General features: G+C 36.8%; 2 protein-coding genes, 4 long non-coding RNA genes and 1 pseudogene across 6 annotated transcripts; 2 read left to right on the forward strand and 5 right to left on the reverse strand.

The window, feature by feature from the left end:
* Nucleotides 1-17,266: 17,266 nt before the first annotated feature.
* LOC113069617 (ras association domain-containing protein 9-like) lies at nt 17,267-27,806 on the reverse strand. Its single transcript, XM_026242788.1, has 2 exons — nt 27,675-27,806; nt 17,267-19,019 (listed from the first exon to the last, which is right to left on the reverse strand). The coding sequence occupies exons 1-2, from the start codon at nt 27,719-27,721 to the stop codon at nt 17,753-17,755; spliced, it is 1,314 nt and encodes a 437-aa protein (XP_026098573.1). The 5' UTR covers nt 27,722-27,806; the 3' UTR covers nt 17,267-17,752.
* LOC113069621 (uncharacterized) lies at nt 20,827-23,168 on the forward strand. Its single transcript, XR_003279770.1, has 3 exons — nt 20,827-21,478; nt 21,569-21,880; nt 23,062-23,168. It is a non-coding gene; the product is annotated as an uncharacterized LOC113069621 (long non-coding RNA).
* Nucleotides 22,853-25,682, reverse strand: LOC113069619 (uncharacterized). The gene is made up of 3 exons (XR_003279768.1): nt 25,177-25,682; nt 24,924-25,043; nt 22,853-23,506 (listed from the first exon to the last, which is right to left on the reverse strand). It is a non-coding gene; the product is annotated as an uncharacterized LOC113069619 (long non-coding RNA).
* Nucleotides 27,807-27,878: 72 nt separating the features above from the next.
* LOC113069618 (neurotensin/neuromedin N-like) lies at nt 27,879-38,051 on the forward strand. Its single transcript, XM_026242789.1, has 6 exons — nt 27,879-27,980; nt 34,434-34,711; nt 34,856-34,951; nt 35,642-35,703; nt 37,023-37,241; nt 37,751-38,051. The coding sequence occupies exons 3-6, from the start codon at nt 34,861-34,863 to the stop codon at nt 37,892-37,894; spliced, it is 516 nt and encodes a 171-aa protein (XP_026098574.1). The 5' UTR covers nt 27,879-27,980; nt 34,434-34,711; nt 34,856-34,860; the 3' UTR covers nt 37,895-38,051.
* LOC113069620 (uncharacterized) lies at nt 29,103-34,436 on the reverse strand. The gene is made up of 4 exons (XR_003279769.1): nt 33,964-34,436; nt 33,617-33,654; nt 31,906-32,027; nt 29,103-29,346 (listed from the first exon to the last, which is right to left on the reverse strand). It is a non-coding gene; the product is annotated as an uncharacterized LOC113069620 (long non-coding RNA).
* On the reverse strand, nt 37,099-48,604 carry LOC113069622 (uncharacterized). The gene is made up of 4 exons (XR_003279771.1): nt 48,553-48,604; nt 47,444-47,564; nt 47,243-47,343; nt 37,099-37,233 (listed from the first exon to the last, which is right to left on the reverse strand). It is a non-coding gene; the product is annotated as an uncharacterized LOC113069622 (long non-coding RNA).
* A 16,153-nt stretch (nt 48,605-64,757) lies between these two features.
* Nucleotides 64,758-67,680, reverse strand: LOC113069616 (alpha-1,3-mannosyl-glycoprotein 4-beta-N-acetylglucosaminyltransferase C-like; annotated as a pseudogene).
* Between the last annotated feature and the right edge of the window lie 2,644 nt (nt 67,681-70,324).

Below are 70,324 nucleotides of genomic sequence, written 5' to 3' on the forward strand. Positions count from 1 at the left end.
TTTCTTCCTGGATGATGGACCATCACCTTCAACTCAACCTTGCCAATACAGAACTGCTTGTGATTCCAGCAAACCCATCGTTCCATCACAATTTCACCATCAAGTTAGGCACATCAACCATAACTCCTTCAAAAACAGCTACAAGCCTTGGAGTTATGATTGATGATCAGCTGACTTTCTCAGACCACATTGCTAAAACTGACTGATCCTGCAGATTTGCTTTATTCAACATCAAAGAGAACAAGCCCATTCTTTCGGAACATGCTGCACAACTCCTTGTTCAAGCTCTTGTTCTGTTCAGGCTGGACTATTACAATGCCCTCTTGGCAAGGTCTTCCAGCCAATTCTATCAAACCTTTACAATTAATTCAGAACGCGGCAGCAAGATTAATTTTTAATGAGCCAAAAAGAATACACGTCACACCTCTGTTTATCATTTTGCACTGGCTTCCAATAGCTGCTCGCATAAAATTCAAGGCATTGATGTTTGCCTACAAAACGACCACTGGCTCTGCACCCATTTTCTTAAATTCGTAACTTTCTTATGTGCCCTCTAGAAGCTTGCGTTCTGCAAGTGAACGTCGCTTGATTGTGCCATCCCAATGAAGCACAAAGTCACTTTTACGGACTTTTAAATTAAATGTTCCCTTCTGGTGGAATGAACTTCCCAACTCAATCCGAGCAGCTGAGTCCTTAGCCATCTTCAAGAATCGGCTTAAAACACATCTCTTCCATCTTTATTTGACCCTCTAACTTTAACACTCACTATTCTAATTCTATTCTTTAAAAAATCTAACTACCTTTCTAATCTATTTTTGTATTCTATTTTCTTTTCATTTATTATGCAATTGTATATGTATGTGTGTGTGTATATGTGTAAAGACCTCTAACTTGCTTGCTCTATTATTTTATTTTTTTATTCTATCTGTTTTCTTTTTATTATTTATTATTTTCAAATCCCATGCTACGTGTACTGTGTTAACCTAACTGAGACTTGTTATAGCACTTATATATCATTGCTCTTTTTGTTGTTTTTGATTGCTTTCACTGTCTTCATCTGTAAGTCGCTTTGGACAAAAGCGTCTGCTAAATGAATAAATGTAAATGTTAATGTAAGACCTTCTAGGAAGAAAGAGGTAATTCTTGCCTGATGTTTGTACACGTTTAATTCACAAGAAGTATTTTCTTTTAGCTATCTGAACTTCCTTGTAACCTCTGCAGTTTACCTGTGGATGACTCAGCCCCCCATGCACAACAATAACTCCTCTTAACATCCTGTCCAAAAGTGAATAAACACTTAGCTGCCATCTGAATATGCAGGACGTTTACGTAGGATCCACAGTGAACCAATTAATTTAAGAACAGTCAGACAGGGGAGTCAAGAGTGCATGCTATTCACATAATTGCTCCTGTTAAAAATAGCTTATGAATCTCCCAGCAGAGATATGTAAGTTACGCTTGGTTGATTTAATGGGTATAGGACACTGAGTCATTGAATAGTTTGCCATCTTTATTTCAAAGCTTTGTATTCGATCCTTGGATCGGATTTAACAGCTTTGACTCTTGGCAGTCTTCAATAGCATTAAAAAAATAAGTAAAAATATTCAGCAAGTGCCACATGACATCCAGCCATCAAACAGGAGCTATAAATAAAATATAAAAAGCATGCTGAATATGATTGACCTTTTGAGGAGATTTATGGCTCTAGTCTTTCCCTATATGCTGGCACAGCATTAACCTTATCTGTGATGCATATAATGGTCTCCTGACTACTGCATCAGTCACCTCTGCATGCTTTTCTGTCGTTCTGTTGTATACTGCATTCTAACACTATCATTTTTTTTGAGTCATAGAAGGTGGCCAGCCAGACTAGCACTTTAATTCTTTATATAAGTTGCATTTACTTCAGAAGAGCTTTTTCTCATGCCTTTTAAGATTTATCTTTAGGGAAGAAGGACGGATCCAGCTTACAATTTTTGGTTTCTGGAATGTTTGTGGAATGTTATTTTAAGGTTATAAAACTAAAACCTAAAAGATTGTTCTTACAATTGTTCCCAGAAGGAGTGAGAAGCATAAATGGAGCATCTGCTGTCTGTTTCATGCCTGCTATTTAGTTTTTCTGCTGTCTTAGCCCGAGCTTTCCTATGATGGATAGAGATGTAAGTGTTTCCAATGGGTAATGAAGGAGTTGATCATCTTATTGTTGCCCTGCAGGGCACACCCTGCCTCATATACCAATGTGAATGTCTATATAATTATTGCTAATTACTGGCAGCTTAACTAGAAGACAACATATTTATAAAAGCCACTTGAACTTGTGGTATGAGGCGAGGGAATGGAGTATCAAGATTGGTGAATTGAGTTGCTGGCAGTCATTGGTGCAATTTTCCACATGTTTCTTGAGGACCAAATCAGCATTTGGTTTGATTTGATATTTGAATATTTAAAATAGAGATGAGGATCCAAAAAAAACAGAAGAAACACATGCAAATCAACTGCCAAAACAAAACAAATTGTCCATAAAGACGTATGTTTACATGCTGAACAATGGATGGGAGCATTGTTGCTTTCAGCATCATAACTGAAAATCTGTAAGGTACAGGTCTGTACACAATTCTCCCTATATAGACAGTTTGGAAAGGAATCTCGATGGATGTCAATAAGAAGTGGTCACATTCTTCAGTTTGCTTTAGCAATAAATTTCTTCTTCACTTTACCAGAAAATTATAGTGAACATACTGTGTGCCTCACTCCACATGCTTTTGTATGCAGACAATATTAACATCAGTTAGTTAAAATGTCCCTTGTAGCGCACAGCTGTGCTGTTTAATTAACATAATTTCCTCAGCCGAACACTCACTAATTGCTATTAAAATCCTAACACCATTCTCTGTTTAAAATGGACAATGTCTTGCAAGTAAACATTTTTATTGCCAGGTTTCAGGCTGGAAATGCAAGGAGGATCTGAAAGAAATATGGGATATGGCAGAAGTTCATGTTGAATCTCGTTTTAACACTGTACTTGTCCAGAAATGTCCACAATTTCAAAAGAGCCAATGTTCATTAACTTGTTGGTAGGAAACCACGAAGAAACGTCCTCCATCTTTGCAGGGAGGTTAACGCAAGCCCATGACTAAGGCTAAACGTATATTAGAAGTTGCATGATGTCCTTTAGGTTTTATATTTGATTAATATTTGGCAGTTTGCTAATACGAAATGCCTTTAAACTGTCTGTGCCCTTTAAAGAATCTAAAACACACTCATCAGTTATATTATATTAAAGAAACATGAAATTGGTTCAGCTCATCAACCTCTGTAAATAACAGGTCTGAACAGAGCAACATTACAATAATTAATGGAAATATTCTGTAATGTCACATCATCTTGTCTGGACCATTAGTATGTCTGGTGCACAAAACCCAGGCCTGTCTTCAAATGTGAAAGGTCAGTCTTTCCATATTTAGTCATACTGAAACGAGCAGAAATATATTACAGAAAAAAATCTTCCATTGGGTTCAAATGAAGGACTCATTGAAATGCACGGATCTGAGATTTGGCTTGATTACTTGCTTTAAATCTTCAACAAACTGATTTATAAATTTTGGTTTACACAATGCAATCTCATGGTGAATTAATGAATTGGTGGCTAATTCGTACAATCCGATTTATACATTTTCATACAATCTGTTTATACACCACTGACAGTTATGTTTCAGGGTGGACCTTCATGCTAATTTTTTCATATGATTCACATTTTTCGGATTCATATGAAATCACCATCTTGTAAAATAGTTAGGTTTCCGGTTAGATTTAGAGTTGGTTGAAATCAGACTGAGATAATTCTGATAACCAAAAAAAAATTAATGGAATATGCAATCACAATCTAAATATATTTCCGGATGTAACATTTTTTTCATTTGGTTTTTGGCATGTCTGCCATCTCAGAAAAGCTTCAAAGAAACCATGCAACCAGTTCATTTTTTGGTTGTCTGAGTCTGAAATGGTGATCCAGTGAGCTGTTTCAATTTGCAGCCGGTTTCTAAATAGATAGCTAGTTATTTGAATAAGACCCCCAATGAGCCATATATGGATATATTCATGGGGTGGGGTGAGCCATTGCTCATTATCATTCAAAGATGCAGTGAAATGTGTCGCTTGTAAAAAGCGTTTTGTTTTACATGGCCACTTAAGAATTTTAACCAAAGAATGTTACAGCTATTTCACAAAGACCATAAAGAATCACACCAACTCGTGGAAAATGGGTATCCGTTGTCCCCTTTACATGTATTTTTGCTCAATGTGCTTTCCTAAAGATTGCATTACATTTATGGATTAAGTGAATGTAATAACATTCACATTCATACTGAATTAACATTTTTGATGCTTGGCTGAGTAATCTTATTAGTGGAAATTTTTTATTTCTGGAAATTTTTTGTGTCCGTATTCCTTAAACAAAGGGCAGAAATGACCTGAACTTTTCTTTTTAATTAAAGTTCTTTTTAAAAAGAATTGTTTTTTTTTTCCCTGACAAATTCATTCATCATTTAATACATAGTACATAACTTGAAACAAAATAAAATGAATGGAAAATATTAAATTAGAATATAAGGAATATATAGGTATAGATGGATTATTTCTTTAGGAATGTAAAATGTGCAAATATGTCTCCTGCAGGTTGTAAGATTTTTATGTAACCTATCATTGCACTGGGAGCCCACACATTAATGTCTATCCTCTGGAATAGACAAACACGCTGTCACAGACTTTCCAACCAAAAACATCTCACAAACTGTTAGACTATAACACAAATGGATGCATTCATTTTTCACAGAAAATCAATGAACAAAGGTTATATAAAAAAACTATATAAGAGACTGTAATTCAAGCACATGTCTAAGATTCAACAGTTGGTCATAGCCATCCTAAAATATGATTCCCCACAGAAATAAAGATGGACATGTTTCTCATGACATGTCTGATGAATTAAATTCATTAAAAGATCCTTCATGTCTTTTTAGGTGAATAAAATCTGCAGCTTGTAAGAACTCTTTAGAAAGGAAAGAAAACATTACGTTGGCTTGTAATGTAGGCAGCTTAATCTTTCCTCTCAAGATCACCTTACCCATTGAAAACTTCAATGCTTTTTTTCCTAATAAGGTGTAAGTAATAAGACCCTGGAACCATTTCAGTACTCCAACCATGCATTTAAACACAATTTCATATCAGGTTTAGGCAAAAGTAATTTGGAAATGCATACCAAGGGAGATGGTAGCACACCTTCCTATTTAATGGGAAAAGACATTAGTGCACATTAGTAAATGTTCAGGAAAAATATGATCATGTGAAACTCAGATATGAAAAATATCGACAAAATATCTGGTCCTCAAAACGCATTGACCTATGAATGTGACCAGCAGTTATGAACTCCTTTAACTCCTTAACCTATACTGGCCTCTTTTTATCATCCTTTCATGTTTCACACTTCTCTCAGAAATCCGATAGGATTAGATGAAAACCGGTTTGGCTTACTTGTCACATTGAGACTTTTCATGGACACGTGACTTATATTTTTCCTCAGGACAGAACACAATATGTGCTATGCATGTGCAAAATGCATGGAATAACAACCTATAGGAAATGGCTATATGATTTGCATAAATATAAATATTAAACATATGTAAAAAAATGACATTTACATTTTTATATATATATATATATATATATATATATATATATATACACACACACACACACACACACACACACACACACATATATATATATATATATATATATATATATATATATATATATATATATATATATATATATATATATATAATACTGTAATACTAAATAGGCTAAATGAAATATTATTCAAATAAATAAAGTATATTTATTCAATTTATAAATTACAATATTTGTTGGTCAAATTGGTATCTTGATATGCATTTTGCATTATTTTGTTTCATACAGTAAGTTTTGTTTTTAGTAATTGTTTTTCAATAAAAATATTAATCATAAAATTCATAGGCCTTTCAGCTTAATTTAAATGAAACCTTTTTAATTTAAACAAATGTAATTTAAGGCTGAAAAACCTGTGATAGGCTGTGTTTTTTTGTTTGTTTGTTTGTTTGTTTTTTTGCAGAAAACCGTTGGGACGGTTCTTGCCCCAACCGTCCCAACCGTTCCTCCGTGATAGCTTGTGCCCCAAAATCAAAAAGGGTCAGTTTAATGAAATTATAATAAATAATGAATATATAACAATGAATTAATTTCCAGTAATTTACTGAAGCATTTCACTCTGTGAAAATAGTTTACTCAAGTAAAATGTGAAACCAAAACAAAACAAAAACTATGAAAAGTGTTCTCTTTTCTTCTTGGTATTTACTGTTAACCACTCTCTCACATTATTTTTATACAATATACTAGTATGTTGGTCAAGCTTAAAATATGCCACATGAAAAGGCCCATTATTCAACACTCTACTAACTTAAACTGCGACAAAAGCCAGACACTATTTTAAAAATGCCTCCATTGCTCCAAGTCTTGGCTGGAGATGGGGGGATCTGTGCATGTTTGCTGATACAGCCACATGAAAGCCTCCACTTCTGAGTGCATGTCTGCACTCAGGGTGGCTAGAAAGAGCACGGTGCAACCCTGAGGAATAAGATAAGTAAGAACAAAGCTTGCTTTCCCACAGTGTCAAAACAAAGACTTCCCACTTTACCCTCAGGCTCACCTGCCTTGAACGCTACCCGGTTGACTATTAAGTCTGAAGGAGGGTTGAGGAATTAAAAAAACTCTAGACATAACTATTCCTTGGATCATTTTGTTTCTTTACTGAAATGGAATGTTTTTTTTTTGGGCACCAAACATGTTTTGGATCAGGCTGGAAAGGGTGAAAGAGATAGCAGTGTTAGTGAACGTAAAATCAGGTAGTAAATTACTCTTGAAAACCCAAGTAAACATTAATATTTATACTTGTGAAATATTTAAACTATAGTGAAATAATCATGCAAATAGCAAATTGCTTGAGATTAATGAATCGAGCAAGCAAGCATGACGGGAAATTTCTCAAGTTAGAATATTATTTAAAATGATTCAATTGAGCCCATTTATGCCACTGTATAAAAAATGTAATTGCGTTTTTTTTTTTAATCTCAGAATTACAAAAATTAACTCAGAACAGTGAGATAAAAAATATTCAGAATTGTGAGATAAATGGGCACAATAAAAAAAATAAACACATCATAAGTTTCATAAAAGTAGGGCACTTAAATCTAGTTCAAAGTTTATTTTCCATATTATGAAAGAGAATGGGGTTTTAGGATGCCATACTCCAAAATGAAAGAAAAATCCTTTGCAATCAGCAGAGGAAAAGATTATAGAGATAAAGGCTTCATGTTTCAAATTCAAAGATATTTCTATGGCTTCAAAAGAAATTGAAAATGTATGAGAAATGGTTGTGTGACTACTTTTTTATTCTTGTATTTTCATTAGAAATGAGTAGCCAGTACATTCATCAACATTTATTCTTTTGAGTTCTGAGAAAGAAAGTCATGCAGGAACAACATTTCCATTTTTGACTGAACTAGACTGATCACCATGTGTGAGTATCATGACTAATAAAGGTCAGACCATGAAGGGCACTTTGAAGGGTGTCGTCCTCATTAAATGCAGGCTTTCACTCTTTAGTTTAAACCCTCTGCTTAAGAGGCATTAAAGGTGATGGAAGAGAAATGAGGTACAACGATGGTGAGGGAGTTCAGAAATAAGAGGAAGTATGCTGCCTCTTTTAATAAGCTGAAACCTATGCCTGCCTGGTTTCTGTTTCCAGGGTTGCACATGTGTACGCATGAACACTCACAATGGTACTTGGATGCACTCACAGAAGGTATAGGTCTCAACCTTTTTCCCTTCTTGTGGCAGCATGGTGCGTAATTCAGCAGGTGTTCCCAGTAACCCAGCTGACATCACCATCCAAGACAAAGGCACTTCGAACCTATCAGCTGCCAAAAAAAGCAAAACTAGAGGCGGCAGAGAAAGAAAGGTCACAATAAAAAATACTTTTTACAGGACATACTTAAACTACCACAATCCTCCGGAAGCAACCAATTTTACTACACACAAAATGTCTATTAAGTTTGTTTCCAGAAAATTGTATTAGGTTAAGTGTATATTTAATTTTTATTTATATTTATTAGGTTTATATTTATTTATTAAGTTTAAGATTATTTATATTAGGTTTATATTTATTTATATTTAAATAATATAATATACAAATTTAATAATACAAATACAGTTACATTTAAATATCTCTAAATGTAATTAAAATATAAATGTATTTTAGAGCTAATGTAAAATGAGTTTTGTTTGTTTTTCCAAAATATATATAAAACAACAACAACAACAACAACAAAATTTCATTTCAAATTGCCAGTGAAACACAACATAATGCACATAGTCTAATTTAAGTCTACAAGTTTGTTAAGTTTTACTTCTGCAAGTGTTCTTACAATACACAATCCATTCCATTCCATTCCCAGTGATATCCTATCTTTACAGTCCCTCAGGGTTACATCAATCCTCTATTTTACAGGGGGAATCTGGGCCACTGCTCCAGAGGCTGGCCTTGTCTTACTCTAGGGACAGTCTACTCCTGTATTTGACTTGCTCACAATATCCCAGGAAATGGTGCATGAACATTGTCATTAATTTCCTTGATAGTGGTCCAATTGTTTAAAGGGAATTATTGTTCATATCTAGTTCAGTCATATAAAGTACATGATCCGGTTGCCTCCAGGAACATTTCTGTACTGTGCCAGTCAAGGGCAGGAAACATTACATCAATCTATGGTTACCGAATCGGATTACATTTAAAAACAAATTAGTGTCTTCAGGGCATTTTCCACTTATTTATGTACTTTGGTGTTTTGTAAAAAGTAAAAATTACAGGAAGACAAATAATGTTTTGTGTGTGTGTGTGTTTTGCCTATGTCTGGCGATCTACTTACTGAACAGAATAGAATTTTGTCAACCATTCACTATGATACCAATTTCATTACACATTCCCAAACTGATTCTACAAACTGTACAATAAATTGCAGAGAGCACATGCAATACAACAGAACTGATTGAGATTTTCAGTGACTTTATGAGGTTACAAAGCTGCACCTGCAATACATGTAAGTGGTGACAAGTGACTATTTGAGTTAACTGAATTGAATCACTCAACCAAATTGAAAAACACAAATTCACTATGTGTTGTTTAGAGATGTGTAGCCTAATATTTAAAGTTGTGGCCTAATGGTTAGAGGGTTGGACTCCCAATCGAAGGGTTGTGGGTTCTAGTCTCGGGCCGGACGGAATTGTGGGTGGGGGGAGTGCATGTACAGTTCTCTCTCCACCTTCAATACCATGACTTAGGTGCCCTTGAGCAAGGCATCGAACCCCCAACTGCTCCCCGGGCGCCGCAGCATAAATGGCTGCCCACTGCTCCGGGTGTGTGCTCACAGTGTGTGTGTGTGTGTGTGTTCACTGCTCTATGTGTGTGTTGTATCTACCTTATTTTTAAGTAACAGCAGGTTACCATTTTTAACCTCAGTGTAGAAGGCTTCTGGTGTCATCCACATTAAAATATTTTACCAGCAAAAATCAACAACAACAAACAAAAACAGTTTGCTATGGTGCATGATATTTGTTCTCATATTATTTCAATTTTTATTTCCTATAGTCATAAATGCTCTTTGTTATTCTTAGTCATTTAGCCCACCTATAGCAATGAATCAGAAGTATTGCACATTTCAAAGAAGACTGCTTACTTCCACATTCTAAAACAAGGTGGATAAAAGCAACATGTTGCTATTGGCTGAAATCCTAAAATAAGTGTTCAGCATTCACATATAAGCTGGCCATGTATATTTAAAAAGTAGCATTGGGACTGTACATGATACATTCATGGACTTTGAGTTTCCTTATTTGGTTATTTTCCTGTTCTTGTTTGGTTAATTGATTAATCCCCACCTGTCTCCATTCACCTGATTACTTCCCTCGTGTTTAAATACCCTGTCTTTTTAGTTCTTCCTGGTCCGTGATTGATGTAGTGATGTTGTAAGTTGAGTTATTATTGTATCTTATAGTATGGTGATGTTGGATGTGCCCTTATGCCCCCGAGATTATTAAAAGTACCCTTTAGTGTATCTTCAATGACACAACACCAGCCCGTAAAAAGAATCACGGACCCAAAACTTTATTTAGCGGTGTTTTTCTTTCTTTTTTGTTTTGTTTTCCTCCCTCTCCCGGAATGGCAATCCGAGCAGTCCAACTCCTGTGCCTGGAGCAACTGGGTGCTGGAGAAAAATGAATCTTCGTTTACCATCTGCACCGCTGAAGAGGATATCTCCAGCCCCATTCCCGAACTAGAGACCAGCCAGCCACCATCCTGCTGCACGGAGTGAAAGCCAGAGCCCGCTGCAGAGCCTGAGTGAATCACTGTCAGAGAGCAAAGACGAGAGCGCGACTGACCAGGTGTGTGAGCCAGCAACACCGTGCGTCATGTGAGTATTGGTCGAGATCTAGGGCGTGGAGGAAAGCCCTGCCCACACTCCTGCGACTGAGGGTGAGCTGCATCTGGTTTCTGTGAATTATATGGTGAACTTAATGGACCTTGTAGAGTGGTTTGTGGAGTTATATCCTGAATCTCCTATTTCTCTGCTGGTTCTGCCCAGCCCTGAATCTCCTGTTTCTCCGCTGGTTCCGTCTAGCCCTGATCCTCCTGTATTCCCTCCCAGCCTCCCTGTCCCGCCTCCTCCTAAACCAGTCAGTTCCTTTGCTCCATTTATGCTGGTTCTGTCCAGCCCTGATTCTCCTGTGTTCTCTCCCAGCCTCCCTGTCCGCCTCCCCCTAGACCAGTCAGTTCCTCTGCTCCATTTCCGCTGGTTCGCCCAGCCCTGAATCTCCTGTTTCTCCGCTGGCTCCATCCAACCCTGATCCTCCTGTGTTCCCTGGTGGTGTTTGCGCAGTGGATAAGACACATGCCTTGTCACAGAATCCACTGTGAGACACCAATGTATCCCTGAGCAAGACACTTAACCCCTAGTTGCTCCAGAGGCGTGCAACCTCTGACACGTATAGCAAATTGTAAGTCGCTTTGGATAAAGGCGTCAGCTAAGTGAATAAATTTTAATGTTCCCTCCCAGCCTCCCTCTCCCACCTCCTCCTAGACCAGTCAATTCCTCTGCTCCATTTCCGCTGGTTCTGCCCAGCCCTGAATCTCCGGTTTCTCCGCTGGCTCGGTCCAGCCCTGGTCCTCCTGTGTGTCCTCCCGGCCTCCCTCTCTCTGACACCTTGGTCAGATGTCGACCATCCGCCACCTCGGACTCCACTCCTATGGCTTCACCTCATCATTCCATCCCTCTGGCTCTGTCCGGCTCCACCTCCGTCCTCAGTCGCTCCGACTCTGCAGCGGGCTTCCGGGGGCCCCGCCTCTACCTTGGTCGCCAGTGCCTTCAGCTCTGCCTTGGACCTCTGGACCCTCTGCGTCACCCTGGCTCTGCGGCTGCTCTGCTCCATCTTAGGCTCTTCACCCAACGGCGCAGTCTCTGTCAGTCAGCCCTCTGGTGTCGTTGGCTCCTTCTCCACCATGGCTCCTCCCGCAGTTGACTCCACAGTGGATCATCCTGGCTGGTCTCTGGAGCACCATCTGTTTTTTACTGCTCCGGGCTCCTCCCTGGCTCCTCCCTCCTACTCCACCCCTGGGTCCTCTCCAATTCCCTGCCCCACGACTGCCTCCAGAACCCCCACCCTCCCTCCTCAGGTATTCTGCTTTTGGTGTGGTTTGACTAAAAATGTCTTAACTATATACTGTATGCTTCTTGAACTAATCAATGTCACACTTTAATATTGTCCCTTGTCAAAAGGCTTTGTGATTTATTTCTATGACTGCTGAGATGAAGAAACTCCTGTACTGTAAACCAAATTAAGAACTCCATTACTCCTGAAGAACTCTCATATTAGTTCTTATTTGGTCTGTATTTTGCATTTCATGGACATTTAGTTGCTTTTACTAACATAGATTTTCACTGGATTTAATTAAAGCCGTTTAAGCCACAGTAACTTTTATATAATCATATAAGGTATATTGTGAAGTAACCATCTTGACATCGAACTCTTGTTATACAGTATCTTGCATCTTGCCTAGATTCTTATTCAACACCAGACTGACAAAATAGCAATACATTTGAATAAATGCTGGACTTATTTTCACTGTGCAGTTTTGTTGTTGGTGATAGTCAGGTTGGTTGAACTGTGAAATGTTTCTCTAAGCTCTGACTTTGGACTTCAACAGGAAATGTTGACCATTGACTCCAAAGGAAACCACTCCCATATAGTGTACGAAAAAACATCACTATATTATCAGTATATCTCGGAGATATAAAGGCCTTCACAGACCTGGTAGGACATTGATTTGTTGTCTACTGTCAAACCTAAACTCTTCTTTTGGGCTAACACACTTTTGTTTCTTGACTAGCAAATCATCATATTAGAATGATTTATGAAAGATCTTGTGACACTGAAGACACTGAAAATTTAGCTTTGTCATCACATGAATAAGTGAACATGAAATATTTTCACATTTAAATCTTATTAATATTTCACATTACTTTTTAAGCAAATGCACCTTTGTAAGCACAAGTGACTCTGAATGGTTAAAAAGGCTAAGCAGAAGGTTTGTATTTGCTTTAGTATTCTACCCACAGAACCAACAAGCTATGTACATTTGCACTGTATACCATAGTATACTATCAAGGTGAAGCACTTGGTTTCCATAGTGATTCATAAAATGTGGGTTTTAGTGTGGCAGGATGAGAGCTACAGACATGCTCTCAGGAAATGAACATCAATCTTATAAACAAACTGGTGGAGGAGAGAACAGAAGACGAAGGATGAAGTTCATCAAGATTAGTGTTGCTCCCGGTCCAATGTAGGGGAAGCTAGGAGAAGTGTGAGAGCTAGACAGGGCATCCATGTGATCAAAGGCCTGCCGTACAAGATCTCAACCATGCAAGGATGGGCTTTCTGTAATTGGTACTTCAAACCTTACAAGTGGTGAGAGTGAAGGCTTCAGTTCAAAGTCTTCATCACAGACACTTCTGAATATACTGTACCTGGAGTCACAAAGGCACGGGAATCTGTGTTTGAGCGTTCACTCAACGGTGTATACCCTCATGTTTTGATCTTGAATGAAACATAAGATTAAAAACAAATGAAGAAATGCTCATCTTGAAGATGAATTCATCTATGAGGATAATATCAATTTGCTATTGAAGTTGATTAAACTGCCTTGATGAGATTTTGAGGCTTTTAAAGCCAATGGGACCTAAAAACATGCAAATACATGAGAATATTTAGCCTTAAATTCAGCTGGAATCTGAAGTAAAGTTAATATATTCTCTTTCACAAATAATATTCATGAGAAGCACTGATTTTAGGGCCTCAGAGGAAGAGGAGGAGGATTCAAGCACAGAAGGTGAGGTGGCAAAAGCAATGTTTATATAAGTAGCTAATCAGTGAAACACACCAGGGTTATGAGGGCTGGTGGAAAGGAGGAGGGTGAACAGGAAAATGACTCACCTTCATGCAAAGCCATGTAAAAACATCAAATCCTTCTTACCAGCCAACATGGAAAGAATAAATATCTTGCTTTCCAGATCACTGTTGATAAACGCATGGTGACAATAAAAAAAAACTGCATTAATCCTTCTGCTTAACCAGCATTTTTGAACGCTAGTTCCGCCAAGGGACTATACTGTAGCTGCCTGTCAAGTTCTCTTAAAGGCACTTGCTAGTAAATGTCCTAATCTATTTACTTCCTCTTTTCTACATCAATATGCAACCGCCCTGCCTCTCTCTCTCTGCTTTGGCAGTATAATAAGAGGTTTTCTGATGAGACTTGGTGAACACCTGTGGCAGAGCAAGTGCTCTGAGAAACAACAGCCGTAATAAGAGCACATTAATGTCTGAGCCAGGCAAGACCAAGAAAAATATAGACATAAAGTTGTTTCAAACCCACCATCACCTTCTGGGAATGATCTCTGGAGACAATAGACCACCCCAGAGAGGTTTCTCTCTCTCTCTCTCTCTCTGTGTGTGTGTGTGTGTGTGTGTGTGTTTCTATGATTGTTTCAAACCATAGGCATTTTCAGAGCCTTCATACAAATTCATTTACAGCACTGCAATAAAAATACTGCTGTGCCTCTACGTCTGGTGGAGCAAGATGGATTGCCAATGCATGACAACCCTGAAGGCTTGGCTTTGTGATCAAGTAAAATCACTGCACTTTATACATTCATCCTACAATTCAACAGCTAGAATTGGAGTTTTGCAGATTTTATGTCAGTTTGGTCTAAAGCCAATATCCTGCTGAAAGTTGACTAAATAAATTTGATCAGGGTATATGATTTAAAAGTTACAGACTTTCTCTTCATGATAATGGGGAAAAAAGACTGTTGAATTGTTACATTACAGATTTTTTGTCCAAGCAACTGCCCGTCCATTTGCAAACAATGAATAACAAGCATTTCAAATCATTTGACTTATATTGCGCTTTAGGATTTGAATTGCCCATTAAAAAATGGGTTAAGCATTTATTGATACATCCCACCAAAATTTACAGTTTACATAGTAAACAGATCAACACAGAACAGAAAACTACACCCATTACATGATTTAGAGCTTCTTTCAAATTAATAACTAAAATATTAATGAGAGTTCCCAATAAATTTATGCCAAGATTTATTGCATACAAATTTATCAGATCAAATTATATAAAATTTAAGCAAGCCATGATTGCTTTGGCTGATTAATCGACTAATTTTATTTTAAATCAAAGAGTTTGGTCAAATGCATCATCCTTTTATTAAACTGCTTTTATCCAGCCAATTACCTTAGACTGTGGGAGAGGTTCAGACATGCGGAGTGTATGTGGGGTAGAGACACAGTGAGCTCTTTTCAGATGCAGTTATTTTTATGAGGTTAAAAAAGAAAAAAAAGAAGAACCTGTTCCCTGACACGATTCTGCAAGTGCACACAGTTTTGCCTGAATGCTTTTAACGTACATACAAGAATACATCATTCTTGCCATGAGGCTGAAAAACTCCATAAAACATGTTTGCATATTGTTAAGATTGCGAAGTTAACTTGAACACACCAAGTATAACACCACTGCTTTATTCTATTCGACACATTTAAAGCATTTTGATTCTGTTTTAACTGAGAACTTAACATCAACTTGAATTTGCTAGTCATTCACACAAGGATGTGTTTGCATACAACGTGATGTTATGTACAGAAATGGTACCCTTTAATATAAAATATTTCACCATCCAACATTTAATCATGAGATTACGAACAGTGTTTCTGTCAAGGAAGCAATTTTGCAGTTTCAGTAATCTTGTTTAAGACACCCTCACCCACAGTTTCTTCTGAATAATGGCAAACAAATACAGTGACTCAGTCTAAAGGAGATCCTAAAATTAGCTTATTTCCTTTTTAGTACAAGTTCAAAACTTGAGAGTATGTATGATAGAAACATTAACATACAAATCATTGGCTAAACAGGAAAAAAGCTCCCAACCATTCAGAAAATGTCAAGGCAAACTGACAAGATAATGAGACAGGCAGGCGACAGGATTATTTTGGTTTAGGATGATCCAATTACTAGCTGGATCAAAAACTACATCATGTGTTTATGAAATGTAAAAAGTTAAACAGGACCGCTTCCTTAACATAGTGAAAGAAAATAAAAGTTTCTTGTTATATAGCCTTGGGGGTAAAATAATTTGCTATGCAAAAGTTCATCCGTCATAACTCTATGTCACTTCACCTTTTTTTTTTTTTTTTTTTTTTTTTTAATTTTGGCCTGTGAGGATGCCATAGTCCTTGTAATTGAAAGTTCAGCATGGGGGAGCTGCCAACACAATCTAAAAGGACCGTTTACAAGAAATTGGCCGGTGTAATTGTTAGTGCTGGAAATACTTCTGCAGCAGTAGCGAGAGATAAAAGTCAGTAATTACCGTTTTCACACAAGAAATTATGGCCGTGACAAGAGTCCTGGCAGTTCTCTGGTTCCTCTTGAACTGACAGGGGAGGTAAACAAGTCACGACACTGACAGTGAAAACATTAAAGAGCCCACAGACTTTGTATTGCCAACACCCTGCAGGGGGTGCTGTGTGGGATCAGAGCCAATGAAGGGGAATTTGTTTATTATCTCAGTGCAAAGCCGAAACTCTGAAGGAGCCAGTGAAGCAAGTCTTCATTAACACCCTCTGAATAATAAGGCCTGCTGCATAATGCAAGTTTTTAAAACCAATTTGTTTTGCATTACAAAATAGAGTCTTCTTTATCACGCTGAGTCACGCTGAATGACAACGGCATAACACGTTTTTACTCTCCAGGAACTTGGCATTAAAGACCCTTTATTAATTCAATGAACCAATGAGACCGCAGTCTGATAAGACTGCTAAGTCTCAGCTGTTCACAGGTTTTAAAGAAAGGATGAGGCAAATACTTGAAGCAAAAGGGATTGAATGTCAAAAGTTTTCCCATTAGAATTCAAAAATTCCTTGTGTTTGTATTAGTGTCAGAATGGATTCTTTCACCGAGTGCTGTCTCAACCAACTTTAGCTGTAAAGGGAACATGAGTCACAGCATACAAACTATAGCTGATAACACATCTTGCATCGCAAAAGCACACTGAGGGAAATTGTTATGCTAAAAAGGCTCCAACCTGCAAATTAATTTGAATTTAGTTGAAAATAATACATAAGATAAAAAAAATAATTGATGCCTATGTGAGAAGTTTTTTTTCTATATTTTGCAATTTAAGCAGTCACCTGTTCATACGGTATGTTTAAAAAAAAGAGAAAGAGGTTAAAAAGTAAATTTTATGTACAAAGTCTGTCGTTTGTTTTAATATAAAACAAAATGTTCTCTTATCTACCTTGTTCATATGGCTATTAACATTTTAATACTGCTATTGATAAAGATTATATTAAATTATTTTAATTTAATTTAATATATATATATATATATATATATATATATATATATATATATATATATATAAACTTTGTATTTAGGTGAGCAAAAATATTTTAAAATTGAAAACATGGGCTTAATAAATATCTGCAGGATTTAAAAGAAACAAAATCAGGGGTAGTTTTAAAGATGAATGAAACCCCAAAATTAAATATTTTTCAGCTTACTGACAATGTTATTTTACATATTTAATTCAGAATATAAGTGCATTTTAATTCTAACAGAGAGAAAAACATAAGATGATAAACATGAATTCACACAGTATAGTATATAATAGCACACTAGAGGCTAAAGGGATAAAAAAAAATAAAAAACTTCTGTCATCATTTACTCCTCATATTGCTCAAAAACCATATGCCTTTCTTCTGGAAGACAAAAATGTTTTGAGAACTCAGTGCTTTTGTCCATACACCGACTCAATGGTAACCAAAACTTTGGTTAACAACATCCTTCAAAATACCTTTTGTGATTCATCATCAGTCACACAGGTTTGGAATGAGATAAAGGTGAATGATGATACAGTAGATGATACGACTATAATGATGACAGAATTTTAATTTTTGGGTGGAATATCCCTTTCCGCTGTATGTTTCCTTGTTGGAGTCATTAAATACAATATGTCTAGAAAACACATTTGGTTAATGTTCAACTTTAAACATCAGTATCCAGAGGAGGCGACCTGTCCACACAGGGAGACAGCGAGTCCTGACTATGAGTGGAGCTTATTCCAGTGTCTGAGTCTGTGTCTGTGGCATCTGTAGTGGAGCATGCTAGTCTGACCTTGCCTGCTGTCTGCTGAGAGACGGAGGACCTGATCTGGCTCTTCAGAGAAACAGGGCTAGACTGGTCCGAACAGGCCCCCAGCTCAAGCGCATTGAGTTGGGTAACCAGATGCTGGTATTCTTGTTTTTGGGACTGCACGGCTGTTTTGTTTCGCTGTAGTTCCTTCTCAATTTCCTGCATTTGAGCATGGAGGGAAAGCCCAGCACTCATGCTTAACTCAAGTTCATTGCGTAAGCTTTCCAGCTCTAAGAGTTCTATGGAGGACAATGCGAGGTTAGGTTCCAGCTCTAATTCTGGAATGGCAGCTGCTGCTACTTTCAAGTCTCCTAAATCTGAAGTCCGGTTCCTCAGTTCTAGGTCGATTTCCCGAGAGAGCCGATCAATGAGTTCTTGGTGGCTGCAAACATGTAGTGCTAGTTGCTCAAGTCCATCATTGGTGTATAGGTACTCCTGAAGCTGGCTGTCAATCTGGGACAACGATTGGTTTCCATCACTCTCTGCGATGCTGGAGCGAGGTGTGGGGCTGTTCCTCAGCTGTTTCTCTGCATTTTCAATCTCCAAGTCTAGCTCACGCATTTGGTAAATCTGCTGCCGGATGGTCTGATCCTGTGAGATGATCAGCTGCACCAGTTTACTGAGATCTTCTGAGCCCTCTGATGTCTCTGTTTTCTGGATCTTCTCCAATTTGCGAAAGGCCTTGTTCACCATGCGCTTCTGCTTCTCTGCAGATACAGTCTTGGGGTACTGTGCAGTTCCTTGCCCCCATCTTTTGGACCTCGCTCCCCGAGACTTCGAGGCTCTTTTGGCTCCTATGGATGATGGCACAAAATCACTGATCTTCATGAGGACAAACTGTATGAAAGGTTTCTCATCACCCCAAGCGTTCCACAGTCGGAGAATTCGAGTGAGAGGTGGCAGTGCTCTCTCAAAGCCCTTCCACCATTCAAGGATGCAGAAGTCTTTAGGTTCCCCATGTAATAGCCCCTTACTATCTGGTAAAGTCTGGTGGTCCTCCAATAAAGCCTTGACCACATCTGCGCAGGTTGTGTGCTTGGTCACTCCACAGACTACTTTTTCTTCTCGACAAACAAGAACCTGGATTTCCTTCCCTGGTGTTTCCTCTACAACCTTAGACCTGGTAAAGAGATATAGCAAGTGTGTACTATAAACAACAACAATCACAAGTGTAAAAACCCTTAAAATTACTACTAATATGGTCAATTTATACTATGAGGACAAATAATCATATATTACAAAATGGATAACTATAAATTACAATATATAAACCATAAACTATATCAACTATGCAAATTGTTCATTATTATTAATATATAAATAATAATAATAATAATAACGCTGAAGAATTCATTACACAGTAGTGTTTTGTATCATACAGCAGTTGCTAGCATAAAAGCAATACAGTAACACTGTAGTGTATGAATATAGTGATTATATTTTAGATGTCTAAAAATACCCCATAACCATTGTAGATCACTGTAATGGACAGAATGGAGTGGCTTATTTCTTACACATACAAGATGGAATGAGGTGAAATACATGTAGCTTTCATCTATGATTCAGAAGTCATTTTAGTCATAGCTGTACTTGACAATGCTGATGACGGATTCACATCCATAGCTCAGATTATAAATGGCACAGTAAATGGCTCACATTATCCAGATGAGCAGAAGGCTTCATGACAATTGCATCGTAGCCTCAATTATCTGATTTGGTTGTTTAGTAATTTTTCATTCTGTTCAGGTCATAAAATCGGGTATGACTAATTATCTCTCTTAGTTCAGACCTGTAGGGGCTAATTAGGACTAAACTGTTAAAAGCTAGAAGCAAATCTGAATGTAAAATTGACAGAGGTAATGTTTATTTCTTAGCAATTAATAAATAGTTTGATTGCTGACATTTTGTAAAAAGGGTGACCAAAATGCAAGTGGTATATTTTGTGTGCCTTTGTTCTACATCATCAACAATGCCTTCTCTCATGTACATGCAAACATGATTGAATGATGATGAAGTCATTAATGAACGACCTCATAAAAATGCAATATATATGCAAGAATGCAGGTTAGTTAATATTTATAAGACCCTGATGCTACTCTACAGAAAAGTAAATAGTTGTGATAATTCACATAGCAGACTACCCAATACACCACTGGTATACAGAAAGACAAACTATCCTTTAATATACTATATTCTGTAGGGCTATAGTCCTTTATCTTAGACTGAAAGTATACAAACTAAATGAAAAATGGCCACTTACTGTATACAATGCTATGTTTAACAGTTAACCCCACATTCACACCAGTGCTAGTAATTCTACATGACATCATTGACATGAGATCATAACAGAAGTGTGCAACCCTGGCCTTTACATAATAATAAGCACAGAAGCTTGTCCACACGTCAGACACATTACACTGAAACAGACAATATGCTACAATACAGTACAAGCGTTCACACTCAAATGGTTAACAGTGTGCTTTATTGGCTTGCTATACAATTTGGATCAATTTTAAGAGCTTGCTGAAGGAGTCTGAGCAACATGAAATGTCAGGATAATCTAGACTGTGAATTTCAAATTAAATGGTCAATATTATTTAGCCTTTTCCCAAATTGTCTTGAGTACAGGAAACAAAAGAGGGGGAATGGAAGCACCTGTGTTTGTCTTATGGGAAAATCAATGGTGACCAGCAGCATCCTGCTACATACATCCTGCCACTAAGTTCATGTATTGTGAGGCAATGGAAAATTATGAATTCCATTTCATGGATATATTGAAAACAAATGGAGTGAAGCACTACAACAAACATGTACATGCATAAAACAAAGGCCTGGTTTGAAATGTAGATTAGATGCATCTGTAGTGTACGGTGGCCGATAAGTGCAAAACAACATTACAAAGTGTGAAACACTTTTACGAAGCTCGAGACAAATTTACATTTTGGAAAACATTTTTACTTACTATAAAACACAATTACATGGGGAAAACACATTTACCAAGGACGAAACAAATTTACATTTTAGAAAACAAATTGACAAGAGGCAAAACACTTTTACCAGTCCCGAAACAAATTTACAATGACAGATTTTTCACGGAAAGGGAAAGTACCACACACCGGAAGTGACGCGGTGAAAGGTGTTGTTGTTGTTGTTGTTGTTGGTGGTGAGCGCGGTAAATTCGTGTGGTTGTGGAGTAAATGGCATTAATGAAGTTGCGGCCGAGGGAGGTTTTGTGGCAAACACATGAACAGCTTAACGCGGTTTTTCTTCACTTGTCATCGATGTTTGGAGTTTCTAAACGACGCGGACCAGACGGAAACACAAGACATACTCTGCATCAATGTGTTCAATATTTTAACGAGGTCCACTCGTACCCTGTAATCATCGACATGATGTCAAGTCTACACGGTGTAAACATCAGCTTGAGGGCTCTTAAAAGTAAACTGAACGAAGCGTTGTACCGCAGAAGAAAGGATACTTGGATGAGTGTGTGAGACTGTGGAACAGTCACAGCATTCGCCCTTCCAGAACAGCAGCATGTTCGGGAGTGCCCAATGAACTCTACTACTTACCACACAGGTGATACATTGGTAATGAACAGATGAAAGTATCATTCTAGTGTTTTAGCTTAAATGAAAAGAAAAGCTTATGTTTTCTATTTAACGATAGGTTTGCCTCCAGAGACTGCAGATTTCAAATTGGATAGGCTGAACTGGATGCCCTTACTGAGGCAGCCTGTCATTGACTCCTTGTGGGGACCCAAACAAGCAGGAGTACTTGGACTTTGCCATGGAACACAATCAGTTACAGAAACCAGAGAACTGGGACTCTGCACCAGAACTGTACATGAAACTAATCTAATATGTCTCAACTATGAAATTATAAAAAAAAGGGAGTTTTTTGTAGTGGTGGAATACTGCTGTCTGTCTGAACACAATGTTTATGAATCTGTCCCCCACAGCTTAATTGTTTTTGTGTAAGGTAAATTAATCAAAAATACTAATAATTATTTAATAAATTTTTGTAGTATAGAAAACAAAACTTCTTGAACTACTTGTTTCTTTATCTAAAACAGTGATTCACAAAGGGATCCCAGTTTGAGAGTCACAAATCTAAAACATTTTCAAAATGTTAACGGTGAGGGGAAAAAACATGCTCACATACTGTTACATTATAAAAACAATTTTGGCAACTGCACTTTAAAGTGAACCTTTAATGACAATGTTTTCAGAGTCTTAACTCATCCATCATTTAGCATAAAAACAGCCAAATCCAGGACTATTTTGAATTCCAAAGTCCATTTGTGACTTAAAGTGTATAAGTCTAGGAGTGCTAATTTTAAGGAGTTTGAAATAGTGATGCACTGATCATGATTTTGCCGATTCAGATACAGATTTCAGTTTTTTTTTCTTTAAGCAACAAACAAGAAAGAAGGAAAGTATGCATAAATAAGATGTTTATTTGGTATTAAATGGGCCAAACTGGCTTTTGGCTATTGAAAAAAATAACCGTAACCATCTGAAATTAACAGCAGTAACTGCGCAGTAAGTAGACTACATTCAATACAAACATAGATGGTACAGACATCAGCATTTAGCTTCTGTTTCTGAATTTGGTTAAAACTACATAGAACTGGCCTTAAATGAAAAGATTAACTGTAACCATGTGAAATTAAATGCAATAACTGCATAGTTCTAGATTCCAAACAACACAATCAACACACATTCAATAAGATGTTTCTTAATCAGCATTCAGTATTTTAGTTTTTAAATTTGGTTTAAAATTAAAAAAAGGTATTTACCAGTGAAACTAAATAAAAGTATGTTGGTGGGAATAAAACAAAGATGCAAAGTGTTTCATTCATCCAATTAAAAAATAAAAAATTAGGGTAATGATTCACATCTATATTTTTTTTACTTGAGCCAATGAAAAATAAATAAGTTTTGTCTCAAGTTAAAAAAAAAATACAGATGTGAATCTGAATTTTTTAATTGGATGAATGAAACACTTTTTTCAGTGTGCTACAGCAGGTGATTTTTAAATCAAATTAAGTCGATGTAATTTTAAGGTAAAATAAAATCATCCTATACGAACTGACATTTACTTCTGTCTTTTCAAATGTGTATGTCACTGTTTAGTCTGTTTCGTTTCTCATCCAACAGGCGAGAAGTTGAGCTGAAGATCTCTTCACTGTCTCCGCTTGTGCGCTCGCGCAGCTTCAGTGTGCAGGAAAGGCTTTTATTTGTGAACCAGTACACCAACAGCTGCTTGCTTCCTGTGCCTCAGACATGTATCGATGCCCTTCCAGAGCTGAACAGCTGCCCTTGTCCTGCGCAGAGATTTCGAAAATACTTCCACACAAATGACATGATTACAATGTATGCGGGCACACTTCCAGAAAAAACAGACGAAAAAAGACTGATCGCGTATTTTAAGCAAAAACCGTCCGGTTCCGATTTATGGCCGGTCAAACTGTATTTGCTATTGGGAACGTAGAGTCATCCAGGAACTCTATTTGTGGCAGTGGTTCCAATCCAGATGGCAGAAGTGAAGACAGCCCAGTAGCAAACATCAAAACATCTTCCACAGACAAAGCAGCCTGGCCTTCTGCAAAGAGAAACAATTCAGATACATAATTAGGGGTTCAAGCTTGAAAAGCTGAAAGCCTATTGTAATTGTACTGATTTTTATTATTAAGGTTTTTTTTTTTTTTTTATAAGTTTTACGGCTCTGTAATCATGTGATGCACGTGATCATTTAATAGATATCCTCATAATGAACAACTTCTCCTCAAGAACTACAGCTGTCAATCAAATTGTTCATCAAAAATGCGCTATCATCTTAAAAACGTACTTGCGGGAACTGGTCCTAGATTTTTCACCCAATTGCAACCAAAACAAGTGCAGTACAATTCTCTGGACTCTAGACCAATAATTATCTAAAAAAGGTTTAATGTTACCATTTGGGTAGCCATAACAGGGTCATTTAGAACATGGGAGTGGCAAAACACTCAAAAGCCTATAAATCCTAAACGAAAACTCAGAACTTCACAAAAATTGGTGAGCATATGAGACATAACATTCTAAAGATGCTTGCAAAATTTCATGGAGATCGGACCATAGATGGCACAGTCTATTACTTTCAAAATGCTTTGAAAACTATATAATTCCTATGGTAAATTGACTGTAATGGTCTTTTCCTTCTGTAATTTAGGTGGTTACATTATTGCTAAATTAAAAAAAAAAATTTTGATGCTATTGTGCTTAAAGGCCGGAAATGCTTGAACCCTGATAAATGCTGCTTGCAGCTTTAATTGCCATGTGATTTCTCAACTAACTAACAAACCTTCACAATCAAAAAGACTGTCTGCCCAGTAGCCCATGGTTTGACTTTCTTTAAGCCTTTGATTACTCCCCGAAGGACTGAGGTCAGGTTTGGAGAGTCTCTCAAGGTCAAAAGCAGTGAGTTGCTTTTCATAGTGGCACAGGGCAGGGGCCAGCAATTTAATGTGTTGCTGTAGTGCAGTCTACTGCAGGGTTAAAAGACCCTCCCTGAATCTACAGAGTGAACACAAACATTGTTTCACTGCTGTGTAATGGCAATTGAATTAAATGAAGGAAAACTATTAAATAAATATTTTCTCTGCAATTACTATCCACCTTAACAAACGTACATGGGGGGGGGGGGGTGTTTAAATTTGATTTAAAGAACTCTATTTTCACATTGCACATTAAAAGTTAATTGTTACAAATTAAGTATTACACACAGAAACTGGAATGACACAGATGGCTGAGTGGCTTGAGCACTTACACGCCCCATGCACTTTCTCAAAACTTTGTTGTGTTATAAATTAAATTTAAAATAGTATTATTAATATTTTTCCTTATCAGTATACGCACAATACGTAAATGACAAATAACAAAAGATATATAATTAATGTATAAATAGGTAAAATAAATATACACATACACACAAATACATATAAAGCATCACAAAATTGTATAGGACCATCAGTACAACTTACCTGGACGTGTTTTCTTTCTTTAGGCGTAAATCTTCCTTTTGGCCCATAGTTAAAAGACTTCTTTTGTCTTTGAGCTTCTTTACTCCATGAACTGTTTGTATGATGGGCATGGTTGTTCTGCTGAAATGGACAGAGATCCGTTTCAAAACAGAAAGTTATGAGCCGTTTCATCAGTAATTATTACCATTACTGATTTGTATTCACATGGCCTCAGATAGCTAGCGTTTTGCTACACTAAAAAATAACAACTTACTTTGATTAGCACTGTCCGGCTGTCGAGACATCTCCTGTGTTTCCGTCTGGTCCGCGTCGTTTAGAAACTCCAGACAACGATCGCACGTGAAGCAAAACCGCGTTAAGCTGTTCATGTGTTTGCCGCAAAACCTCCCTTGGCCGCAGTCCATGTTCTGACACCATAAACTTCATTTATGCCATTTACTCCACAACCACACGAATTTACCGCGCTCACCAACAACAACAACACCTTTCACCGCGTCACTTCCGGTGTGTGGTACATTCCCTTTCCGTGAAAAATCTGTCATTGTAAATTTGTTTCGGGCTGGTAAAAGTTTTTTGCCTCTTGTTAATTTGTTTTCTAAAATGTAAATTTGTTTCGTTCTTGGTAAAAGTGTTTTCCCCATGTAATTGTGTTTTATGATAAGTAAAAATGTTTTCCAAAATGTAAATTTGTCTCGAGCTTCGTAAAAGGTGTTTATACTTTGTAATATTGTTTTGCACTTCCCGGCCACCGTAGTAGTGACCCTAATAAACACAACACCAGAGACATTATCAGAGAACCACTGAAGGTGAAAAGAACAGAACACTCTGCTTCTCAACTCACAGAGCAAACACAAACACACATGTGACCGCCAGACTTGATCCTTGTACTACAGAGAACACAATGCATCCTTCTACAGACTTAATACAGTGACTGGACATAATCTTCTGAACTCAGTCTATCATGGTTTATTAGGCTGTACAGAAATATGCTTGGGCAATTAAACAGTGACTTAATAAAGATGGCAGATCATTCAGTGCTATATCACATAAAAAAAAATATTTTCATATTATTTTAGTACATTTAATCAAAGTTGTAGATACTGATTAAATAATAAATCCTTATGAAGCAGATGTAATGTGTGACCATGTAAGTTAAGAGCTGATATAAAGTCATAATTTATGGATATTGCTTGTCTCAACTGATTCATTAACAGGTATCTGAGAGATTTTAGCCGGCACATGTGAACTAGAGAGAGGCAAAAGTGAAGGAAGGAATTCATAATTTAAATGTTCACGTTATAATGTAAAGGAAACATAAGATCAATACTGTATTTATTTGTATTTTTTTAAGTTATAAATAAAGATTAAAGAAGCATGTTTTGCAAGAAAATACTTAGTACTTAACTTTATCACTTTCCATTTAAAGTTACTTAAAGTTACTTCTTTGTAAATAATTATGGAATTTACAAGTAATTTATTAGAGATTTTTTTTTCTTTATGGTGTGGCCACAGTAAAACAGAGGCAGTGACAAAAACAGTGTGCTTCCTGTGCCCTATCTAAAAACCATGGGAAATGTTTGAGGAAAAAACTTTTTTCACTGTGGTTTGTTGGTTTTCAGAAAGTCCTCTTGATATGCATCACTGAGAAGACAAAACATCTTCACTGCATGTTTAGGTGAAGGAGTTTGTCTCAACAGCTTTAGCAAAGCAAAGTACAAGTTAAAAATTGTAAAGCTGCTCTAAAAGATTTTTATTATTTATTTATTAAGCCTTAACAGAGTGTCATTATGTTTGGTGCTTCAAAATACCCACACAATTATGGAAGCTGAGGTAGCATGCATAAATCAACAGTTAGAATGATATTCTGCATAGACCACATTAAATAAAGCAGACATAGAGTTAGATTACCTTTGATTAGATTTCACTCTGAACATTTGAGATAATTACAGTTGGCTTATGCTTTAAAGGTGATTTTACAGCATCACAAAAATATAAAGTCCCCCTAGAGTGTCTCAAGCTTAAAAAGACAAGTAAAATGTCTTGCTGTGCAATAAATTGTCTGCATAGAGCACGCATAAATAGATAAAAAACAACATAAAACCTCACATGAACATAAAAGAGTGCAAACTTTAAAAAAAATAATTTTGGCAGTAATTTATGGCCCAGTTCAAACAGACTTAAAAATTACAAATACTCTCTAAACAATACGTTAGGACAAAAATAATGCTACATGCACTAACCTTTGTAATAATAATAATAGTAACCTAGACTAAAGAAATAGGTAAAGTTATATTAAATACTAGGCTACACTACAACATTTAGCCTTTTCAGTTAATTTCATCAAGACTGTGGATGTGGATGTACCGTTACGCACATCCGTCATGCAAGAATTAATTTAGAAAAAACTATTAATTTTGGAGACTCTCATTTTGCGTTCCTTAACGCCAGCTACCAGCATCCAAGAGAGGCACCGATGCACGCAGAACAACAGCATTAAGTGTAACTCGACTCTCTACGACCATAAACATTTCAGTGACAGCAAGTGTTGTTGGCAGGCTACAGCGTGTATGCGTTTAATTACGCAGGATTCTAAGAAAGAAACAAAAAAACTAAAACAACAACATGCAATGGTTTCTCACAATATCTACCTTTTACTAATGTTTCGACTTTTTAAATAAATATATATTTTTTTAATATCTGTGGGAAGACTGCTTAATCTCAAACGAAATGGGTGGAGTGAGTGAATCATACCTGTTCTTCAAACGCGCCTTCAGAAAGTTTTTTCCAAAAGGAGCCATCGCGCGTCAGTATGATGATCGCAGGTCAGAAGACATCGTGTAACAGAACGGAGCGCGTGAACCTAATCAAGAAAGTGCCACTGAAGTGTTGCTCTTGGAAAAAGTTGTAAGAACAACTTGCGAACTTCAAAGTATGATGAGTTTCAAGCAGGGCCGGCCCACTTCACACGGAGGGAGGCGACAAAACTCGCCTGTTGATGTGTGAAGATGACAAGATGAGGATTGTGATGATAGCATCTCTGTGCTGTTTTGGAGAACGGTGAGTGTTGCTACACGTTTTGCTTTAAAGCGTCCCTCACGCTGTGTCTCTCTGATATAATGCTCAGATATTTATCTGAAACAGTTTGAATCAGTTAGACGATAAGGTCACTGTTGAATAAATTACAAAGTGCGTTGATGTTACAACATACATACCTCACTACTTGAATTGGTCGTACCAATAATAACAATTATCTACAAATATTACACATTTGTCATCTTAACTTTTAATTACTTTTATTGTGGCAAATATGTTATGCCATTCTCCATTATTACCACACTTTCTTTTGAGTTAAAACATCGGATTTAAAAATGCTATAATCAATTTCATGGGAAATAAAATAACTATTTTTAAAAAGGATTCTATTTGTCCTGTAAGTCTTTCATGTTTTTATACAGAATCTACCTCAGGAGGTTGGTGGTCATATGTGATATGTTTAACCAATTTCTGATTGGTTAAACTGACAGTGTTACAACACTCCCTTGTCTTTAATTCCATATTATGATACATTTTAATGCATCATAGTAATTCAACCTTGGCATTGACTATCTTGCATCTGGATAGAATGTTTTCATCAGCAATCAAAAGTAAAGCCTGTTTGAATACAAACTGTGCTAAGAGAACCTTTCAAGGTTAAACGTCACACATTGGATCTTTATTTTATCTCACACTGTTAATTATTTGACTGTAAATTTACAATAAATTGCAGGTTAATAATTGCATGACTTTCACAGTAAGTTACTGTAACATTTTTACAGTAAATTATTGTGAAATGACAGCTGTATACTGTGACTTCACAGTAATTCTGACATCGCATTACTGTGATTTAGCGGTAAGCTGCTGTAGAATTAATGTATTTAACTGTGAAATTACAGTTGGTGTCTATGTATTACTGTAATTTAACAGTAAGCAGCTGTAGAATTCATGTATTTAACTGTGAAATTAGTGTCTATTATTGTAATTTAGCAGCAAGCAGATGTAGAATTAATGTATTTAACTGTGAAATTAGTCTATCTATTACTGTAATTTAGCAGTAAGCAGCTGTAGAATTACTGTACATAACTGTGAATGTCTATCTATTACTGTGATTTAGCATAAATGATGGACCAAACAAAACTGATAAAAACAGTGACATAACTTTTATTTTTTAGAAGTAAAATACAATTTAATTACATGAATAAAACACTGGGCAACAGGGATTGACACTGGGTAACAGGAATGTGTGTCAAAAGAGAAAGAAGGAGACAGAGAAGAGAGAGTGAGGGAGAGAGATGTAAGAAAAGACAAAAAGGTGGGAATAGAGAGGGTCGCAGGTATCTCGCTCCTTCCCTCGCAGCTGGCACCTGCATAGTGTGGGTTCTATCCACTATATACAAAAGATAAGAAAGACAAAAAGTTTAAGTTACTCTGTGGTGGACTGACTCCCTGTAAGTATGGTGCTCGCATTGTAACACTAACCTAAAATGTCTACAATTTAAGTAATTTCAACTATTAAAAAAAATGTGAATAGTACTCTCAATTAATATTAAATCAACAAACCAGGACTCTAATCACTCCTGTTACTTTTACCCAGTCCTATTATTTTTCACGTGAGTAACAGGACTGAAAGTAACATGATTGAGGTTAAAAGGTTAGTTCACCCAAAAATGAAAATTCTGTCAGTAATTACAGAGCACAAATTAAGATATTTTTGATGAAATCTGAGAGCTGGATCACTCCTCCATCAAGGGTTTGAAACTTGCTGGCCCAGAAAAATGTATTAAAGACATCTTTAATATAGTCCAAGTGACTCCAGTAGCTCAATCTTAAGTTTATAAAGCGACGAGAATACTTTGTGCGTAAAAAAAACAAAAAAACAACTTTATTCCACAATTCATTTCCTTCTCTGTGGGCCTTGAGTTTTTTCATGTAGTAAAACAGCGTAGCGCTTCTGTGTTATACGTCACACGTAGGCTCACTATTGGCCGATGCTGGTCATGTGTGTGATGCATGTGACGTATAACACAGAAGCGCTACGCTGTTTTACTACATGAATTCACCCGAGGCCCAGAGAGAAGGAAATGAATAGTGGAATAAAGTCATTATTTTTGGGGGGGTTTTGCGCACAAAAAGTATTCTCGTTGCTTGGTAAACGTAAGATTGAGTCACTTGGACTATATTAATGATGTTTTTAATACATTTTCTGGGCCAGCAAGTTTCAATCCCTTAGAAGCCTATGGAGGAGTGAGACAGCTCTCAGATTTAATCAAAAATATTTTAATTTGTGTTCCGAAGATGAGAGAAGGTCTTACGGGGTTGGAACAACATGAGGGTGAGTAATTACTGACAGAATTTTCATTTTTGGGTGAACTAACCCTTTAAGCAAAAATTGCATGCTAAATTGCATAGTAATTCAACACAGTAGCAAGTAATGTAAATTTACACTTAAAACTATTGTAAAGTACTGTAAATTTGACGTTTTTTAGACGTCAAGGCATGTTAAAATCAAATAAACGTAAAAACAATTAATTTTACACATTTATTTTGCAGTCTGTCTAAACTCTACATTGAATCAGGAGACACTATAGAACACATTAAAGGGATAGTTCACCCCAAAAATCTTTGGAACACAAATTAAGATATTTTAAGAAATCCGAGAGCTTTCTGTATCCTCCATGGACAGCAATTATTTTACTTTCAAGGCCCGGAAAGATTGTTAAAATAGTCCATATGTATACAGTGGTTAAACCTTAATGTTATGAAGCGACGAGAATACTTTTACTACGCAGAAACAAAACAAAACAAAATAGAATACCGACTTTATTCAACATTTTTCCTTTCTGTGCCAGTATCCGATGCTGTTCACGTGATGTGTTCTCGATCATGCATGTGATTGCATTGGGCACAAAAAGTATTCTCGTCGCATCATAACATTGAGGTTGAACCACTGTAGTCACATGGACTATTTTAACGATGGTTTTACTACCTTTCTCGGACTTGAAAATGGTTATAACATAGTAGTCTATAGGTGGGATCAGAAAGCTCTCATATTGCTTAAAATTTTCTTAATTTGTGTAGAACAAAATTCTTGTGTTTGGAACATCGTGAGGGGATGTAATTAATGACAGATTTTTCAATTTTGGGTGAACTAACCCTTTAATAGCTTCAGTAAACTTCTTACTGCATAACTACATCTAGCTTAAAGGAACACGCCGACTTTTTGGGACTTTAGCTTATTCACCGTATCCCCCAGAGTTAGATAAGTCCATACATACCCTTCTCATCTCCTTGAGTGCCTCTGTTTGACGCACCCACCGCTAGCCTAGCTTAGCACAAAGACTGGAGGTAAACAGCTCCAGCTAGCATACTGCTCTCAATAAGTGACAAAATAACGCCAACATTTTCCTATTTACATGTTGTGATTTGTATAGTCACAGTGTGTACAAATAACAAGGTCATATGAGACACAACCATCTTCTAACTGTATACATACTGGGAACTATATTCTCAGAAGGCGAAGCACTGCTACTTCTTTGGAGTGATTTACTCCAATTCTGAGCAAACTCTCTGCTCCTCACCACAGGGCTTCTCAGGTGCTGTGAAGAAAATCACTCCCCAAGTAGCAGTGCTTCGCCTTCTGAGAATATAGTTCCCAGTATGTATACGGTTAGAAGATGGTTAGAGTCACTGTGACTATACAAATCACAACATGTAAATAGGAAAATGTTGGCGTTATTTTGTCACTTATTGGGAGCAGTATGCTAGCTGGAGCTGTTTACCTCCAGTCTTTGTGCTAAGCTAGGCTAGCGGTGGGTGCCTCAGACAGACTTACGGCAAGCACGGAGATGAGAAGGGTATGTATAGACTTGTCACAAAAAGTCAGCATGTTCCTTTAACACAGATACTGTGTTTCATTAGTCCTTTCTTAAATTGGAACACAGCTTACATTAGATTGACATCCATTCGAAGTCAATGAGCTTCCTGATAAGAGTGCAGACTTGCTGGTTCATGTGACCTCTCTGCCTCTTAGATTTTGTGTCTCGCTCTGGGTTGATGCCCAAGAAGCACCTACAAACAAAAAGACAGAAGAAATCCTGTTAGTTTAATTCGTGTGATGAAAAAGGTGTCAGTTCCCAGTCACCACCTTCAGTGGGTCACTGCTTTTGCAGTACAGAGTCAAATTAAAGTTAGCTCAGTTTAAACAAAGGTGTAATTCAGGTGTAAGTACTGCAATTCAGAAAAAAAAAATGCAGGGAACTGAACTGAAAAACATTTCCATCACAAACACAGTCAAGAATAGACCTTCACCAAAGTAGAGGTGTGTGATTTACCTAGGCAAAGCATTCGCACACAACAATTTACATAATTCACATGTTCCGTTTGCAGAGGATGGAGTAAGAGCCTGTTGCCTGTCCATCTCCCTATGGCTGTTTCTACTTGTACTCTTCCTCCTAGAATTATTACCCGTTCACAGATGATGTGATAAACATTTCATTTCTTATATCTTTTTCACAATAAAGCACCCAGTTTTCTAGTTGTTTCTGACTTTTTTAAGCTTTGTCTCTGGTCTAATCTGGTCTGGTCTCCAGCACAGACACACAAATTAAGGCCCCGTCCACACTACTGCGTTTTCGTTTAGAAACGGAGAACTAAAACGAATATCTCCGTCCACACCAGCGTTTTAGCTGCGTATAATGCTGTGTTCACACCAAACGCGAATAGAGCGTCTGGCGCGAATGATTTCAATGTTAAGTCAATGCAAAGGCGCGTTTACGCGCGTCTGGAGGTCTCGCGGCGCGAATGGGGCGTTAAGCGCGGCGCGGAAGACGCGAATTGACGCGCGAATGGTGCTTTTTGTGCATTTAGCGTTTGACGCGAATTCGCGTCTGCCGCCCGAGTTGAAAAATTTGAACTCAACAGTATGTTCCTGCAGCCTCCGGTTGTGCAGGAATACCCTTCTCCACTCATTCAACAAGGAGGAACGACAGATGTTGTCAGTGAGCAGTCAACCGGAGCTATATGAAAAAAGTTCATATTTCTATAGAGACAGGAATAAAAATGACCTATATATATATAAAACATATTAATAGATAAATTGAATATAGGCCAAAGATAAGAAACGTTTCATTTTACCCCAAACGAATTATATTTTATCTTGAACCACTAAAGACACATCAGAGCCAGCGGCAAATGTCAGAAGATCTAGCCGAGGTAAGGCTACTCTCGGCGGATACATGATGACGGAGCTCCCGCTGATCGCATGGAGCTCATCTCCGAGATCGGCGAAACACATTTTTTTAAATAGACGCTGTCATTATAAATAAACCGCATATTTGAGTTTAAAACAACTACATTCTCGCCTGAAATACTTTTAAAACTACATTTCATGACACAATAACAGTAATATTTTGAAAATTATCCGAATAAAAATGGCGGTTGAAAATGCTGCGTGAACTCAGCTGGATGAAGCCCCCCATTCATTTTTCTGTTGACGAGAAAGACAACGGTTGCTCCGTTTCACACACACAGCAGGGAAGAAAATTATAAAGTTACTAATTTGAGATGAATTTAATCCACCTTTGCCCAAATCCACAAACACCATAATTTATCTAGTTGATAATAACTGTCATAATACCCACATTAAGGCCACATCTTACCTTATAACTTTATTTATCGTCGGTCAATGTAGAAAATGCTGTGGTAAAAGAGAGAACGCTGTTAGAGTAACTAAGATAAGCTTTAAGTAAAGCTAAAGTTAAATGTTCGACGGTGTATCTAATCAGACATCTCACAGTTAACTTAATACGGTATAATTAACACTACAACCAACGTCTTTTCATTCAAATTTGCGCGCTTAAACGTCGATGCGAGTCTGCTCCAGCTAAGTTACAAAAACATGACAACAGAACCTACAACTAACGCTAATTTGGTTCATACTTTTAAATTACATGCACTATCATATAAAAAACATCAAATTGATAAAGTTTGACATTTAAACACTTACCGCTGTCTGAATCCACCGAATGAGACCACGTAGATCAGAGAGCTCTGATGACGCTCTGATGACGCTGCCGCAGTTGCCACTCAAAAAAGACGGCATTCACAGTAGTTTCTTGTAAAAGCCCCGCGCCTGCATTGTTTTCACAGTAAAAGTCTAAATACGGTATTATATTGTGAATTATCACAGTTAAAGCCTGTGAAGTGGTAATAATGTAATTAACTGTGAAATATTACAGTTATATCTTGTGAAATCCTGGAAAAATTTTACAGTGCAGCACTGTATGAGCAACACATATCTATGGAAAGCATGACAGACTTAAGAGTTAAAATTGGGTTGACATGGAGAACATTACAGGCGAAGATTGGTAATTCTTGAAGACAAATGAAGGCACTGCGCATCCGCTCTAACTTTCATCATCCTGCTTCTAAGAACTAATCATAAATTCACTTTTTCACTCCCCCTCCGTCCATTAGAATGAAGAGAGGAACATCAAATGAGCATTTCTGAAAGTTTTGACGTCAACAATCAAAGTGGTTTCTGAGGTGTCTGCTGATGTCATCGTGACACAGGACAAGAGGGCATGGAGAGAGGGAGGGATGGAAAACGGGAGAGATATGGAGATGGATACGGGAGGGGTAGGAACGATAGTGCGCTCCTCTGACATCATAGAGGCTCTTATATACCGGTCGGAATGGAGCCTGCCATTCCTCACTTCACTTCTGAGAAAGCCAAGAGAAGACACAGTAAACAGGTTGGATAAGAAACCAAGAACTGACTTCTGCAGGACGTGCTGTGATTTCTCTGTCTCTGTAACTCTCTTACAACGTATCTCTCGTATTCTTCCATCTGTTTTCACACAATTTTACAACCTTTAATCCTATGGACTTGGGCCCAGCTTGAATGTGCAGAAACTGTGGGACTACTAAGAAAATGCAGATGCAGCTGATTTCCGTTATGCTCCTTTTTTTATTGGGTAATGTACTTTGTTCAGGTAGGAGCACTTTTATCAATTTATACAGATTTTACTTCTAAAAAAGCACATTTTAATTACCATTCAAAATTACCAATCCTTTGCAATATAAATACTTGATTATGATCTTTGACAGCTAATGTTCACATTATGTCTCTTAATGCCTTACTTAGTTTTAAACTATCTGCTATGTCTTTATCTAACTGATATTAAGAATAATCAGTATTTTCACCATTAAAAAATCATTTTATAAGAAATTGAGTAAAGATAAAACTTAAAAATTCAACTTAAATGAATGGAATAATATATATAGATATAGATAAAAATGTTTGTCTACATTTGCTATAGAATAGTTTTCAGCTTTTATGGCTGTATAATCACCTCTTTGAAATATAGAAAGTGACTCATTTAATGCTCTAATGTCATTAAGACATTTTATACTTTGGACTTAAACATATTGCTGGTGATGTATCTTACGGTTCTACCTATCTTGGAATATATGAATAATATAAAAAATAAAAACCAATTAACTTTTTTTTTTGTTCAGATCTGATTGAATTAAAACAGATTCACTATTGTCTGTAGACAAAAAATAATAACAATAAAAAAATCGTCTGGTTTCTCTGTACTTTGATGTATGTGTATACTCATCATGTGTATAGTCCTACTCTTAAAACATGTCAGCATTGTGTGTTTTCACCCTCTTTATAGATACAGACCAGGGGAAAAGGGCAACAGAGGAAGAGGTACTGAGAAGTCTCCTCACTTCAAAGGTACAGACTTGCTCTTAAAACACCTGTTGAGTGAGAGCCTATGGGGGCAATACTGGCCTTATATGGTGCCTTAATATAGATATTCCCTTTGACTGTGGGGCAGCTGAATTTTAAATGAAAGTCATGGTTATTTCTTGGTTTTGAGAATATAAAATAATAATAATAATAAAAAACAATAATAATACAGAATTAATAAACAAATTAAAGAATATTCTATACCAGTTAACTTTACCATCACAAGCATTAAATCTGTTTAAGACATCTGGAGAGGCATTTTCACAGTGAAAACAGAATAGCACAGGGTTTTGCAATTGATAGTTAAATTAGGTTTGCGCTCCAATCACTCAGGATTTCATAAAATGGCTATTGTCTTCATGAATGCCATTGTGCACAGCAGTCCACAAATGCAGATGCTAACTGATGTTAAACGTAATGTGATTTTTTTTTTGTAAACTATTGATTGAAAAGGACAAAGCTTTCAATCAGGGAACAAATTTAAAAGCAGTGTACTCAAAAAGGAAAATGGATGAAGCTTTTGCAATCTACTGGTGGACCAAATGATGTGTCATTGCCCGAAGTGATCCTCAGCTGCCTTCATTCATTCAGCAATATTCTGTACCGCATTAACATCCATTATCTATCTTCAGTACATCTGACTGTTATCCATTGTCAATAGAGAATCATGTAGGATCATGGTGTTTATAATTTTCTTGCCATTTTTTTTTTTTTTTTTGACTGCTGACCACAATTTCTGGCTTTTGTAACTTTCCACATAGACATCCTCTCTACTGCACAGTTAATGAATAATTATGACTTTGAAAACTGACATTAAGTGATGTCTTTAAGGCTAATGCTTTTAAAATGTCAGCTGGCCAAGTCTAATTAAATGTAGTGCAATAGTTACTTTAATGGCAGACAGCCTGCAGGTCTTATACAGGTGACATTTTCCTGTTATTTAATAAGAAAATTGTTTGAATTGCTAAGATTATTTGCACTTATTTTTCATATCAAACTTATGAACTCATATGTGATTGTGTCATTTAAGAACAGTGTAATTTAAGACTAAGACAAACTTAGAGCCAGCAGGTTGAAAACAGATTTCCAGATATCACACCAGGCCTTGATCTTGTTAGATTCATCCTCTGAAGGCCAATAAAAACACTAGAGAAAACCTAATATCCGCTTATCCAGTATTGGCACCCTGTAAGTGGACTGAGAATATAGTAATGGCTGGAGACAGTGTGACATTTTATAAACCTGAAATAAAGCTGAGATTGAGTCATTGCACATAAACATTTTTGTTCTCTCACTGTGTGTAGGTAAAGCAGATTAAGCACATCGCCCCCCTGTGGCAGCTGCCACTCCAGGATGTGTGCAGGATGTTGAACAGTCTCGGGGAGTCATGGCAGGAGGCCTGGGGCAGTGAGGAGGAGCAGGAGGACACGGAGGTTCAGGCCGAGTATGAGCAGAGGGTCTCGGGTACCCTCACCCAAATGCATGACCTCCGGAACCTCTGCAGGGTCCTGCAGCCTAGAGAGGTAACAGATGACACACATAGGCATTTAAAAAAAAAAAAAAGATTGCATACATAAAGAGGCTAAATAGTTTATGGACATTTTAATTGGCTGTATAATTTTTTATTTCAGTTTTAGTTTGAGTTATTTTAGTACATAAAATTTAACTAAATGAAAATGGGAAATATTTCCTAGCTTTTTTTGTTTATATATATATATATATATATATATATATATATATATATATATATATATATATATATATATATATATATATATATATTTTTTTTTTTTTTTTTTTTTTTTTTCGTTCATATCAAACTATATATATAATTATACATCTTATTCAAGTACACTCCAGTTCAGCTCTGAGGAGGAATAGAAATAGAAAGAGCCAGGCGACGAACTGAGCATCAGTCAGGACATGGCAGTTGATTGACAGCATTGTCCACCCATTTGCTGTGATTTTCAGCCCTGTAATAAAATGAGGGGCATTGGGGAAAATAGTTTAAGCATACCGCCTTTCATTTCAGCTACAAGACGACCAAGAATATCTGGAGCTGGACCAAAACAGTGACAGTCCACTGAAGAGGAAATCTCCGTATATACTTAAAAGGCAACTGCGCACCAATAAATCAAGACGGCCGTACATTCTGAAGAGAAGTGTGTATTACTGATGCTCAAGATCCACCGATGGAAAGACATTTTACTTTTTTTTAATAGGTGTATGTTTTATCTGTCTTAGTATTACAGTATCAATGTAATAATTGTATGTTCTGTTTTAGCTAAAGTTTTGTTTATTTATGTGTTCCAGAAGTCAATGCCTTATTCATCATTATGAGATTGACTATCAGTCAATTCAAGAGTTTATTATATTTATTTATTTAATGTATAATTATTTTTCTTCCAATTTAATTAAATCATACTTATAAAAACTCTTCATGAGACATCTAGTATCCTTATTTCACAGAAGGAAGTATTTTTTTCACATCTCCATAATGACAAGAACATTTGTGAACTATTTTTACTGCCTATTTAACTCAAACTGAAATGAGTAGCTTTGGTGCGTAAACAATTTTTACTCTGAAATTGCTAGTAAATTCCAAAAACATTACAAAAAAATGGCATTAAATTTTCAAGTTAAACTGAAATAGTTTTCTTGTAAAAACATTTGGAAAATATTCTAACTCTTGTCGTAGAACAAAATAGTCTAACTGTTGTCATGAAACAAATAATTACTACATAAACAGATTTTAACCAATCACATGGCAGAAGAAAATAAATAAATAAAAAATGGATCACAAGATTCTCACAGGTTACACAGTTTTTTTTTTTTTTTTTTCATAACAACAAGAAGAGCAGGAAGTTATCTATTAATTGTGGCTTGTGCATTCAGTTTAAGGAACCTAAAGGTAAAGTTAGATTAAGACTGATATGACCAAAAACACATAATTTGTAATTCCATACTAGTGCAACATCCTTAAGACAGCTATATTTTGGTAAATCTGCCTTCCGTAGAGAATCTGTCTAAAAAGTGGTCTGTAATAGTCCAATTCCTTTTGATTTTAGCTGAGGTGTCAAAGCAATTACGAAAATAGCAGGGAAATGCATTCCATTACTCTCCATTAAGAAAATAAAATTAGTCTAAAGGACATTTGGCTTATTTCATGAGTATCAAAACAGTATTTGTCTGATGAATGCACAAAGATTTGTCAAACCCCCAGCTATATGAACATCACTTTCATTAATTAAAAATTAAAAAGAAAGCTTGTTGGTTTCAATTTCTCTAATTGACCACTTCTAGTTAAAAATACTAATGCATTTAAGTAATCAGCTTTGAAAAGTGCTGAACAACTCAAATAGCACATATTATTTCTCTGTGGCCTTTTGACACTGACTGCAGGCTACTGCAGTAGAAATTATCCTGATGCAATTATCAATAAATTCAAACCCCAAATGCACGTTATACTAGTTGTATATGACAAAAATGACAAATGTACACAAAGCAATATTTTACAGATATTTCAGTAATCAGAGCCTGTTCACCAGTAGATGGCAGTACAGTCTAATGCAACACAGGCTCTCAAAAGGCATCAAGTGCTAAGTTATGAACAATTTTTCATCGTTCAATTTCTAATATTAAACAACGTATAGTGATAAGTAACATTATATATGTCAGTGCACTTATGTAATTAATTGGGCAATAAAAGAAACTTGGCATATAAAGAAGAGTACTATTGGTTCTATGATTAAGTAGTGGCAAAATCTTTCAGATCTTTTAAAGCTATAAGTATTTAAGCACTAAGTTGAACATGTTATTTATATAGGGAAGAGTAATAATTTGTAATTCTGTAAAATAAATAAAGAAAGTTGGCTCTTTCAACTTAAATGGTCTAAATGTGATAATGGAAAAAGTTTTGTTATTTATGCACTAGTTATGCTGCTATGACTGAGATGATTTTAAATAGTAAGACATCTGTGAATATTTTCAGTTAAAAGACATCACAAGCATCACTTTTTTGATGTTTTTTATTGTTGCACATGTGTGCGGTCCTGTTCAGAGAGGGCTTCTCTTTCTCTCTCTCTTTTTTTTTTACCATTTTCTGCAGGCATTGATCGCATATGGCTGCTTGTCTTGTTTGTCACTCACTTTATTGCAAACTGCTGAAGTCTAGGGAAAAACATCCGTGTCCTTCGACAAGGTCCCACACAATACAGACAGGAAGACAGCCACGTATCTCTGTATTTACAGAACACTGATTATTTGATGGTTGAGTTTGTATGCTGCAATGTGTTTGATATTTGAGCAAAACGGCAGGTGTGCTGTCCTTCCTGTCCTCAAAATATTATACAAAAAAGTGATATGTGTGTGTATGTGTGTGTATACATATATATATATATATATATATATATATATATATATATATATATATATATATTATAAAGTAATATTGTGAAATATTATAATAAAAAAAAAAGATACATAAAAATGTCTGCAGTCCTTCTAAGCATCATCTGTTGTGTCCACGCTAGTGCTCTTTAATTGTTTTGGCCACAGTCCAGTGCTGGAGCTCTCTTTAATTTAGCTCAAATTTTCCAATAGAAGCACAGATTGACAGTTTAACTTAGTCACGGATCTCTACCACATCCTGGGCCTGATGCAAAATGAAAGTCATTGCCTTCATCTGGGCTGGGCGGTGCATCTCCTACCAGCCGGTTACATCAAGATAATTGCTTGTGAAAGAACGAGATTAGTTCTCTTTGTGAGAAATCTGATTGTGTGGATTGAATCTGATTGTGTGAATTGGATGATGGTATAACAAGCATGACCTTGTTCTCTGCCTGCAGAGTAAATAATTAGGGCCTGCATATGGACAGTATTACCCAGCACAGAAGTGACAGCCTCTAACAAGAGAAACTGAACTAATCGAACTTACTGTCTTCTTGCAATGAATCAAATTGAAGTGATCTTCCCCAAAGTAAAGCAGACCCTCATCCTCATAAAAAACAAGCCAAGTCCTTGACATTTGACACCACAGGGCATGTGATCATCACATGTTGCCACATCTAGAAATATCATAAAGTGTTGGGATAGGTGTTGAGTTGCAGTTCACTGAAAACCTGATGTGAATGGCACACAAAAATGGCATTATCGCAATTTCAATCTGATTGGCTGGTGGTACACAGCTTCAGGTGTTTGGATCCAGTAGATTGGATCCATTTGGAAGAACCAGTATGCACTGTAAAAAATTTTTTGTTAGTTTGACTCAAAAAAGTAAGTTACCTGGTTGCCTTAAAATTTTGAGTTCATTTAAGTTAAAAATGTGTGTTTACAAGTCATTTTGTTGTTTCAACTTTTTTTTGTTATTTGAATAACTTTGTTTTGTTGTCCTAATTTAAGATTAAATGTTGTATCAACTTATTCAAGCAATCAAAGGGATTAAGTTAACTTGCAAATTTAAGTTGACTCAATTTAATTTATTATAACATGAAAAAACTATTTTAAGTTGACTCAACTTAATTATTTTAAGTTGACAACTTAATTTTATATTATATGAATAAACTATTTTAAGTTGAGTCAACTTAATTATTTTAAGTTGACAACTTAATTTTATATTATATGAAGAAACAATTTTAAGTTGACTCAACTTAATTTATTATTTTATGAACAAACAATTTTAAGTTGACTCAACTTAATTTATTATTTTATGAACAAACTATTTTAAGTTGACTCAACTTAATTATTTTAAGTTGACAACTTAATTTTATATTATATGAACAAACAATTTTAAGTTGACTCAACTTAATTTATTATTTTATGAACAAACAATTTTAAGTTGACTCAACTTAATTTATTATTTTATGAACAAACTATTTTAAGTTGACTCAACTTAATTATTTTAAGTTGACAACTTAATTTATTATTATATGAACAAACAATTTTATGTTGACTCAACTTAATTTTATATTATATAAACAAACTATTTTAAGTTGATTCAACTTAATTATTTTAAGTTGACAACTTAATTTTATATTATATGAACAAACTATTTTAAGTTGACTCAACTTAATTTATTATTTTATGAACAAACTATTTTAAGTTGACTCAACTTAATTATTTTAAGTTGACAACTTAATTTTATATTATATGAACAAACTATTTTAAGTTGACTCAACTTAATTTATTATTTTATGAACAAACTATTTTAAGTTGACTCAACTTAATTATTTTAAGTTGACAACTTAATTTATTATTATATGAACAAACAATTTTATGTTGACTCAACTTAATTTTATATTATATAAACAAACTATTTTAAGTTGATTCAACTTAATTATTTTAAGTTGACAACTTAATTTTATATTATATGAAGAAACAATTTTAAGTTGACTCAACTTAATTTATTATTTTATGAACAAACAATTTTAAGTTGACTCAACTTAATTTATTATTTTATGAACAAACTATTTTAAGTTGACTCAACTTAATTATTTTAAGTTGACAACTTAATTTTATATTATATGAACAAACTATTTTAAGTTGACTCAACTTAATTTATTATTTTATGAACAAACTATTTTAAGTTGACTCAACTTAATTATTTTAAGTTGACAACTTAATTTTATATTATATGAACAAACTATTTTAAGTTGACTCAACTTAATTTATTATTTTATGAACAAAACTATTTTAAGTTGACTCAACTTAATTATTTTAAGTTGACAACTTAATTTATTATTATATGAACAAACAATTTTATGTTGACTCAACTTAATTTTATATTATATAAACAAACTATTTTAAGTTGATTCAACTTAATTATTTTAAGTTGACAACTTAATTTTATATTATATGAAGAAACAATTTTAAGTTGACTCAACTTAATTTATTATTTTATGAACAAACTATTTTAAGTTTGTCACACACCTGGACTCATTTATGTGTTTTTGCCCATGACCCAGTTTCTGTCTTTCCGTGTTTGATTAGTTCCCAGGTGTGTCCATTCTCTTCCTCATGTGTTCCATGTCCCTGTTAATTTATGATTCCATCCACCTGTTTCCCCAATTATCCTTTGTACTTAAGCCTTGTCCTTTCAGTTCTGTTTTGTCGGGTCTTCATTTGCATTTGCCACTTGCTACTTACGTGTGTCTACCTCTGTGCTCCATGTTGGATATCCCCTGTGTTGGATATATTAAAAACCTTATTCCGTTTATCCTCGACTCCGTATTCCTTCAGGCAGCGTAAAACCGTGACAGAAGACCCGACCTAATAAGAGAAAATAGAAAACTGCGTGTTCTTCCCTCCGTTTTGTTTTTGTGTTTTCAAAGTCTTTTCTTTTCTTAGTGTTTCTATGGATCCCCTCTATCGTCCCGAATTCCTCATCCTTCTGCTGAAGCAGGAAGAACGCTCTCTCGAGGACCACACCAGATGGTTTTCCTTATTAGCTAATGCCACCAGCTACCCCGGACGGCGCGCTCTGCACCTTCTACAAACACCAGCCTGAACTCCAAATGCAGAGCGTTGTCGTCCGAAGATGGTCCTCGAGAGGATTTCGCCGCATACGTGGAGTGGACTCTGGCGAGAAATGGGTCACCTCTCACCGTCTGCCCCATAGAGGACCTCGCCAGCCCCACTCCCGACCCAGAGACCAGCCAGCCACCATCACGCCGCACGGAGCCAGAGCCCACCGCAGCCGCAGAGCCCGAGCCATCCACTGTCAGGGAACAGGATCTCGAGAGCACGACGACCAGGTGTGTGAGCCGGCAACACTGTGCATCGTGGGAGTCCTCGTGGAGATCGAGGGCGTGGAGGAAAGCCCTGCCCACACTCCTGCGACTGAGGGTGAGCTATATGCAGTCTCTGAAAGTCATATGGAGCAAGTTCTGGATCTGATGGACTGGTCTACGGAGGTAATCCCTAATATTCCTGTTTCCCCGCTGGTTCCGTCCAGCCCTGATTCCCCTGTATACCCTCTCAGTCTCCCACTCCTACCTCCTCCAGTCATTTCCTCTGCTCCATTTCCGCTGGTTCCGCCCAGCCCTGAGTTTTCTGTATCTCCGCTGGCTCCGCCCAGCTCTGAATCTTCTGTTTCTCCGCTGGTTCCGCCCAGCTCTGAATCTTCTGTGTCTCCGCTGGTTCCGCCCAGCTCTGAATCTTCTGTGTCTCCGCTGGTTCCGCCCAGCTCTGAATCTTCTGTGTCTCCGCTGGTTACGCCCAGCCCTGAGTTTTCTGTTTCTCCGCTGGTTACGCCCAGCCCTGAATTTTCTGTTTCTCCGCTGGTTACGCCCAGCCCTGAGTTTTCTGTTTCTCCGCTGGTTCCGCCCAGCCCTGAGTTTCCTGTATCTCCGCTGGCTCCGCCCAGCTCTGAATCTTCTGTTTCTCCGCTGGTTCCGCCCAGCTCTGAATCTTCTGTGTCTCCGCTGGTTCCGCCCAGCTCTGAATCTTCTGTGTCTCCGCTGGTTCCGCCCAGCTCTGAATCTTCTGTGTCTCCTGTATTCCCTCCCAGCCTCCCTCTCCCGCCTCCTCTCAAACCTGCTGGTCCCTCTACTCCTCTTTCGCTGGTTCCGTCCAGTCCTGATCCTCCTGTCCTTCCTCCCATCCTTCTCCTCTCTCCTCCTCCTAGACCAGCCAGTTCCTCGCCATCCCTGCTGGTGCCAGTCAGTCCCGCAGCTCACCCTCAGTCCGCGCCATCGGGGCGCGGTGGTTCGCCGCTGGACTGCCAGTCTCCAGCTCCGCCTTGGCGTGTTAAGGCCCTGTCTCCGCCTCCAGCCTCCGAGCCCTGGACTCCTCCTCGGTCCTTCGACCCAGCGGCTCCGCCTTGGCTCTTAGCTCCCTCGTCGTCGACCATCCGCCGCCTCGGGACTCCACTCCTCTGGTTCCACTGGGGTCCTCTTCCTCCGGCGTGTCCCACCCGTCCATTCCTCGGTCGCTCCGGCTCCACAGCGGTCTGCCAGGACCCCGCCTCCGCCTTGGTCGCCTGAGCCTTCTGCTCCACCTAGGCCCTCCGGAACCTCGTCGTCACCCTGGCTCTGCGGCTGTGCTGCTCCATCTTGGGCTCCTCACCCACCGGTGCAGTCTCCGCCTGTCGGCTCCCTGGTGTCGTCGACCCTTCCTTCACCATGGCTCCTCCCGCCGTCGACTCCACCTTGGATCTCCGTCCTGGCTGGGTCTCTGGTGGACCATCTGGCTCCTCCTGCTCCTGTCTCCTCCCTGGCTCCTCCCTCCGTCGTCTCCTCCCTGGCTCCTCCTTCTGTGGGTCCCTGTCTGCTGGCCCCCTCCTGGGAGTCCGTCCTCCACCGGAACCTCCTCCCAAGTTCCCACCCACGCCTCCCTCTGTTGTTTCTACGGTGCGAGGACGCACCTACCGGGAGGGGGAGTACTGTCACACACCTGGACTCATTTATGTGTTTTTGCCCATGACCCAGTTTCTGTCTTTCCGTGTTTGATTAGTTCCCAGGTGTGTCCATTCTCTTCCTCATGTGTTCCATGTCCCTGTTAATTTATGATTCCATCCACCTGTTTCCCCAATTATCCTTTGTACTTAAGCCTTGTCCTTTCAGTTCTGTTTTGTCGGGTCTTCATTTGCATTTGCCACTTGCTACTTACGTGTGTCTACCTCTGTGCTCCATGTTGGATATCCCCTGTGTTGGATATATTAAAAACCTTATTCCGTTTATCCTCGACTCCGTATTCCTTCAGGCAGCGTAAAACCGTGACAAAGTTGACTCAACTTAATTATTTTAAGTTGACAACTTAATTTTATATTATATGAACAAACTATTTTAAGTTGACTCAACTTAATTTATTATTTTATGAACAAACTATTTTAAGTTGACTCAACTTAATTATTTTAAGTTCTATTTTAAGTTGACTCAACTTAATTATTTTAAGTTCACAACTTAATTTATTATTTTATGAACAAACTATTTTAAGTTGACTCAACTTAATTTATTATTTTATGAACAAACAATTTAAGTTGACTCAACTTAATTCATTATTTTATGAAGAAACTATTTTAAGTTGACTCAATTATTTTAAGTTGACAACTTAATTTTATATTATATGAACAAACTATTTTAAGTTGACTCAACTTTATTATTTTATGAACAAACTATTTTAAGTTGACTCAACTTAATTTATTATTTTATGAACAAACAATTTAAGTTGACTCAACTTAATTATTTTAAGTTGACAACTTAATTTTATATTATATGAACAGACAATTTTAAGTTGACTCAATTTATTATTTTATGAACAATTTTAAGTTGACTCAACTTAATTTATTATTTTATGAACAAACTATGTTAAGTTGACTCAACTTAATTTATTGTTATAAGAACAAACTATATAAGTTGACTCAACTTAATTTATTGTTATAAGAACAAACTATTTTAAGTTGACTCAACTTAATTTTATATTATATGAACAAACTATTTTAAGCTGACTCAACTTAATTTATTGTTATATGAACAAACCATTTTAAGTTGACTCAACTAAATTTATTATTTTATGAACATTTTAAGTTGACTCAACTTAACTGTGCCATATGACTATCGTGGATTCGTACATCACGATATCGATGCTTAAACGAAACATCATGCACGAACCGTTTCAAACGATTCAGTTCGATTCGGTGAACTGGTTCAAGAAGATCCGGTTACATCGAGTGATTAATTCGTGAACCAGATATCACTAGACAGCAGTGAACTCACTCACAACAGACACGGAAGAGAAGACAATGATGAATAAAGTCATAGTTTTTGCTATTTTTGGACCAAAATTTATTTTTGATGCTTCAAAATATTCTAACTGACCCTCTGATGTCACATGGACTACTTTGAAGAGGTTTTTCTTACCTTTCTGCACATGGACAGCAGACCGTACACACAGTTTCAATGGAGGGACTGAGAGCTCTCGAACTAAATCTAAAATATCTTAAACTGTGTTCCAAAGATAAACGGAGGTCTCACGGGTTTGGAACAACATGAGGGTGAGTTATTAATTACATAATTTTCCTTTTTGGCTGAACTAACCCTTTAAAACAAATATGATATTTATATACCTCACAAATTCTGATGAACCTGGAGGTTCCTCTTTAAGGAAGTAAGGAAGCCCAAGAAGGACAACTGCTCTTCTACGTTGGTTAGAGCTCTGCAATGAACAACATTGTTTCAAATAAAAACTAGTAGTCATAAGCCACTTTTCCACTGTCAGGTAAGTGCAAGCAAGGGCAAACAGTGTGCCAGGAGGGGGCCAATAGAAAATTCAAGGAATAAACTGAATGGAAAATAATACATCAAATTATGTTCTCTAAATTTTGAAGCTGTTTTTCAATGCAAATATCAACATTTTTCTTAAAGAGTTCACCCAAAAAAAGAAAGAAAGAAAATTTTAATTTACTAAACCTCAAGTTGTTCTAAACCTGAATGAGTTTCTTTCTGTGACAAGTCCCAGATATCTAACACAGTACACAACCCCACAATGTGTTACAACCTCAGATCACCAAGATTTCTTCTTCTATTACCTGAACCACGGCACTGCAGACTGATGGTGCTCATATTGGTCATCCACAACCGTAATCCCAACAGTCATGTCTTTGATGAATTCCTGCTCTGAGCCTGTGTGCTTTAATAAAAACAAAGGGAAGCATTAAACTGGGCCTTACAATCATAAAGCTTATAGACTCCAATAAATGTGCATTTATAAAGTAAATAAATTTACTTACAACTTTGTCCAAGCTCTACAATGTGAATGTTATTTCCATTATGTCTGCATAGCATTTTGATGGATTCAACTGCAAAAGGACTCGCTGCGGTCCATCCAGGATTATTGAATTCTGCACTGATCTTCAGTCATTCCAAAATATAATAAACATGAAAAATGCAGAAACATGTTAAAACACTGTCTATAAACATAAATAAATAAATCTTTACAGAGAAAGTCAAATGTATTGACAAGATTGTTTTAATTATCAAAGACAAACTTTACCATCCAGACAATGCTTTTAAATGACAATACAGGAAATAAATAAATAAATTTCACACATTTGTGTCTATCCTTATTGTATGGCTATTTATACAAGATATAGCTATGCTATTATTACTGTTATTCTAAAATATATTTGGAGTGTATATTCACCATAGACTGTATAAAAACAGATATACACGCATTACACTGAGTTCTGGTGAGGCACTTGAATGACTAACGTTACTTCAGAAAACTGAAGAAAGAGTTTGTGACGTTACCTTCAGAACTTCATCTGAACCAAGCGTATGTCAGCGATATCAAATGTAATGTTATGCGTTTCAAAATAACTGAGGTAGGTGCTCATCTATGGTGCTCATTCGTTTCCCTTATAAAATGCAGAGAAGAGACAGTTCGAGTAGTCATCTTGTTTTTTCCTTAATATTTCGTCGATGTATATTCTGACGGATGTCTTTATGCTGCCAGGTTTAAAGCAGTTCCTTTTTTTTTTATTCCCGAATCTTTTTTTTATTCTGAATCCATTCAGTGATCCGTTGCGCTCTGTTTGAACGGCCCCTAACGCGGCGCTGGGCTCAAATAATAACATACAAACTGTATTTTTATCGTTCTCCACATAAGTTCAGCTCAGTACCGCATGGGAGAATATTTGTTTTAATATTTATAAGGAAAATCCTGTGGAACCGCCTGTATTTTGAGGCTTCAGAGTGCCGCGAAACGAACATTTACATACATACAGAAAATATGACTCTTTAAACCATACTTACTCTTCTAAGACAACAAATGTAATTTAACACGTTAAGCCAATAAATACAAATATTTAGGCCTCGTCCACACGGAGACGGAGCTTACCCCAATCCGATCTTTTTTTTCCTCGTCTCAAAAAATATCCGCGTCCACACGAAACCGCAAAATGATGTAGTATACATGCCAGACCAGTATGTGGCACTGTAATTCTGCCACAGAGATACACTAAAAACAGAGAAGAAGACTTGGACTATGCTCATAAACCTTGCGCGTGTTACACAAATGAACATGGAACAATACATTTATTAATCATTGACGTCATATGCTAATTAGCATATTATTGACGTAAGTCTGTCATGTTATCTCGCCCTTTCTGTGCAAATGTACTGCATTTTAATGCAGCCAGAATTCTTAATATTTTTTTCTTTATATTATATTTTAATGTTTCTGTTGTCCAACAACAGAATTAATATTATAATGACTGAAACGCGGTCCATTAAGACTACATAACCAGCTCTCAAAGATGTTAGTCTCTGCACTAAAATCCTATTCACGACATTGTCTAATTAAAACACATACACATAAGATTAAGACAATGGTTGTACTGTGATTTCGCCTGTACTTGTATGTAAAATAGAGTTAGAAGCAATAGAATATCTTTTTTTAACTGAAAGTGCTGCTCCTCTCTACTCGCTGAACAGAGCAGATGCAGAGAGAGAAAGGCGTGTGCGCGTTGGGAGAGAGAGAGAGCTCGTGCGGCAGTACCAGAGAGTCTCAGAGACTAAATAAGGTCTGTCAAAAAGAGTCGCTAGATTTGTCGCTAGTCGCTTTTTTGGAAAAAAGTCGCTATGGGGGTCTGAAAAGTCGCTAAATCTAGTGACAAAATTGCTAAGTTGGCAACACTGGTCTGCAATGGCCTTCAGGAGAATGACTAGATATCGCGATAAGTGATCTTGAGAACGTGATATTGCTACTTCATTGATTCAAAAAAAAATTTAAGATGAGAGAACAAATAATCTAGTTGAGTCAACTTTCGAGCTAGTTGAGACAGTGAAAACTTAAAATTTTTAGTTGAATGAAAAAATTCAGTAACTGCAAGTTGTGTAAACATAAAAACAATCGTTGAAACAACTAAACTGCTAAATAATTTTTTTTTACAGTGTGATAATAAATAATTAATCTGTGGATTTGATAAAATTCTCCATTAAACTTTTTAAATATGTTTAGAGTTTGGTTTGGATGCTTACTCTCCCAAAAAATAAAGGTTTCAAAAAGGGACTGGGCTTTGAAGCAATGTCATAGAAGAACCATTCTGGGTTGCCAGAAGAACCTTTCAATTAACAGCTCTTAAAAGGAACATTTTTTCTTAATGTGAAGAACATTTTAATACTCTGAAGAACCTTTTCACTATAAATAACTTTTTTGTGCAATGGAGAGATTGATGTTAAAGGGTCTTCATGGAACCACAGATATCAATGTCAATTAAATAATATGCATCCCCCCCCACCTCTGTGGAAATAAAGTCTCATTACAAAGTCTACATGTTTCTTGGGTCATACAGTCTCTTTCTGACAAGTAGGTGGTTCTTGGCCATGATAAGAAAAAGTATTGTCAAGAGTTTGGATTATGTGTGGGATAGCTAGAACTTTCACATTTTTATGTATCTTAGTTTAAAGTAATGACACTTTCTACAAAGAAATATAAAAACCCTGAAAAGCAAAGAAACTAATGTCATTAAGTACACCCGTTGACACTGAATGGCAGAGGAAAAAGCAACATTTCCACCGAAAAAGCAAACTTATCCAATTTGTTCCTCTCCTGTGTTGGCTCTTTTTAAAGCTCCCTCTAGAAAAGGAAGAAAGAAGCCTGATGGTCTTCGACAGGCTCCAAGCAGAGCCATTAAGAGCCTGATGGAGAAGGCGGCAGTAATTGTCACATGGGAGGAAAGAAAGGTAGCCACTAAGCAGGCTTTTAAATGAGCTGATTGCATCTCTTTGGCTGCCAAAATTGAAATGACTACCGTAAACATCTCACCTCTATTTTCACAGCCTGCACTCAGTTATTACATAGCTTGCAATGGGAAAGTGGGAGAGGGGATAGGCCAGAGTGCCTTTGTTCTCCGCAGCACCGCAGTCTCTTTCGTTTTTAATGCTCCCAGCAGTGCAATGCTTTTAAAGACGTGCCTAGGGAAAAGAGTTATCTCCACACTACATGCAGGGAAAACCCTGCCATTAATCTATAATTAAGGCTGTTACAATGGAGAGGGACAGTGCAGTAATAGGAGACAGAGAGCAAAGGGGTCCGCTATGACAACAGAAGACAGACAGCACATGAGTACATTAGCTCTTTCAATCATCATCAAAAACACATCCTCTCATCATCTAACAGACTTTGAAGAGGAGCCGTGCCACTTCAGCAAATATCAGGATAATTCTGCTATTGTTATACAGTGTATTGAACTTTCCCAAATATTATTATTTTACAAGGTTGCAAATGTAATGGATGTATAATATTTTCATAATAGCGAGGACAATTTGTTTGGTGTACTGTTTACACACTCACAGAGAGAACATTGATTAATTTCTTGGCTAATGGCTCATTGCTTGCAAACTGATCCTTAACACTTTCCATACTGGCTTAAAGTTATATGTACAGTAACACAGATTCATATTATAAGCCACATATTTTTTAAAAAAATATACGTCAACTTAAAATTTTATGAGTTTATGAGTTTATTCAACTAAGGGCAAAATAGTTGAATCATCTTAAAGTTGTTTTTTTTCAATGAACATAATACAAAAAATTCAACACTCTCCATAACAAACATAATTGAATTACAAACACTGGCTACCAAAAACACTATGCATTCTGCAAAAAGTTATGTGTTTCCATTGCTTTAACTCATCAAATTAATTTAACCAATTAACACTTTATTAATAAAATGCAACAGCACTTCTTAAGCACTGGACTAACTCAAAAGCCTGCAAAGACCAAAAATGGAAGAAACATGACCAAAATAAACACTACCACCATATTAGTGACACAACCTAGCAAAATAACATAAAAATATCCAAGTACAAGTAGAGCTAAAATATATAATTATAAACAACAATTATGTATACATCCTCATACCTAAACCAAAACACGTAAGTTATTTTTGTATGTACTTTATGTATGATTTGTTGGAATCAAGTCGATAGAGTCAGTAAAGTTTTATGAATGTTCTACAGCAAAATCACAGCGAAACACTGCATCTTTTCCTCCTTTTATATTATTATATTATATTAATATGAATTAATATATTATCTTTGTTATTATAAATGAGAAAAAATGCAAATGAACAAACAAACAAACAAAAAAACTGTAGAACAAATATAAGAAAGAAACAATTCATTGCAATTTTTCATTTTACATAAAAGCATTGAAGAAAAACAAATAATCAAATGTAAAAATCCCTTTAGCGTGTTAATTACAAATAAATGGATTATTTTACTACAAAAGCAGTTCAATCAAGAGCAGCACGTGATTCCCTCTTTTCTTTTATTAGATTAGATTAACATTAATGAGACAGACGGCCTATATAGTAAAGCATGTAAAGCTTTGATCTAATATAATGTTACACATCAGCTGTTTTTTTCCCAACAGTTCCCTAACTGTTCACTTATGACATAACAGATTATGTTTGCATGTATACTTAAATACTGTTATTCTGAGTATGTGTAGGCCTATTTATCGGGATCATGTGCAGTGGGAAGCTCTTTATGCACGTGCTTCGGATGACAGTCAGCATGAGAAACGAGCAGAGAAAAGGTACTCCTCTCAGAAAATGTACAAATAAAGGCAATTAAACATCTAAAATTATTTGGAGTATTGGGATCGCTAAGATGAGGTCTTAATGAACTCATTTTTGTGAAAACCTCAAAATCGACTAAAATCAACATTTCTTTCACTCTCTTTGCCTGAAGCTCAAAATTAGCATGTGCGCATTCCTACTCATTTTGCCAGCATGGGTCACATTTGTCTTCATATTTTTTTACAAAAGCAAATTATTCTGCACCAATTGGCATACTGAGCATTAGCAACTGAGCATACTTCACTGTAAGTTTTTTTTTCTGTTCTCAACTTCTACATTGGACAGGTTAATCAACCTTTAAAACAGATGCATTTATGTCTCCACACATTTAAATAAAGATTCTTCAAAGGTTCTTTGCAACATTTTAGGTTAAACCAATTTTACAATAACAGCATATTTGTGAAAACATTAGTACGTACAATATAGAGATAGGTGTACCAAATAATGTAAGATTCTTCTATCACTGAAATGGCGAAACCCATTTCAGGGCCTTTATTTTAGAGTCCATTTGCAATCAGTTCTACAATCATATCCCTCTCACAAAATCTCATGTCTGTTCTCTCTGGCACAGGCAGCAGCGGGATCTATCAACTGCTGCAGAGTGATGGGCACCATCCGTTTCATAAAGCTGCTCCATTGAGGGAGAGTGTCATCAGACAGTAGTTAATACTTATGAAACTTTAATGGTTTACTGATGAAAGCGGTGCAGAGGAGCAGGCAGGAGCCCAGAGCAACACTCCGAGGGGACCAGCAGGATAAATGAGACTAATTATTGGATGAGGGTAGATCTGGTTCCAACGCCCCTAGCATGATATGTGACAGCAGCTAAGAAGAGCCAGATGTGGGTCTCTACCTTGGTGCATTGCAGTGATGGGATATTAAACCACCGTGGCCCATGGGACAGTAAGCATAGCCAGAATTGGTCCATTCCAACACCTGTGGCATTGTGTCTCTGGGCCCACAGGTGAACACCTGCTTATCAGTGTAAGGGGTGTGCTAACCAGCTAATGATTGCCATTAGACGGATCCTTTGTTCTTATCGGACAGGGACTACAGGTCTTGTTTTACTCCAGGTTTATCCTCCTCCCCTCCGGATTCATCTAAACCACTTGCATCCATGCTGTAATTGACTCAGGATTGTCTATAAAAATGGCACAGCTCTGTTGCACAGGGCTTGGTCAGTGATACATGGAATTGTAATTCTGCACCCACATCTTAAAGGGATAGTGCACCCATTTTACACAAACTATTATATTGTGGGGTAAAACGTTTTTGTGTTCTGCAAAAGAAAGAAAGTCATACAAGTTTAGAATGACATGAGTGTGAGTTGAATGATCACAGAATTGTTATTTTATAGGTTAGCTGTCCCTTTAGTCTAAGCCTCGTGCCCATAGACCTTTGACTGAATGTCAGAAACATAAAGCACACAGAATGGGAAACATTTCGGCAGTGATCTGATTGGTTGAATTCTACAGGATTTCTGCCTGGAAACAAAACCGTTGTGAGGCCAACCCCTTAAAGCTGCAGTCGGTAACTTTTGACGCTCTAGTGGTTAATAAACAGAACTGCTTGTGTCTTGTGGAAGAACATTGTAGCCGGAGCTACTTCTCTCTGTTTATGTCAATGAAGAATCACAACAGTACTGGGTTACTCCGCTGCGGTACCCCCGAAGCAATCTAAAATAGTCCGAATATAAACACTTATTATAGATGGACCCTAATGATTCAGGAAAGGCTAAAAACACGGTTTGGAAAATGGATTCATGGTGTACTCGCTTATTATATACATTTTGTAAATCTTTAACACAAAAAAAAAGTTACGGACCACAGCTCTGATTGGTTGTTTCTTACCGGGAGTGGATGAATTTCTGCAAACGGCATTAGGGCCACTGGGAGGAGCCAGAGGAGCTTGATTTTTTCAAGGATTATCTATCTCATATTCTACTGTCAGGACATAATGGAAGGTTTCACAAATACATTTTTACAAAAGTTACCTACTTCAGCTTTAATGGAAGAAGAAAGTGGTTGTGTTTACAACTGTGACAATGACATGATAGACTCTTGAGGACTTAAGGCGATGTTCTTGCAGGGACATCGACTTAAAATTTTCACGTCCCTAAGCATGATTCTGAATAAAACAAATGATGATTGGCAGCTTTATATGCCAGTCAGATGGCCAATGGCAGATCTTTTCTTTCATACTGTGACGTGCATCCAAGTATAAAAAGAAAAAGTATCTGAAATTGGTTCTACGCAGATCCAATGTTTTGAGTGTTTTGGACATTGTACTCAAAACTGAAGTAAGATGAACGCAAACTTGCAAGGGTGAAGTTTAAACAGAATAAATGATTGGAGACATCCTGCAAATGTCAACAGAGATGTCCAGTTGATGCCATTTTGAATAAACATTGCAAGGTCAAAACATTTTTAGAAAATTAAATATATGCATGGATGAAATGTTCACAATGATATCTATAACATGCATAGACTGTGTTGTTTCATTTCATGCTGACTTTAACGGGTCCAAAAGGCCCAGATCTCCATATCGTTCCATCAAGTTTATGTAGCATGTTTGTTCTTTAAAATAGGAGTGCAGAGGTGGTTTGACAGAACGTGGCCCTTCTGTCTCAGCGACAGTTTGTTTCACAATGACACACCAGCCCCCAAACACATCAACACACAGATCACATCCTTGTCATCGCAGATTCCCCGTGAGCGTGAGAGCATCTAATCGCAAAGGGACCTTAGATCAGTGGCCGTCAGACAGTCACCGGCTTATTACAAGCCATTCATCACCCACATCTCTGTTTTGAGCTCCTCCGCTCCTTGGGGAACAACTTTTTACGCTCCTTTGTTTACCCATCAATCTGTTCATGCTTTTCTTTTCCATTCTCTTCATCACGTCTTTCTCTGACATCCATATCACTAGGCCCTTAAACCATTCAAAAACCCATATACATGCCAGCATTCCTTTGTTGGATTTGGATGTTGCAACACAAAACAGATCAAATGCAATTACAATCATGCTTCGAGATCTCCATCCAGAACCGCTTCGCTCCCCTCCGCGAGACAGGACGCGACGCTGTGATCATCGGAGACTCCATCGTCCGACACGTAAGTGCTACGTTAGCCGAAGGTAAAGTGCACACTCATTGTTTGCCTGGTGCTCGTGTTCTCGATGTTTCTGCGCAGATACCCGCGATCCTGAAGGACGACGAGAGCCCGAGAGCGGTCGTGCTTCACGCCGGGGTTAACGACACCACGCTGCGGCAGACGGAGACGCTGAAGAGGGACTTCAGGAGCCTGATCGAGACGGTTCGCAGCACGACGCCCGCGGCGACGATCGTCGTGTCAGGACCACTGCCCACGTATCGACGAGGACACGAAAGGTTCAGTAGACTTTTTGCTTTAAATGAATGGTTGTTGTCATGGTGTAAAGAACAGAAACTGCTATTTGTTAATAACTGGAATCTTTTCTGGGAGCGTCCTAGACTGTTTCGCTGATGGATTACACCCCAGTCGAGTCGGAGCGGAGCTTCTCTCTGACAACATCTCCAGGACACTTCGCTCCATGTGACTAGTAAGTCAATTCTCAAATAACCATTATGATGAGTTTTGTTCCACCCGCTTAAATGATAAAAGTACTTGTGCTGTAAAACCTATTAAGACTGTGTCTGTTCCCAGAATAGTGAGGTCAAAATATAAATATAAATATAATGTAGGATCTAGAAAAAATCTTATCGTAATTAAACCAGAAAAATGTAAAGTAAATGAACAAAAACAATTTTTAAAGTTTGGGCTCATAAATATTAGATCACTCACACCAAAAGCAGTTATTGTAAATGAAATGATCACAGATAATAGTTTTGATTTACTCTGCTTGACTGAAACCTGGCTAAAACCAAATGATTATTTTGGTCTAAATGAGTCTACTCCACCAAACTACTGTTATAAGCATGAGCCCCGTCAGACTGGTCGTGGCGGGGGTGTTGCAACAATATATAGTGATATTCTCAATGTTACCCAGAAAACAGGATACAGGTTTAACTCTTTTGAAATACTAATGCTAAATGTTACTCTGTCAGACATGCAAAAGAAATCTAATGTATCTCTTGCTCTGGCTACTGTGTATAGACCACCAGGGCCGTATACAGAATTCCTAAAAGAATTTGCAGATTTCCTCTCAGACCTTCTAGTTACAGTTGATAAGGCGCTAATCATGGGAGATTTTAATATTCACGTTGATAATACAAATGATACATTAGGACTTGCGTTTACTGACCTAATAAACTCCTTTGGAGTCAAGCAAAATGTCACCGGGCCCACTCATCGTTTTAATCATACACTAGATTTAATTATATCGCATGGCATCGATCTTACTGCTATAGATATTGTACCTCAAAGTGATGATATTACAGACCATTTCCTCGTATCGTGCATGCTGCGTATAACTGATATTAACTATATGTCGCAGCGATACCGTCTGGGCAGAACTATTGTTCCAGCCACCAAAGACAGATTCGCAAATAACCTGCCTGATCTATCTCAACTGCTATTTGTACCCAAAAATACACATGAATTAGACAAAATTACTGACAACATGGGCACTATTTTCTCTAATACATTAGAAGCTGTTGCCCCAATCAAATTGAAAAAAGTTAGAGAAAAACGTACTGTACCATGGTATAACAGTAATACTCACTCTCTCAAGAAAGTAACTCGTAGTCTTGAACGCAAATGGAGAAAAACTAACTTAGAAGTTTTTAGAATTGCATGGAAAAACAGTATGTCCAGCTGTAGACAGGCTCTAAAAACTGCTAGGGCAGAGCATATACACAAACTCATTGAAAATAACCAAAACAATCCAAGGTTTTTATTTAACACAGTGGCTAAGTTAACAAATTACCAGATGCCACCTGATTCAAATATTCCACCAACGTTAAATAGTAATGACTTTATGAATTTCTTCACTGATAAAATAGATAACATTAGAAATACAATAGCGAATGTAGATTCTACAGCATCTAACACTTCAGTTTCATCCATCGCACCCAAACATAAACTGCAGTGCTTTACAACCATAGGACAGGAGGAGCTAAATAAACTTATCACTGTATCTAAACCAACAACATGTTTATTAGATCCTGTACCCACTAAATTACAGAAAGAGCTGTTACCTGTAGCCGTAGAAACGCTTCTCAATATCATAAACTCGTCGTTATCTTTAGGACAAGTCCCAAAACCATTAAAGCTGGCGGTTATCAAGCCTCTTATTAAGAAACCAAAACTAGATCCTAGTGTACTGGCAAATTATAGGCCTATTTCAAATCTTCCATTTATGTCTAAAATTTTAGAAAAAGTTGTGTCTGCTCAATTGAGCACCTTCCTGCATAAAAATGATCTGTATGAAGAATTTCAGTCAGGTTTTAGGCCCCACCATAGCACAGAAACTGCACTTGTTAAAATTACAAATGACCTGCTCCTTGCGTCAGACCAAGGCTGCATCTCATTTCTAGTCTTACTTGATCTTAGTGCTGCGTTCGACACCATAGATCATGACATACTCATAGATCGATTACAAAACTATACAGGTATTCAAGGGAAGGCTCTAAGATGGTTTAGATCCTACCTGTCCGATCGCTACCATTTTGTTTACTTAAATGGGGAGTCATCTCATTTATCATCAGTAAAATATGGAGTGCCACAAGGATCCGTCCTAGGTCCCCTTCTATTTTCAATATACATGTTGCCCCTTGGTAATATTATTAGAAAATACGGAATTAGCTTCCACTGTTATGCTGATGATACTCAGCTATATATATCAACGAGACCAGATGAAACTTCCCAATTATCTAAGCTAACAGATTGTGTTAAAAATGTAAAAGATTGGATGACAAAGAATTTTCTCCAATTAAATTCGGATAAGACGGAGATATTAATTATTGGACCAAAAAACACTACACAGAATCTTGTAGATTACAATCTGCAACTAGACGGATGTACTGTAACTTCCTCTACAGTCAGAAATCTGGGTGTTATATTAGACAGCAATTTGTCTTTTGAAAATCATATTTCCAATGTTACAAAAATTGCATTCTTCCATCTTAGAAACATTGCCAAGCTACGAAACATGTTATCTGTTTCTGATGCAGAAAAGCTAGTTCATGCATTCATGACCTCTAGACTGGACTATTGTAATGCACTTCTAGGTGGTTGTCCTGCTTCTTCAATAAACAAGCTACGGGTCGTCCAAAATGCAGCAGCGAGAGTCCTTACGAGGTCAAGAAAATATGATCATATTACCCCAATTTTACAGTCTCTGCACTGGCTACCTATTAAGTTCCGCATCAGTTACAAATTATCATTACTTACCTATAAGGCCCTAAATGGTTTAGCTCCTGCGTACCTAACTAGCCCTCTACCACGCTACAACCCATCACGCTCCCTAAGGTCACAAAACGCTGGACTTTTGGTAGTTCCTAGGATAGCAAAGTCCACTAAAGGAGGTAGAGCCTTCTCACATTTGGCTCCCAAACTCTGGAATAGCCTTCCTGATAATGTTCGGGGTTCAGACACACTCTCTTTGTTTAAATCTAGATTAAAAACACATCTCTTTCGCCAAGCATTCGAATAATGTATCTTTTTAATTGTGAGTGTAGTTGCATCTGATCAAAGGTGCATTTTTATTCATTAGCTTGGGTTAAACTAATTTTACTTTGTTGGATCAGCAGCTATGCTAATGATGTCTGTATTTTGTTTCTATGTTTTGCCACGGGATTCACATCCCGTGGTAACTAGGATTTACACAAGCTCCAGTCTGGATCCAGAACACCTGAGAAGAGATGATGCTGACCCTCAGAGGACCCCAGATGATGCTAACCCTGAATCAACAAACAGAACTAACAATTATTCCTAAATGTGTGACTTAATCATATAATAACTTAATTAATAATATTGATAGTTCATCGTCTAGCTGACTACGTCTTGTATTATTATTATTTTTTAGTTTTTCTAAAATCCTGTCAAATGTGCACAAACTACTAGCTACTACTAAATATTGTAGAAACATAATTTTCTGTAAAGTTGCTTTGTAACGATTTGTTTTGTAAAAAGCGCTATACAAATAAACTTGAATTGAATTGAATTGAATGCCTTGATTTCTTTATAGGGGCAGGACAGCTATTAAGTGGAGACTATATTTTACAGACAAGCTATTTAAAAGTTAATGGTTAGCAGTTTTTTTGTGTTTATTTAATTGCTATGTAATCTCTGATTTCCTGCAGTTACCATTCTACCACAAATGGCTTAAAATATTCACAGATTGGTGGTAAACCAAGTCACTGGAGATATGTGAGGTGTTGGGTTCAATAGAACTGAATAAAAACACATAATTCACACGTTTCAACATATTTTTCCTCCACACCTGTCATCCGCAATTTCATCTAAGGGTAATATTTGAAAAATTCTTGGCTTGCAGGCGTGAATAAACCTCAAGCACTGCAGGCATTTTACTTTGAAATGCTTTCAATGCGGTAAAACTGTTTAATACTTTTTTTGTTGTCAATCATGGTTTTATCAAGTAACGTGTTAAGGCAATTGCAGTAACACACTTAGGGTTTGTGCAATGTTTGCCCGCGTTTATCCTTCTTATAGCTCAATCACAAATGTTTAAGTGATTTGATGTAAATGCTTTTCAATCCCTAAAAGGGGTCAACTATTTAAAAGCTTTTATTTGCTCTTCTACTTTGACGTCCCTGAAGCAAATGTGCAAATATTTCTATCTTAAAGCGACACATCTTTCATGCTAAAGCTCTGCCAGAAAGATTTCTTCTATTGCAAATCCAACCCCCATGCTGTCCCATTAATGGTGTAATATTGAGGTACTGATAAATCTATAGTTTCACTGTAGAGCTCTGGGGCTTAATCAGCTTGCAGTTTGAGACAGATCGAAGTGGAATTACTTTCATATGAAACTCAGCTGAACTTTTTGAGTAAAAAACAATCGATTGGTTCCCACTCCCTGCCTTTTATATTCTGCCTGCCTCACTGAAGGTATTAACATCCATAATGATTTTTCCTGGGAATCAGATGGCGTGAGAGATCCTGTGCACAGCAGATCATTTGGGAATATGATATGAGAAGCCTCTCCGCCTCAGATTCGCATCATCTGATTGTATGGTTTGGTACCTTATTTACGCAGACTGGCTGCCATGGAAACCTCGAATCGATTGGGTGATGCTCTGCGCGGGGCCAGGAGTTATTATGGCATATTGGTTTTTCTGGACCATTCTGACACCTTTTAAAATGCATATTAGCTACGGTTTCCCACATATCTCGCCTGCCATATGGACTCACCTCAGCATTAGTTCCACTCCACTTTGAAGGGCAGTGCTGCTGTAGCCTCAGATTTTCTGTACTGAAAATGTGGAAATTGCTGGGTCTGCAACAAAAATAGGCCTTCTAGGGAACACTCAGTGTTAACTTAATGTAAGGATCATTTGAGATAGTTGTTCATATATACATAATTGAATTATGTAGAAACATGAATTATAAAGAAGACAATTGTAATATTATCCTTTATAAAGAACAGATTTTTGACAATTTACTTGCAATCCTTTGGTATGAAAAACAAGAATATGTTACAAAGGAAACTGTAACAGTAAAAAAGGCTTAAAAAATGAATGATTTGATGATAACTTGAAAAGTAATACATAGTTAAAATTCACAATCATCCAAAAATATTGTGGAAAAATTAAGCAAATAAATTTTCATACATCACTTTTTTGCTGAAATATTCTCACAAAACATTCCTTTTCAAGGATTTTTCATCTGCTGAATTAAGTTTCATCACTGGTTTATTTGTGACTGAAGTTAAGCATGTTACAGTTGCCTGCAGTCTCTCCTACTGTACCCATCATTTATCATGGTAAAAATTAATTTCATTATACAAGAAAAGAATTTGCTAAGTGCTGTAAAAACAATTTTCAGTTTTACTTTTATTATTTTCTTTGAAAACCTATGTCTGTAAAATACATGTAGTACTTGATCAAAATGTGAGAGCAAAAAGTAATAACTTTGATGAAATTTCTATGAAATGTGCATTACTTACTGAGAGCCTGCTTCACTGGGGTGATTCACAATAGCTGTTATTGATTGTGATTGACATCTCAAAGAGCCTACGCGATACTTAAATTGATTTCAAATGTTTTGTGGAGAGGGGAAAATTTTAAAAACAATAGGAAAGAAAGAAAGAATTACTGCAAAGGAACGAGTTTCCACCATTATCTGTACCATAAGTGCACCTAACTGAACTGGTTTCAAGAGCCAGATTTGATCTTGGACATCAAGGCCCAATACAAAATTGGAATAGTCTGTCATGCAATCAATTTCACAATCAATTCAAAGGGACACTCCTCCCCAAAATTAAAATATTGCCATTAATCACTTACCCCCATGTTATTCCAAACCTGTAAAAGCTTTGTTTGGATATGAAACAGATATGACAATATGTCACAATCCATCAGTTAAGGACTTTGCAGTCGCATACATCTGAAGTCTGAAATCTTGACACTAATAATAAGAGCAACACTTACAGACTAACTTGGAGGGAGGATACAGCAATTGGAAATATTTCCTCAGGGAAGTATTTGTTATACCATGGCAATGTGTATAATTTATATTTCATTGTTTACCTTTGTTTTTTAACTTGTGCAACAACCAAAATAATTTAAGAGAAAATCCTGTGTTTCTACAAAACACTGTATGATGAAGTAATATACTGCGGAATAGAAACAGAAAATCCAGCCAAAATATAGCCTAAGCATTGTAAATTCATTATGAATGTATAAACATGACACAAAGCATATGAATAAACAAATAAATAATGCATGAGGCAGCTACTGCTTTGGGCCATGGTTTGATAGAATCCACTGACATCTGTGATCATTTCAAGACTCTAAAATTCCTTTATACACTTTATCACACAAGCTAATGTTTATTTCCACAGCAGTAAGGGATTTCTGAATAGTGTGGCTTGTTTGAACTTGTGTTCACCTGCATAGACACAAAAGCAGGCCTAGGAACTTATAAGGCAGAGAATATTCAAATGTATCCAAGCTGGCTTATACTGTGCGTCCAGCCAGATTACTGCAGGAGAGATGTGTTCATCTGCATGCAAATTTATTTAGACCTCTACAAAAAAAGAATTTTGTTTCCCCAGAAGTGTTTTTCCTTACAATCTCTGGATTTTCAATGATGAAATGGCATTCATTTTAGTCAACTCATCACTTGAGTCAATGTATATTTAGGTACAATATACAAGGCAAACAGTTCTAATGATAAATGTAAAAAAATATATGTAATTTTACAATATAGTTACAGTACCATGTGACAAACAGTGTGGGAGAAATACAACATACTGTACATCATAACACATTCTCTTCACCTATGCAGCACGATACGTAAGATGTCCGTTGTTGTAATGTAGTATAAGTACAGTTAAATTACAAATCAAGTACAGTACAAAGCCAGTCAAGTTCAGAGAAGACACTTGAAAACAAGTCATAAAGCCTAAAACCGACAGGCGTACTAACACTGCGGCATTCTTTCTTAGCTCATGCATGAACAATGATTTAGTCAGTTGTTTTATTAGGAAGACAAAACCTTCCAATATTTTCATTTGTAACATTTCATTACTCACCCAGCCCTAAGGTTTAGCTGGCTGTTTAAAAAAAGGACCTGTGCTTTGCTCACAAGAAAGCATTAGAAAACTATTGAAAACATACTGTGACATTAAATAGCCATAAAAGTCTGAAATGCATCCATTCACAAATACAATTGAGCAAGAGGTATTCACGTCCAGTAAGCTGAATAAAACAGTGACAAAGAAACAATGCAGTTCTGACTTGGGAAAGAAATGAATGCAATGTAACACATTTCTAGCCTGAGAAATAGTGGTAGTAATGGCTTCTTGATAACTATGGCAGAGTTAACTTTTGACATAAGTTTGTGCAAAGCACTTCTTAATGTAGTGTACATTTTGTATCTTGGGTGTTGGAAAAGACAACTGCAAAAATCATGCAAAGTACAGATTATTTTTATGATCCAGTGAACTACTACACACGTGTGAACTGCAGTATGATAATAGACCAAAGAAAATCAGTTGTTTTCATGGGGAAAATAAATAAAGAAAGAAAAACAGGAGATAAACACATTCTGCAACATCACAGAGTCATGTAAACAGTTGTCTTATTATTGCATTATTCATGTGACATGCACACTCTGACGGAGTAATTAGATGGTTGCGAAACCAAGTTTTAATGTCTCTCAAAACATCTTGTGGAAAAGTGATTTGGTAAACAGAGTAAACAAATACTCATAGTGACAGATATGGTGTATAGAGCATACACTCACACAATGACAGAAAACTGCATTTAGATGGAGTCCAACAATTACAGCCATGGGTTTGCTATGAGAACGGTCTGCTCTAGGGTGGTTTTTGCTGGTGTCATTTTATGGGGGAATGAGTCGAACAAAATTCAGTTTACCCTGGTAAAATTGCACTGCGCAAAAGATAGGAGGAAAATACTGAAAAGGGGAAGGAGGTTTACCTCATTTCTCACTGTACTGTCCATTCACAACACTTCAGAAGATGGGCAAATAGCCACACTGTCCCAGTCCATGCCTCTGAAGAAATGCACAAACAAAACAAAACTCTACTAAAGAGACCCTTTTGGCCCAGGATTGATTGAATAACATTTCTGCTATTATTCAGTGTGGAGATAACAGGAAATGTTGCGGAGTAGATTCATGCCACAATACATTGTATATTCAAGACAACATTGACCCTGTGTACTTGGCAGAAAGGAGAGCAGGATAAGCAAATCTTTTAGAGGTATAGAAGAGTAAACAAACCAAAAAAATAAAATAACTTAACTCAAATGAAGTGCTTATAATTCAGTTTCAAGCAACTTTTCAGTAACTATAATTGGAGATGCCTGTTTGTTAAAATATGGAAAACAGATTCACTGTGAAAAATCATTGCTTATATATATATATATATATATATATATATATATATATATATATATATAAGAAGGACACATTTACTTAAAGCAAAATTATGCAAGACATTAAGAGTTGTTTATCAGGAACATCTCAATTTAAGTTTATCTTACTTCAATGGGAAATATTTTTTTCTTTTGTAAACCTTAATAGATCTCTGCTTCAAGCAAGAAAAACGTTTAATAAAAGTTGTTAAAATTAATCTCAATAAAAATGATATAAATAGGTCTGGTTTAAGGAAAATAAGGGGCAAAAAGTTCTTTGTTGAGGAGTACACATGATATACACATATGAATTAATAATGAAAAACGAGGGAAACAAATAAGTACTCTTAATGTTTTTATATATATTATATATATATATATATCTTTATTGTCTGAATCGTTCATGTTGGAATTAACTGAAATGCCTTAGATGTGTCAAATATTGTACTGCCTTTAAATTAGTCTGAATAAATTTGAATAAATAAAGGTGAATTTCTCAGGTGAATAAATAATTTATAAATTGCAGAAATAAATAAAAAAGATAAATAAACAGATACTTGTGCCTTTAGCTACGGTTCAAAAAAGTTCTCATTGACCGGCACCTTGAATAGTCCAGAGGCTTATGCTTCTTATGATAAGCCATTCTTTCTGACTTGCTGTTACCAACAATGCGAACACACTCAATATCAAACGCTATCTTGTGGTCCACATCTTGAACCTCAATGTTTCCATTTTTAAACTCCCCTAAAGTTATATAAGAGGAGCACTGCCTTCCCTTTTTAGTTCCTACTAATTTCTCCCCCACTTCCAGAGCTCCGTGATGCAAAATATCATTCTGCCGATCATCCGTTCCCGTGATGATCTTGATTTTGCTGATTTTTGTTGCCTTGTTGAACACTATTACATAAAAGTCCCCAGTGGATGGAGCCTTGCCCCAAAAGTACTCATCCACACTACTGTAAGCTTTGGCAGCATCATAGCTCTCAAAAACATTTATGTTTGTGTACAAACTGGCAGGTGGGTTGTCTGGGATATCAAGGGAGTCTTCTTCAAAGTCATCATCCTTAAGTTTGTTTTCTGCCCCTTTATAAGAGGAATAGTAGCCCATGTGTTGAAAAAGGGAAGGCTTGAAGCGAATCGCATCCTTCTGAGCCAGTAGGCCTCGGAAGTGGATAAGAAGCCAATCGCAAGGCATCTCCTGATAGAACATGAGCAAGAAATGGGCAAGTCTGGGAAGGTCTCGTGAGTGGTACAACTTCCCTATGTAGCCCAGTTTGGAGAATTCCAGCATCACCCAATACGATCCCTCCCTAGAAGCTACCACTTTCTTTAGGGCGGTGAGAAAGTTTCGGAGAGCAGCGCACATCGTCCTCCAACATCATGTAGAAGTCTGACAGGTTGGTGCAGAAGTTTAGCAGAAATGCATAATCTACATTCTGTTTGGAACGGAAGCGTACCCTATCCTCCGGATCATTGTAGTTTCTCTTCAACCCATCCAGGGATGGGTAGTATTCCTCAGGAGCATGGATAACTAGCAGCCGTCCTGCAATGATATGGTGGCCGAACTTCCTTGAGATTTCATGAACTAGGCTCTCGCACCATGCCAGGTCAAAGTCTGCCAAGTGGACAACCACAACAATCTCTTTGAGCTCCTCGTAACTAGATTGGTCAAAAATAGACTTGATGGTCTCCAGCAGGTAGTTTCCTCGCTTTCTTTTCACAGACGACAATCCAATGGTGAGATACTCTGCAAAAGTACATGAAAAATTATGGAGGAAGAGAATCTATGCCTTGAACTGATAAAAGTTAAAACTAAAAAAAGTTCTTAATCAATAATAACTTTTAATCTTAATCAATTTTGTTATGCAGTCCAGTGAGGAATATACAAATATTACTAAAACTATATACATTTACCTAAAGCAAAATGATGTAAGTATGTAATTGTCATTTTTTGTGTGCCTTCTCGTGTGGCAGTAATATGTATATATAGGGGTGTGTGTGTGTTGCCTAAACATACATATACAGAAGAACACAGATAAATAATTAAATATATACATAAATGCACAACTCGAAATGCTTTGATCATAAATTATACAGTTGTGCAGTTTTTGCACATTGTACATATTTTTTTTTGATAAATCATTTTATTTTTTTAAACCGTGTGCACTGTTAAAGTGTACAAAGGACTTAAGTCTTACTCTTCGAGGTAAAGGTGTTCCAGCGAGGTACCGATAAGTCACGTTTGATCGTTCCAGAAAAATTGGTGATTTCTTTAAATGTATGAACATAATGCCTCTGAGTTCAGCGGATGCATTGAGGTTTCTCGTAACTGACGTTTGTCTTCCTCCTGAAACACATGACATCCAAGATCCAAGTCTAAATATTGTCAACAAGTCCAATGTAAGTAAAAAGTCTGTCACAACATTTCAATGAGCCTTAATAAAGCAAGAAAAAATGTCTAAGACAGGATTATATGTAACACGATATGCCACGATTCCTTTTGCATCTTTAAGATTAAGCTGCAGACCATTATTTTTAGATTTGGCAATATTCTTGCACACTTTTGTATAATCTCATTAAATGTAAATGATGCCTTTTTTTATTATAATTAATTGTACACACAATAATTACTCACTCAACTTTTAAATAACTTATCTTGTATTAAATTATAGCATCCTTGCTATACTTCAATGTCTTTTTTACCACACATGAACAGATCACACTTTACAAAATTCTTCCTGGCTGTGATGATGTTTATATTTCAATTAAATGGGTGTTATTTTGGAACAGTGACTTAGTCAAAATGGGTACAGAATTTTTTAATAATTCAACAGACAAACACACGCGACATGCTATGATCACAAAGTTTTGATCATAAAGTTGGCCTTATGAATAATACATTTGTCTCTTGCATTTGGACTGCCTCTACATCATGAAATTTTAAATAGGCTCCAGTGTGAGCTCTGATAATTATACATGCGCAGCACGGCACCAGCAGCCTTACACGCAACCTTTGGTAATTAAAGCATATAAACAAAATAACTATTCAGCACAGAGATAATTCATGCTATATCACATGCAACAACAGTAGCCAAGTTGTTGTGAAGCCTACTATTGTCTTGTTATCTGCTCCACTGATGTTGTAAATAAATTGGCCTCTGTAATTTACCTGCTGGATTTCAACAGGTAAACAAACTCACCAGAACGTAGCCATCCTCGATGTAGAGGTTTATGAAGAGCAGGAAGGTAATGAGTGCCACCAGAAAAGGAATGGTGGAACGTTTCCGGAAACATCTCATCTTGTCCAAGTACTTCAACACCAGTCTCATGATGGAATCTGATAGAAACAAAGATAAAATGCTACATCAGGATGTATCATTAATAGGCTAAAAATATGCTATGCATTTCTCAGACTGCTGTTTTCATTGTCTTTGAATTGCAATTCAGTAGATTTCCCATTTTGTCATACAAATTCAACTTCTTGCCAATTCATAATCATGGTTTAAGTGATTGGGAGACAATTTTTCAATTCTAAATTTTCCATAACCCTGATAAAAGTACAGTTCTGATGTGGAATTTCCAGGGTCTCCTTTTAAATAAAAATATTTCAGATGTGAAAACTTGACGGTAAAAATGAAGTGCAGCTGCCTAAAAGGATCATGTCTTTATTATTCCGGAGAAACTGCCACCGATTTCTGGCTGTGCAGCAATCAGAGAAGCACTTCTTTTTCCATATAAGACAGGGCATTTACTCTTAGGTCACACTAAAAATAAGCAGCAGGCTTGTGTGCCTCTAAGCACAGTAATTAACCTGACAACAATGTAGGTATAATACAGACTTCAGCCGAAGAACACACTGTGAGGTTAATATCTCAACCATGCTCACCAGACATTAGCAAAGTATGAACCCTGTAAGTGCTTTTGTTTTGCCCTTTTTGAGGTCTGTGCTTCAAGTACGAAGAATGATGAAAAATGCCACTTCAGTTTCAGCTGTCTTCATCTGATGATACATAGTTGGAGTGAATGTTTTTGAAATAGAAAAAAAAAACAATTCAGTTTTATTTTTAACCTCAAATTGCACAGAGTAATCCAAGAATAGAAAGAAGGACGCAGGTGTTTTGGAAGGCTTTCATGTATCAGCCTTTTTAATGACTACTGCTAAGCACCTTAGACTACTAATGGAATACAAAATAACTTTACAGCCGATCCCATAACCAGATGCATATCGATTCTGCCCTCTGCCAACCTGTTACAACTGGGGATTGTCAAACCAAAATTCTATTCTTGCTTGTACTTAAAAAGTAGTGAACACATTAAGACTACAGATGTGGGGTTTTATTATACGCTATCAAGCAAAGATTTGGGGTCTTTTTTGAAGAAATAAATACTTGAACATACAATAATACATTAATGCAGCAAGAATACTTTAATTTGATCAAAATACATGACATTAAATAGACAGTGAATAGTAAATAAAAACTCAACTGCTCAACTGTTTTTCTTGAGTAGCAAATAAGCATGTCATAATTATTTCTGAAGGATCAAGTTACACTGAAGACTGGAGCATTGGCTGCTAAAAAATTCAGCTTCGCATCACAGACATAAATTATATTTTAAAATATATTCAAATAGAAACAGTTATTTTAAATAGTAATAATCTTTCACAATATACATTTTACTGTATTTTTGATCAAGTAATGCAGCTTTGGTGAGCTTGAGAGACTTCTTTCAAAAGCATATTAAAAATCTGACTGACCTCAGACTTTCTAATGGTAGTGTACATAATACATCTTAAATGCATTTTTTTAAATATATATTTAATAGTCTAATTCTTCCTTGTCAAAGAAACTTTTATTCAAGACAAAAGAAAATGCTGTGCATTTGTACTTAATGACAAACTGCATTATTGGTACCATTTGTATACTGCAGAAAATGTCAGTATCTAAATATATAATATGCACTTATTGTCATTCATAGAACACTTTAACTTTTTAATCCAACTCATTACAAGACAACAGACAGCAGAAAAGCATGTCGCCAAACTGATAGCTGTACTGCACGTTTCACTTTCTTGTGGCTGCCTTTTAACTTTTCCAGTTCAAACCATTTAGCATTTTGAAACATGCAGGTGGATTCTTGTAACGTCAATGTAACAAAAGAAAAAGAAGAAAAAAAAAATTCAACAAAGTTGTTTTCCTGAACTAAGCAGTCAGAAGGTTAAAATGGCACTATAAATTTTTCCAAATATCTTGTTGCAAAACTGTCTGCATTTCCCAGGTATTCTTCCACCCCCTCAAATCTCCAAGTGTCCAAACACTTCAGACGCAACCTCGGGCAGAAAATAAAACATTCATTAGAAATGTACTAAGCTGAGCTGACATTATCCCTCCTCCTTTCATGGATGCAGAGGAAGGCGTTTGTTGACATAAAAAAAACAAACGTTCTGAGCTCTGAAACCTAAAACTCGTATAATAACTGCATTTCTTTTCCAGAACAAAGCTACAGATTTAGTTGCCTGGTACCTTCATCTATTACGTAATTATACCTGACAGGGTCTGATTCTGGAAGAGCTAAAATTACAAGAAGAAACAGAACCATCCACAGCTGCCGAGGATCTCATTTGAAGGAGGGCTGACGTACATAACCTTCGGTTCATTCCCACTTCCTGCCGCTCTGTAGATACCTCCTGGGGTGAGCAGCCCTTTTTGCAGTCAATATAAACTGGCCATTTAGAGCATTACCGCCATGCTAAATGAAGCAGCTCAATTAGAGAACGAGAGGAGTAATCCCAAGAGTTGATTTCATAAAAACAGACGCAACCCTGCTGGTCCCTCTGACTAACATGGAATTGTTAGTGCATTACGCTGCGTTCGCTTTTGCGAACTGCCACAGTTTGACCAAACCCATAGGAAGTGTACTTATAAACACCCATTTATTTTAAAATGAGAACATGGGCGAGCATCATTTCGAGCTGCACA

This window comes from Carassius auratus, unplaced genomic scaffold (genome assembly GCF_003368295.1).
Source record: "Carassius auratus strain Wakin unplaced genomic scaffold, ASM336829v1 scaf_tig00001866, whole genome shotgun sequence".
NCBI classification, from domain to species: domain Eukaryota; kingdom Metazoa; phylum Chordata; class Actinopteri; order Cypriniformes; family Cyprinidae; genus Carassius; species Carassius auratus.

Bases quoted from the DNA above. Each gene is read 5' to 3' on its own strand.
- LOC113069618 (XM_026242789.1), top strand. From the start codon at position 34,861: ATGTGCAGAAACTGTGGGACTACTAAGAAAATGCAGATGCAGCTGATT. The intron at 35,704-37,022 runs GTACAGACTTGC...CACTGTGTGTAG, and splicing joins GAAGTCTCCTCACTTCAAAG to GTAAAGCAGATTAAGCACAT. The intron at 37,242-37,750 runs GTAACAGATGAC...CTTTCATTTCAG, and splicing joins GGGTCCTGCAGCCTAGAGAG to CTACAAGACGACCAAGAATA.
- LOC113069617 (XM_026242788.1), bottom strand. From the start codon at position 27,721: ATGGCTCCTTTTGGAAAAAACTTTCTGAAGGCGCGTTTGAAGAACAG. The intron at 19,020-27,674 runs GTATGATTCACT...TCTCTTTACCAG, and splicing joins AAGGCGCGTTTGAAGAACAG to GTCTAAGGTTGTAGAGGAAA.